The sequence below is a fragment of the Ovis canadensis genome, chromosome 17, assembly GCF_042477335.2.
Source record: "Ovis canadensis isolate MfBH-ARS-UI-01 breed Bighorn chromosome 17, ARS-UI_OviCan_v2, whole genome shotgun sequence".
Classification (NCBI taxonomy): domain Eukaryota; kingdom Metazoa; phylum Chordata; class Mammalia; order Artiodactyla; family Bovidae; genus Ovis; species Ovis canadensis.
The window spans coordinates 35,560,324-35,632,412 of record NC_091261.1 but is presented as its reverse complement, the minus strand read 5'-3'; the positions used below and the strand labels follow the sequence as shown (position 1 = coordinate 35,632,412).

Genomic DNA, 72,089 nt, shown 5'->3' with positions numbered 1-72,089 from the left:
TATGTAGTTTCTTAGGAATTTGAAACTTAAGACAACCGGAATCTATACAAGATCTTCTAGAAGAAAAAATAATGGGATAAGAACTATATTTTTGAAAAATGATAGTGAAAGTAGCATTTAAAATGAATTGGAGTAGATAAAAAATGGAAAGAAAAATGGCCACATAAAAACTTTAAAAAATTTGAATGTTAGGAACTGAGATCAGTTGAACAGAAGGAAAAGAGATGACTGGGAAATATCAAACAAGCAGAATCAATAGGACTTCAATGTTTTTAACTATGACCTCATGTTTGTTGCTATAGGTGATTAGATGGCTAACAATATAACCAACAAAAGAATCCAGATAGTGGAGAAAAACCATACTGGAGAAAAACCATACTTGTGCTAAGCGACATTTACTTTGGAAAAAAAAGTCAGGTCATTTTGAATATTTTTTAAATCCAGATACCTACATCTCAATTATGGCCCAGAAAATACTTGTAAATTTAAAAAAGAAAAATATTTGCTTGCTTTCCTAGTTTATCAAAAACAGAAAACAAGTCCAAGAAAGTTTGTATCCAATTTAACATTGACATTAAGTTAACACTGTTTCTACTGAAACTCCAATACTTTGGCCACCTCATGCGAAGAGGTGACTAACTGGAAAAGACCCTGATGCCGGGAGGGATTGGGGGCAGGAGGAGAAGGGGATGACAGAGGATGAGATGGCTGGATGGCATCACTGACTTGATGCACATGAGTCTGAGTGAACTCCGGGAGTTGGTGATGGACCTGGAGACCTGGTGTACTGCGATTCATGGGGTCGCAAAGAGTCGGACACGACTGAGTGACTGAACTGAACTGAACTGAACATTGAATGTATATGTATGTGTGTTTGCATGTATGTGCATATACATATATACATGCACACACACACATATTCAAGTTTTGTAAGTACATACATTTCGAAAAGTAATTTAAGATCTAAGATGTCATCAAATAATCCATTTTGTTCATCTTTCTTGTAAAAAGCCACCTGGGACAAGCAGCCATGTTTTTTGTTCTTTGTCTTTTTAATGGAGGAATATATTTTTATTTTAGGCTCACATCTCAACAGTGAAACCCTTTCTATCACAACACAAGAAAAATTTCTCCCATATTGGCAACTATTTTTATATGGTTGGCAGGTTTCAATGAGTCTGAGCATGAATAAAACCCAACGACTCCACCGGATGAAAAGCTCATGAACTTCCGCTTTTCAAGATGAAGTAGAAAACAACTGTCAGATGTAAGAAAACCAAAGAATGATTTAATATTTCAGCAACAAAGAATGCTTGACCCTTATGTGCACTATTAAAATCTTCATATAACAAACTCATATAATGGGCCAGTCAGAATTTAGAAGCAAATACAGTTTCTTGGCAGACTGAGGATTTTTGCCATCTGTATCTCAGAGCAGAAGGAAACATACCCTGTGTTCAGGCTCTGTAATAAGCATATGAAAGTCAAAGGTGCGTCTGTATATCCCAAGTGAAGTAAAAATGAAAAGAAATGCCTGCAGGGCTCATGTTCTGAATAAAACTATCTATATTTTGAGAAATTCCACTCTCTATGGACTTCTAATGATTACAACAGCAGGAGATGGAGCCAAAGAGACTCAAAGCAAATTGAAAAGCATGATTTTAAGAGAAACCCCCCAACACCCAGTAGAATGATAATATAGATTTACCCAGATTTCAATCTATATCCACTAGTAAGACATATATTGGGACAATAGCAGCATGATAGAATATAATTCACCAGAGAGACTGATACATAATGGCCACCTTTTCTATTTTTCTTCTTCTGAAAGAGATGTGATTATAATTACAAAGCACAAAAATTATTTTAAAGAAGCATATGTACACTAGGATTGTAAATCTGAAAGCTACTAAAAATCTTCAAACTGAGATATAATGCTAAGATATGACCATAGGTAGGAGAATGTGCAGAAGAGAGTTTACCACTTACTAGGTTAATACAGGTCTGACAGATTCAATCTTATTTTGAGTAACTAAATTTTCATTAAAATTCTGTTTTATATGGATATTAGAGTTCATAAGAATTAATTAAGCCATAAATTGTTCATAGCCTTAGCTAGAAGGGAAATGGAAATTAGAAAATCTCACAACTGTGAGCATATTTATCTGAAGGTACTCTATTAGTACAGATCTTGTATTTTCTTCAGAATTTATCAGTTCATTACTATATTTCATCTTTTTGTGATAAAAATATATCTTTGGTCAAAAGATCTATATTCTCACTTTCTTAACACTTCCCTTTCCCATCCCATAAGCTGAGAGATAAAGCTTTCCTCATTGGCTTGGGTTGGGTACGAAAGTTTGGAATCTGAGACTGTTTTTAAATAATTATAAATGCAATAAAACTATGAAACTATTTTCAATATTGTTGGTAATTCAGGATATTTAAGTGAATACTATCATGGAATATACACACATACCTGTGGAATTATCAGATAACTAAAATTTTATCTAGCACTATGAGCTATTAAATATGTGCAAGCAATGTGAACTCAACATGAACTGCTGATGAGAGCTATATTGCTACAATGGCTTTGAAAAACTGTCATTATCTAATAAGCATATATCTCACATAAACCTGCAGCTATACTAGAATATATAAAAATTACTAAGAGCATTTATGATAGTCAAAAATATATATATAACACACATATGCAACAAAAGTAAAATGAATAGCTTAAGTTGTAAAGAAAATTAACTATAACCAGTCAGTGATATATATGATTCTTGTTGCTGTTGTTTAGTCACTAAGTCATATTCAGCTCTTTTAAGACCCCAGGGACAGTAGCCCACTAGGCTCCTCTGTCCATGCCATTTCCCAGGCAAGACTGGGGTGGGCTGCCAGTTTCCTCTCCAAGGGATCTTCCAGACCCAGGGATTGAACCCATGTCTCCTGCATTGACAGGCAGATTCTTCACCACTGAACCACTCTGCCTACCAATGTGTATGATTCTTATAGGTATGATGTTAATTAAAGGAAGCATAACACAAAATAAGATACATAATTGTTTCATTTACATACAATTCACAAACATATACAACTGTATTATTTTACTACATGAGTAAAATTTTAAAGGAAAGTGAGTAAGTGATTCTCATAAAGTTCAGATAATCTTAGGGATGGGGAGATGATTACTAAAGAAAACAGTGCATTTTCAGAGTGCTGAAAATGTTCTATGTCTCCATACCAGGGGTGGCTACTCAGCTTATCACTTTATTATTATTAATTATAGCATATATCATGTATCACATATTTCTCAATACTTTTGTTATATTTTACAATTTTAAAATGTTTTTTAAAATTCAGCCTTGATCACTGTCATTGGTTAAACAGTGGTCCCCCAAAACATGTCCACCCAGAACCCCATAATGTGATCTTATTTGGAAGATGGGATTTTGTAAATGTAACTAAGATAAGGATCTTGACAGAATATCACCGTGGATTAGTGTGGTTCCTAAGACCAATGAGAAATGTCTTTATAAGAAACAAAAAAAGGAAAAGAGACACAAACACAGGGAAGAAGGCCATGCAAAGGTGGAGTTGGCAACTCAAGTTCTGTTGGCAAAAGCCAAGGAAAACTGTGAGCCACTAGAAGCTAGAAAAGGTCAGAAGGATTCTTCCCTGGAGCCTTCAGGAGGAGTCAACATCTTGACTTTGGACTTATGGCCTTCACAACTGTGAGAAAACAAATTTTTGTTATTTTAAGCTACTAAATTTGTTGTCATTTGTTACAGGAGCCCTAGGAAATGAATGCAGGCATTCTGCAGACAGCATTATAGAGTGAGTCCTTTAGATCTTAGGCTGCGGAATTGGCCTTGGTTACAATTCTGAATCAAGCATTTACAAACCTTGGACAATTCATAGTACCTTTTACTTCTAGTTTTCCCATGTATAGAACGAGAATAACATTATCGACTGGAAAATGTTGCAGGAAAGGGAAAATTAAGTAGTTTAAAAACCTTGATACACTGCTACATATGAAGGGCCCTGATAATTACACACACTTATACCCTCTCCTCACAATGAGCCACAAATAATGAACTGTTCTTGAGGTAAGACCGTCGTATGAGATGAATGTGTTAGATAACTGTTATGATACTATAAATTTAAATTAAATTAACTTGCCTTGGACTCATTTCAGGAACACCAAGCAATTAGTCCCAGCAGAGGCTTAATTCCATGAAGTAAAGGTGCTTCTCTAGTCTAGTTTACGCCTCTGGTCTCTGTTACTTATTTATATTTGGACTTATTCTGCTAGTATACATCAGGTTTCCCTGGTGGCTCAGTGGTAAAGAAACTGCCTGCCAATGCAGAAGACCCAGGTTTGATCCCTGGTCCAGGAAGATCCCCTGGAGAAGGAAATGGCAACCCACTCCAGTATTCTTGCCTGGAGAATCCCAAGGACAGAGGAGTCTGGCAGGCTATAGTCCATAATGTCACAAAAGTGTCGGACATGATTTAGTGACTAAAAAACAAGCACAAAATATACATCAGTCTTTCACTATTAGTCAGTGAGAAATGATACCAGAGAAACAGAAATAATCTCAATACATTCAAAGAATCAGACTTTTAAGGTAAACTTTAGACCATGAAAAATCCACTTAAATGAAGATTTTAGGGAGAAACAAACTGTTGGTCCTTGTTGGGACCTAACAAATGCCATGATAGGCTTCAGGGACTAAGGTAGGACTCACAGGAAAGGCTGAGTCATTGCCCAGTGAGGTCATCCCCGCGGATGCCAGGACTTGTCTAATCAGCATACTCCCTGTAACCTGGTTTGAGTTTATCAGGACGTAAAAGACATCCCCTGCAGCCAATAGCCAATTAGTAAATACCAGGAAAACCCTGCAGCCAATAAAGATTAGCCAATTAGTAAATACTAGGAAATTCCTGCAGTCAATCAGCCCTTGCCAACTCTCTATAAATACTGCTGTAAATCTGGGCTCGGGGCTCCTTGCTCCACTCCACTGCACTGGATGTGGCGGGAGCCCTAGCTCGAGCTAGAAATAAAACCCCTTCATGCTTTTGCATTGCTGCAGACGTCTTATTCTCTCAGTTTTGGGGACTCGGACTCTGGGCATAACAGTCCTTCCCTAAGAAAGAAGAAACCATCCTTTTTTTGTTTTTTTCTTCTAATATTCTGTATACTTATTTGAACATCTAGTGTAATAGCACGGTTCTAACGAATAAAACCATCTGACAATATAGTCACCAACTACACAGACATCTACGGCACCTTCTTCGTATAGACAAAATCAACTGTAATAAAACATTACCATAGGGTTTCCCTGGTGGTTCAGATGGTAAAGAATCTGCCTACAATGAGGGAGACCTGGGTTCGATCCCTGGGTTGGGAAGATCCCCTGGAGGAGAGCATAGCAACCCACTCCAGTATCCCTGCCTGGAGAATCCCCATAGACAGAGGAGCCTGGAGGGCTACAGTCCATGGGGTCACAGAGTTGGACACAACTGAGTGACTAAGCACACACAGACAAAACATTACCATAGTCATTATAAGTGAACTTTTATTTAACATTTTAAATGATTGTGCAACAAATAAAGCTAAATATATTGAAATGTAAAGCCCTCCCCTTTTAAGCAGCGTTTAAAAAGTTTTTCTCCACTGAAACCTTACAAATATACTGTCCTTTCTGACTAAAACCATCTATTAACCTTCATTGAGCTCCTTAACTTCATTTTTTAAAGAGAAAGTAGTAAATTGGGTGGCAGTTCAAAGTTGAGATGCTTCATAAATAAGAAGACAGTAAAGTGGGTTGGGCTTATAAGTTTATATAGAGGCTTAGAGTAAAATTCTCAGCCTTGGTGTTTAGCAACTCTGTATCTCAGTTTTTTAATCTTCCAGGCCTAAGTTTATTCACTTAAAAAATTAAGATGGTAATAATACCTACAGCAAATAGCTAGTGCATATAAAAGCATTCAGTTCAGTATCAATAGCATCACTTAATAAATATTAATTGGTCATCAGTCTTACCTTTTTTTTTAACTCACCTCTTTCTGAATTCACTTTAGTGTCCTCTCCCACAAAACCTAAATTTCTAGACTACTGTCCCTACCACTCTTACCTTTCAGGCAAGCTTCTTGAAGGATTTGTCTCTCTTTTTAGAGCCTCATCTGCCATTCATTGCTCAATTGCACAAAAATCTGACTTAAAAATAAGCTTTTTAATATACATACTGGGATTCACACATATCCATATTTGCAAATGTAATCTATACGCCAGTGACTTAATTTAGGACTGTTAGATGCATACTCCATCCTCAATTCCCTCACTTTTATTTAAATTTAGTAAGTTATTTTTAGCCTGCCATGATACCACACAGAATAAAGGACCACAAATATGATCAAATTGTGGTAAAAGAGATGAAAAGGAATGGGTTGGAGGTTGACAAGGTCTTTTTCTAAGGGAGGAGCTATACTATCCTCCTCTCTTCCTTTGTTTTACTACCAGAGACACCACAGTGATTAAGTGTCTACATCAGAAATTTTGGACCCTGTAGAGGAATGCCACACCCTGGGATGGCAGAATAGAGATGCAGATGAAGCCTCCATGACATTTTAGAACTCATTTCAGGCAATGTTGCTTTCCACCATGCTCTTCCACAAGATTGAAATAAATTTATATAAGCACATGTGATAAGGGAATATTATTGTTCTGTGTAGTTGGGTGAATCCAATCAATTCTATATATTTAAACCAGAAAGTGAAAGAGGAGAGTGAAAAAGTTGGCTTAAAGCTCAACATTCAGAAAACTAAGATCATGGCATCGGGTCCCATCACTTCATGGAAAATAGATGGGGAAACAGTGAAAACAGTGGCAGACTTTATTTTGGGGGGCTCCAAAATCACTGAAGATGGTGAGTGCAGCCATGAAATTAAAAGACACTTACTCCTTGGAAGAAAAGTTATAACCAACCTAGATAGCATATTCAAAAGCAGAGACATTACTTTGCCAACAAAGGTCCATCTAGTCAAGGCTATGGTTTTTCCAGGAGTCATGTATGGATGTGAGAGTTGGACTGTGAAGAAGGCTGAACGCCAAAGAATTGATGCTTTTGAACTGTGGTGTTGGAGAAGACTCTTGAGAGTCTTTTTCACTCTCCTCTTTCACTTTCATCAAGAGGCTTTTTAGTTCCTCTTCACTTTCTGCCATAAAGGTGGTTTCTAGACACTGATATTTAAGAATCCCCAATTAAATGATTCTCCCTAACATTAGGGATGTGCTGCATTCTCATGCTGACCTTGCACACACAACATCCAATCAACCCTTTTATTTTGAGCATTAAATCAACATTTTATTCTGCATTTAAAACTGACTGGATAAGTACCACACATAAATGATTCTCAAAATGAAAAAGAGCGAATAAAATCAATAAAGAGAAAAGCAAAGGGAACTGGGGGATGATGCGATGAAGATGAAAGGAAGCTCTCCATTGATAGCCACTGCAGAATGGCATAAGATGCTAAAGTTGGAAATAAAGAAGAAAGCAAGAAAGAAACTAGATTATCTGATTTACATGATGTATTTGTAATGAGAAAACTTTATGGCACTTCTGAGAATTTGGAGTGATAAGGATATACAAACTAAACACATAATAAAGCAAGTGATTAACTCCAGATAAAGCGTCACACAAGAAAGCAATTATATTCATAATATATAGTATTTAGCTCAGATAGAAACACTTACAAACACATATTAATGTAACGACTGAATAACGTTTTAACCAAAAGTTATGATAAACCTCTAGTGAAACAATGGAGGTAGAGAAAATGTGTTTTCATATGTATGAACAGACTGCTAAAAAAAGCTTCTACTCTGGGACATGAATGGATACATAGAATGTAAAACTGAGAAATCCATAAATAGAAATAGAAACAAGCCATTTAGATATATAGATGCAAACACCAAAAGAAAAATCCTCTAAAGTTCAAATACTTGGCCCTGATGATTGGGTATCTTGAATGAAGAGAATAGGAGCAGAACTCAAATTTTTGCACAGTGTACTATTTGGTTAAGATGTATAGGTGGCTCAGACAGTAAAGAATCAGCCTGCCATGCAGGTGACCCAGGTTTGATCCTTGGGTTGGGAAGGGAATGGCAATCCGCTCCAGCATTCCTGCCTGGAGAATTCCATAGAAAGAGGAGCCTGGGGGGCTACAGTCCATGAGGCCGCAAAGAGTTGGACACAGCTGAGTCACTAACACATACACACACACACACGCTAATTCATTATAACTGAAAAAATTTAAAAATAGTTGTTTTTAAGAAACTATAATAACTTGAAATATGTTATCTAAAACAGACAACTATTTATTAGGAAGATAAATGCTATAATTAATAAGTGAGTTGAAACTGTCATAATGCTTTGAACATTTTCAACTATTAAAACTTTGAAAACTGCTTGATCTTGAAGTATTTATACTTTTCCTCTCTAATTGTTTATACTATTTATTTGTTTAGCATGCTTTTTTTCCACTGTGCCAAAATAGTTCAATGTTAGATTCACATCTTCAGAAATTCTAAATTAATCAAATGTGAATTACTACATAATACATGCTAAAGATCAAAATTCCAAATGCTGGCATAAATTCTGCCTTTGAACCAATCTCAACTGTAAAGGAGCAAAACTGAAAATAATCTCCATGAAAGTCCAATATTTTATGACAAAAACAAAAAATAATTCACTATAAGACCAAAAATATCTTCACTATCCATCTCCGCTGAGGTAAGAAACGCAAAACACGTTAACAAAATGTTCCCTCACTCTATCACTTATGCATTATCAAGAGATTTCAATTTTGCAATTTATATCCCTCCTGTCATGTGTTAATTTTAAAAACAGTTACTCTGCTTTTTTACTAGAGTGAAAGGGAAATGAAAACCTTTTCGCAACTGGCCTAGTATTTGCAAAGGTGAAATCTTAAACAGAAATGGAATGGGGCACAGGAAATCAAGAGTTTAAGGATGTAACTATAACCAGGGAATAAAAGGTCATTCATTTTTACAAAAACTCAAAGCAGTCTCTGACGCACCTAATTAATGAATAAAATTCTTATTTCTTTTACAATAGACCTTTAAACTATTTCCACCCAGCAGTCTCAAAATGATTTCACTAGGAGGTTACTGGAGTTATTGAGCTGAAATGGCAGCTGCTGTTTTTCTCGGTTTCCTTTATTCGTAAAAGGACTGGTAACTTTACATTTGGTTCCCACACACTTCTCCACTGGCAACTCCCCTCTGTTTTGTCTCTCCCCAAAATGTTTAATCTAATTTAGAGTATTCAAAGGGGGAAAGAATTAACTTCTTTTCTAAAAGTAATTAAAAGCATGATGCCTTTTATTCACTTGCTTCTAAATTAGGACTGCCCTTTCAAAGAAATATTAAGCTGAAATAGATAAAGTTCACCTTAGTGAATACTACAATTATCTAGGGAAGCAAGGATCTATATGTGAGACAAGCTCTATACCTGTAGTTTAGCAATATCCACATGAAAAGAAGATTAAGCAGCTCTCAAATTGCATTTGAACTGTTCAGTAGATGTCAGCATATTAAATTCCTTACTCTTAAAGATCAACGAGACATATTTTCATATTTGAATACCTTCTTATCATAAAAATACATCCGGTGCCTTCCTGGTAACAAAATAGGATTGATATTGATCCTAGATTTGACCACAGATTTACAGGCTTCAACAAAATATTACTTAGGAGAAAATATATACTCTGGAATTTTTTTTTAGTGAGTCATTGTGGAGAATATAACAAAATCAAATAAAGTGGAGAGACATGAAAAAAGTGAAAAATGCTCTGATTCAATTAACTAAGGGCAAGCTCCCTTAGACTTTTCACAACCAAAGATTCTTCTGAGGATACAACTATGCTAATTAAATAGGTACCTTTGTGCTTCTTAATTACTTTCATCTCTCCCAGAAAGGTATTACATGAAATTTCACAACCATTCTACAGAAGCTAAAATATAATACTGAAAAAAACTAAAACACAGTTTCAACTCTATGGGATGAAATTAAGTTAGAAACTAGACATTCACAGGTAAGTATGTATAAGATAGTTCTACATATGATGTAATAAAATAGAACCCATTGTGTGTAGGTGGAAGAGTGATTTATACATCAATATTTGAATGTTTAGAAGGATTAGAAATGCATCCACTAATTGCACTGCAAATCTATAAAGTGTAAGAAATTCTTTACAGAAAGAAAACAGGTTGTTGCAGGAAACCAGTAAGACAGAAATAGTACAACTAAAAAAATAGAGTGAATAACATATATAATGGTATAACTGATCCATCCATGTTTAAAAATAAAATCATCCCTACAAAGTAATTTACAAACGAACTTTAAAAATTTCACAAACTACTTAAATATATCAATATGAACAATTGTTATGAATAATGCAATTTGTTATTAACTCCACATAAAGGACTACTGTGCTGAAATAATTCTGAAATGTATTAAAATATCTGTCTTATTAAGAGGAATATAGGCAACAACATGTAACATTTTCTCTGTCATCATTATGGCTATCACATATGTAGCACCTAACTGAATTAATCCAGTTTGTGTCTCTGCTTCCAAACCTAGTGAGACTTCTATGTATGTCTTCACAATCATCCATTTCCCCTTTCCTATATACAGCTGTTATCCAGAAAGAACTAGTCATTCTCAAATTAGGTATTGAGACTAATCATATCACAATTCCACTTTTCATATAAAAACATTTTTATCCAGGACTTTGTAAGTATTTAGCACAATGTCCCAAACATAAAGGAGTTCATTTCATATTAATATTTTTTAATATGTGAGTAAATGAATGTATGTAGTTATTAAGCAAATAAATAAGCAAGCGTGGGAGACAGGCATATTGATAAAATCAAACAATGAAATTTTAGCAAGAAAAAAACCATCCAGAGCACTACAAGCATTTTATACTTACAGATTTTGTATGGACAAAGGACATAACTTGTTCTAAGACCACTGCTTGTCTAGTTAGATACCTGAATGAATTGAGAGAAACCTTATGAAGCGTGTAGAGGCAACACACCCTATACTATTGGCAGACAGTACATTCTAGAAGAGTCTATCATATTGACATTTAGCGTGTTGATGCATTTTTCATTACAACTTGAAGGCAAATCATATTTTTGTAAAGGTCAATGGAGGTAGGCACTTAAAGCACTCAAATTTGACAAAGTTATTCATCATCAGTTTTTCTAGGAAACGTACTTGCTCAAATGACAGTCACTAGACATTGCTTTGCTTTTAATTTCCTTTGTTATCATTGTTTAACTATTCCCCATGGAAGATAAAGGTTTTGTTGAGGCAACCAAGAAATTCTAAAGTCTCCTGCTGGGGACTTAATATCCTAAACCCAATTTTCCCCTCCACCAACACATCTTTAAATACTCCCTTTTGTTTCTGATGGGGGGAAAAAAAAGCAACTATCAAAAAATTGAAACCTACTCTACATCCCATGTAGACATCCCTTTACTTTTAAAACCTCCTCGTCATTAAATGACAGAGTTGTTTCAGTGGTTCTCCCCCTAATTTAGTGTTAGGGGCAAATTGCCTAGTGGGAAAACATTCAATTTAGTGGATAATGAGAAATCTACTTTAAAGCAACTCCTAAAGGAAACCTTAAAAAAGAACATCTCAAGTTCTGTTTGTTTTCTCTTGCCATGGCAAAACAACCATAGCCAGTTACTAAGAACCCAATCTACTTCATGTCTGAGTTCTATTATCCTCACAAATCTGAGAAGGAAAAAATTGATCTCCTTAATTTTAAATTAAGAGATCCTCTTGACCTGTTCTTTTCCTATTCTCCATGGCACTTTTCACTTTCCAACACACAAGTTTATTTATTTATTACACACACACACCAAAAAAAAAAAAAAACAGCAGTTGAGAACATCTGTTTATTTTATTCATAATGTATTCCAAACACTCTAGTACATCACGGCGGTGGTGAGTTGCCAAGCAGTGTCTGACTCTTTGCGACCCCATGGACTGTAGCCACCAGGCTCCTCTGTCCGTGGGGATTTTCAGCCAAGAATACTGGAGTGGGTTTCTATTTCCTTCCCCAGGGGATCTTACTGGACCAGGGATCAAAACCGCATCTGCTGCACTGGCAGGCAGAGAAGCCCCGAGTACACGGTAGGTGCTCCATATGTATTTCCTGAATGAATAAATGAATTAATCAACCAACCAAAATGTCTTGCCATTTTTCATTTCAAATTACAGTCATATGGCACATTACATGTTATTAACTTTGGAAGGACACTATAGTTGATAAATTTGAGTTCACAAAAGAAAAAGATCTAAATCTAGATTATAATACAGCTCTATGTAAGCACTATGTAAACACAACCTAAAGAAATGATCTTTTTGTTTTCTCTTAGGCTCTAGCTAAACATGCAAAATAAGTCAGCTGTACTTATATTGCAATATCCACATCTTAAAGATGTTTATTTATTTTTTCTTAAATCTAGGCATCAATAGTGGGAAGGATTGAGATCTCAACCAAAACTTTCTTAGGGAGACATATCCAGTGGGACTAGGTTAGCACTAAGCATATCTGTTTCAAGTGAAAAGATACTCATACTTAACTTGCTATTTCACTCAGAAGCTATCCAGGAAAGTAAATTGTTCAAAAATAGGGAAGACAAAACCTGGGGCCCATTTCATTTCTCCAACCCAAAAAGGAGACTATGGGTTAGCCTCCTATTTTAGCAGATGTTCATGTCTTCATTTTATTTTAAAAATGAACTTAATACATTTAGCCAACATCTCCTTGGGTTGCTAGAGGTTTGTTTCTATTTCAAACTCCAAATGCCTAAGAGCACTCATACTTCAGAATGCTGGAGAACTTACACCTCATCAAAAAACAATAAATTTCATTGGGAAGTACTTTGAAAATACTCAAGTTTAGAGAATTTATCTTACTGACCTTGGAAAAGGGCAGTGAAAAAAAAATCTGAAGAAATGGTTTCTGAATTTCTTTGTCTGCTTATTTCATTTTGGAATTCATCATGCTTATATATCAGCTTGAGAGAACCAAATGATCCTCAAACAACTGGCCAGCAGTAAAGTGAGCATTTGCAAGGAAGCACATCTTCTTGAAAATTATAAGCTAGATATGGGCCAATAAGTGCAGAGTAATTGAGTGCATTAAGATAAATAAACAAATTATGGTGGCAAAGAGGACAAAGCCAACAAACAAATAGGAAATACTGCAGAAAACATAAATTCAAAGTTAGGATTGCTTATTTCTCCATGCAGTAGTGTGTAATGTCAGCCCTACACTGATAATTACTATCTTGATCCTGGGTAACTGTCCCATCTACTCAGCTCTCAATGTTCTTCTCCATACATGAACAATTTGAATTAGATAAAAAGATTTTAGTTTAAAAGGGAAAGGGGTGTGGTATTTCACAAACTTCAGTAAGTAAATTAAACAACAGGAAAACTGCAAGACACCAGGTCAGACCTGCTTACCTCTTAGGCTCTCACTTCCAGTATCCCTGCCCTTCCCCTGCCACTCCTACCCCATTTGTCTGTGGGTAACTTTCAGGAAACCCCAGACGTACTTTGTGAAAATCTCTGGAAGAAATGGACTGCTAACTTTCTTATTCTCCATGAGGTGCCACAGTATGGCTATAGATCATCAATTTAAGCTTATTCTGTTTTGCTACATCATTCATAATTGTATTATTGTTCTCATGAATATAATGCATTTAGAGTGGATAGCAGGCATAAAGAATAACAATTCTGTACTTAACATGCTCAAAGATAGCTATCCCACCTCAGGACAGTAAATCAAGAAAGTATTGCATTTTTACAACTTAGCATTCAAATCGTATTTGCCTATAACTTTTATAACAGAAAATGTAAAGAGACAATAAAAATTTCTCTGTCTTTGGTTTGATATATAATTCTAAAAAATCCTTTCAGCATTAAAATTCTGATTTTAATATTAAATCAACTGCTAGGTGAATATTATACTCTTTCTAGTGTATCTTTATTTGAGAACATTAAAAATAAACTTCTTAAAAATGTTTCAGAATAAACCTGATACTTAAAACACTTTTTTTTAATCTAATGGAGTTTATTTCATGCTCTTATAGTGACACAAAAAAAAAAGGAAGGAGGGGTTTAAAATGGGGCTAAAGAGACAAAAAGCTAAAAAATAAAATTGTTAACCAACTGAAATATCTTCTATATACCTGCAATAAAACATGGAATTTAGCTGTGTATACTGCCACCTATAATTCACCAAACTATAACACATTTCTCTCAAATAAAAGAAGGAAATGCACAATGCTCTTGAACACAATAAAAATTCTGCAGTGACTGTGTGACCATCAGCAATTTAAGACAGCACCATATTAAAATCATGTCCTTAAATGGCATAGCCTTTTTTTCTCTATCCATTTTATTCTTAATTATTACAGTTGAAATAAAACTCTAACTAATAACATTTCTGCCTTTACATCTAAAACTCATCTTCATATGTGGGTAAAATTTAAGAGCATAGAAATAAAAAGAGGAATTTCTATTACAATTTCCATCTATGAATCAGATCTCATGTTTCCATGCATGTATATCCTCATTTTAAACACCAAAACATTACATAGATATGAGACTGCCAGCTAAATCCAAACTAGTCACTTAAGGAGGAAGAAGAGCAGGTTTTTAGAGGGGCCTTTATTTTTAAATTGTAATTAAAATTTCCCATCGCAACAGAACTTATTTCATAAGTATTATTAAAAAGAATCATGATAAAGAACAATAGATCTTTAAAATAAATAAATCATATAAATCATATGTTCTAGGATGATATCTACTCATTCCTGCCTTTCTGAGATAAACACAGTCTTAAATTATTTCAGTTCTATCGACAGAAGAAATATAGTTAATCTGACAAGGAATAATACACTAAAATACAAATAAATGAAGAAACAGAAACTTTTAGAAAAATTCAAATGTGAATTCTGTAAGAAATAACCATACAACCTAGTTTTTTCTGAATTGTCAAAACTATCTATGTATGTTAGAAGCATTCTCAGCATTCCAAAAGGACTCTCCACTAGGAATCTGAAAAACAGGTCATTATTTAAGGATTCTCCAACTGAGAGAGGGCTTCCCAGGTGGCCTAGTGGTAAAGTATCTGCCTGCCAATGCAGAAGACACAAGAGACACCAGTTAGATCCCTGGATTTCTGGACTGGGAGATCCCTTGGAGAAGGAAATGGCAACCCACTCCAGTATTCCTGTCTGGAGAATCCCATGGACAGAGGAGCCTCGTGGGCTACAGTCCATGTTGTCACAGAGTAGAACACGATTGAGCACACAGCTGAAAGAAGCCTCTTCCTAGAGTTTCTAGAACCTCAGTATCAAAGACTGGGATTTTTTCTTTTTTTTTTTTTTTAAATCCAGCTAGTGGAGAAGGAAATGGCAACCCACTCCAGTGTTCTTGACTGGAGAATCCCAGGGACAGCGGAGCCTGGTGGGCTGCCGTCTATGGGGTCGCACAGAGTCGGACACGACTGAAGCGACTTAGCAGCAGCAGCGGTTAAGAATATATATAAAGGTTAACAATCCTAATTTCTTCTCTTTCCAATGTCAAAAGGGACTCACCATGCTGTTAACAGACATGTCTGACTTGTGAATCCTGGAGTTCCCTTCCAGAATCTGCCTCTGTTGTCACGACCAGCAGTTTCGGTGGAGACAGGCTACTGAGCAGCAGCTTCCAGAAGAGGATAACAGCTCTGCTCTAGAAGCGCTTCCTGTTGCTGTCCCTTAGATATTTGCGGCTTTTTTTTTTTTTCTCTCCTGCTTTCTGGAGTAAATCTGAACAGGACATTAAACACTTTTAAGAAACAACTGGAGGGATGTAAATCCTCCATATGTGAACGGTGGTTTTCAATTCTAAACGAAAAAGCGCTATGAAAAGGATAACCTCACCAACTTCCCTCAGGAAAACAAAACTTGGGTACTGCGAGTTTTGTAAATACCTGATTTACATAAGACGGAAACTGACCAATGAACAGCTGCCATCAATCCTGCTCAAGCCAATGAACTTACTCCTTGGACTCCGGCTACGCTCCCACGGCGGACCCTCTACAGACTTGAGCCTAGGTCGCTGCAGTTGGCATTTCCGAATTGTAATTCTTCTGCTGTTCTGGAATGAACTCAATTTCTGATAATTCAAGCTTGACTCAGTTTACTTCACTATTCAGGCTGATAGATACTGCTGTAGATCTAGTTATTCCATGGTTTTATATTTGAATTAATGCTCAAATCCACCCGGAGTTCATTTTTGTAAATTGTGTAAGATGAAAAAGTAAATCTTTCCTTTCATCACAGACATGGAACTTTTCCATTGTAAATCAAGCAAACATATAGTATACTCCAACTCTGATCCATCCTGTTTCACTGATACATTTTAATGTTTTCTTATATGGAAAAATACGGTTGTATCTACTGTGCCCTTTTTCTTTCTTATATGTGTGTACTGTATATTTACACTTAAACCCTTTCATTCTGGTCAGCTAATCCTGGTTCTATTAGCCTGTGAAAAACCTCTCAGATTATTCTTAATCCTTCATGTATAAAATAATTATGACCTAATTACAGAATTGTTTCTAAGGTCCATCATATCTAAACCACAAACAATACAGGTCGGTCAGTTATGAAAAAGGAAGCTGGGGAATAAGAAAAGAAAAAAAATACACATACTATGGTAATCAATAGTTCTTTTTGGAACTGGCATCCCTTCATTTCAGGAGACTGAAGAACAGAAGCTAAAAGCAAGACAGTGTCCCCTCTGACTTAAAATTCAGGACATTCATTGCTTTGAATCTATCAAGTCAATCAACCTTTCTTTTAAACTTAACCCCAAAACACTTATAAATTATAATATCTCCTGATTCTACCTATGGCAGCAAATGTCCTCCTATCTCAGCCATATTTACTTTTGACGTCTTAACATGCTAATTGTGGGGGACTGCTTCTTAGCTTGCCATTCTGACCTTTTATAAAAACAATAAAACAATTCAGAATACTAGCCATTGTACTTATTCTAGTCATAGTTATACAGTCAACATAGTATATACAAAATAAGATGAAAACTAGAAAACAGAACATTATAAGTTGATAACATCACTTTTGAGTAGTAGCAGTTCTGAGACAGAAGGAATGCATTTCATGAGTTTTAAATGAGAGATCAAGTGTTTTGAACACACTTGTCCAGTGGATTTTCCATTTTAATTTGGGTTTCTTCTGAAATAACCCACTTCAAAGACCTTTCTCAAATACAGATTATTAAAAATATAGCCTGTGGAATTGAGTATAACATCTTAGATATATTTTAAAGATGAATAAAGTGGAAAGTTAAAAGGTCAAGCATTCATTCATTTAGTCAGCACATCTTTATTAAGCATTGGTAATGCAGCCAACAACTCTATCAAAATTGGGACCATTCAGCTGAATGTTTGTTAGGTTCCTTGGGCTTATGCAATACATGTCTCCCTTATTCGCCTAGCAGAATGAAACTACATTTTTGTTAAATTAGATACTTGTTTAGGTAGTCTAACCAGACAAGATTTTTAAAGTATTTTGAGAAAACCAGCCATCATCACGTCACTATTAAATTAGAAGCAGCAGCCAGGATTCTCAAATATATATGCTAATGAATAAGCAATAATATTAGGTTTTATTATAATTCTAAGGCTGGGCACTGGTCATTTGCCCAATCCATACCAAAAGCATTACTCAGGTGTGAAAGCTAAATGAGGCTCTCACCCAACTCTGCTGACCTTAAATTTGGCCAAATTCTTGTGGGTGGGGATAAAGAGGAATAAATCCAATGAATCAAAATTAAAGCTGCCTTGGCATCATAGATATAAGTAACTGGGTCCAAAGTCAGGATGTTGGCCTGTAATTAAAAAGCTCAATTTGCTGTTTTTATGATCTCCGTACAAAAGCTTTTTGCTATCACTATTTTCACTTCTTTACTGCACAAGTCCTTCTCACCTTCTTTAGATATGTTTTTTTCTGCTAATCTGTATAGTACTGTTGCCTTTAAAATCATAATACAAACTGCCCTTTTCTAGAAATCTTTGCTTAATTGTTTTTATTCTAGTCTTTTCTATATTTCCCATGCACTCAGCATTCATAGTCATTAGATGTTTAAATGTATTTTTATGCCATTTAATGAATTTGTCTAAATATTTTATATGCATTCTTTATTTATCAAATTGTGATGAATCCTGGAGAAATATATCTATGATTTACATTTTTTTTCTATTCTTTAGGTATTCGTATGGCTCTGCTCCTATCACACCAGCACCAATGCGTTTTTGTTTTCTGAAAGTATAATGAGTTACTAAGAATACTAACAATAGCAATGCTAGACACAGAAATAGCAAAAGAGGAGAATGATAAAGAGAAAGGCTTGAGGCTCAAAATTGGTCATTCTAATAAATTCATTCTATCTTAAGTGATTTTTACCAATTTGTTTTTAATCTGGAGAATTTTTGTACCCATTGACATGAATATCAGTTCAGTTCAGTCTAGTTGCTCACAAGAATATAATAGTATGTATTAAGGAATTAGAGGTAAAATAGTGACTATATCATATAAGTGTTTTTTAATCCTAAAATGTGGACTTTCTGGTGGCTCAGACAGTAAAGAACCTGCCTGCAATGCAGGAGACATGGGTTGGATCCCTCAGTCTGGAGGATTCCCTGCAGAAGGGTATAGCAACCCACTCCAGTATTCTTGCCTGGAAAATCCCACGGACAAAGGAGCCTGGCAGGCTGCAGTCCATGGGGTCACAAAGAGTCAGACATGACTGAGTAACAAACACTTTCACACAATCCTAAAATGTTGATAATTATAGAAATAAAACAACACTATTTTATAATGAAACACCATGTTTTCATTTAAATGATTTTCTGAATCTACACATATGTTTTATCATATAAACTAAAACATATAGAAAATTTAAACTTATCTAGAAGAAAATTAAAGTGTTAAAACAACATGATTATGAAGAGAAGTTCACTGATTTTTATGTTTTGATGTTTAATTAACATTTAGCTAGTTTGATCGTCTTCATTTATGATTTGCATTCTCTTTAAAATTATAATATCCTGCAAAACAAGGACAATGCAAAATTGTCCTCAAAGTAAATACTTTAGTATGGATTTCATGAAGGAGAAAAACATCAAGAAAATCAATACTAATTATTCTCAATAAATATTTAAGGACTATCTCATTCAAAACATCTTGCTATAATATTAGTTAAAATTTATTAAAAGTCTACTATGGGCTAAGAGTTTTACATATATCATTTCAATTTAAGTCTCACAATGACTCAACAAGGTCAATTTTTGTCATATTTTAACAGATGTGTAGGATGTTTAACACACTTTGATAATATTTCAAAGGAGTTAAGTAATTTGACCCAGCTCAGATATTTGCAGAAGCAGGGATTTGAGCCCAATTTGGTGTAATTCTTCATCATTTACTGTATCATCACCCACCACAGTTAGATGCCTTCAGAAATAAGTAACATATAGAACCTTCCTTAGAGGGCCTACATTACACATACTCTGAGTTATTGGGCATACTTCTAAAAGAAATACAGTATTTTTCTTCTATCAGTACTTATTACCAAAATAATACATATTTTATACTTACAGTAAGTAAATAAAATTCCATCATCTTCTTCCTTTGGTGATTTCTTCCTATATTTAAAATTGTTTTTAAGTCATTTCCTTTCATTTCCTGTAGGAACAAGATTATCAAATAAATTTCATTGTTTGATTTTCAGAAATTTCGAATTTAAACAATCTTTTTGGAGTAACATTGAAGAAATTAGTATAAAAATGATGGTTGAAATTTTGCTTAACAAAACACTCTTTCCCTTTTAAAGATCAGTTCAGAAATACATACAAAAAAAAAAAAAGAATATTTGCGCTGTGTAAAATGGGTACATGTCTTAGTTCTTCCTAGCTTTTAACAATCTCTAATAAACTAAGTGAACAAGCCAGTACTTCTTGGACCATTGATCAACTTAGTATATGTTTCAGGAATGGATGAAGTAGAAGTGCCTTCCTTTTGGACATGGTTGTATTATCCGTTTCTATTTTCAGTCACTAAAATCCATGATTCCCATGCGACACACTTCAAATGTGATAAAGAGATGGATGCTTCATAACCTCACTTGTAAGAAAGTTTTAGTCTCCTAATAAACCTCAAAAAATTTTTTAAAAAAAGCCTCCTCAAATATGTTTATGAACTCCTTGGCTCAACTCAATGAGTTACTAGCCATTTTGACTGGTCTAAAATCAGTACTTTTGTTTTACAAAATCTGGATTAAAGATGAACTTTAAAGATTGAACTCCATTTTTAATCTGTAAGTTAATTCATTTTTTGTTTTACCTCCAAAGTAAATCCAATCCGATAGACCAGAGGAACATCACAGTGGAGCCTCAACCTAAGAGCATCAGAAGGCCTGGATTTGAATTTTGTACTAGTTTGCTGAGTTACTTAAATGCTGAACATCCTGAGTATCATTTATCTATAATGTTGGGATGATATTACCTGTAGACATGGGCGAAAATACTACAACTTATCTAAGAATGCTTGACATATACTGGCTATTTAAAAACCACTTTGACCTAAAAAAAAAAACAAACAAGAAATTGCAATCAAATAAAGCATTTTACAGTATCGCATAGATAAGCCTATTTAAATAAGACATCATGGAAATCAGGTTTCTAATAGAAAGAATTATAGTAACCAGCCAAACTGAGAAAGATATTTTTCTTAAATGGACATATCTGTTCTACTATTTGGTCTGTTTACTATTATAATTCTAATTACCAATGTAATTCTCACTCTACATGTGATAGTGTCTCTGTGGTGCCTGTCTCCAATAACATTTTCAAATCCTTTAGAAAAGAATGCTATGACTTGTAACCCTAATCCCAATTTGAGTAATCTCATTCTGTATTCATAAAAATCAAGGGGCTTCCCCTTGATGAAAACAATGTATACTTGCCAGGCAAACACTAGCATTTTGCTGACTGTATCAGTGTCAAAAAAGAAGCAAACTCACTGGGGAAGAAAACAAAATTCTAGACATCTTTTCTGCTACTCATATAAACTTAATCAGGGCTTGCAATTAAATTTTTGAAATTGTTCTATATCATCCTTAATGTTTAAAGTTGCATTTCTACCTCTGGGCCCCATCAGTAAGTAAAACCCACATATCATCCCTGTTAGCTGGCTTTTTAAAATGTGATGTCTTATAGTTTTATTTACAATCCTAATCACATCATTGATTTCAGTAATCTTCAGTAAGAGTAATTATTAATGCTGTCAAAAGCAGAGGTTGGAATTCAATTTTTTTATTTTCCTTTAAAAAAAAACCTGGATAATTAATATTAAGCTTAATAATGTGACTCTAGAGGAAACTCAAGTTTCCTATTATTGACTATGTAATACAGCAAAGATAATGTCTTCACTTAAACTTCTACACATACCCCAAAATACTTATATGAGCCACAAATGGTTAAAAAAATGCTAGGAGTAGTCACTCATAACACAGAAGTAACTAATTTTCTTTTTCATATAGGCACCCCACCAAATTCTATCTGATTGAGTATTTTTCTGTAATTTAAGACAACAATGAAACTATCTTGTCTACTAATGCCCCCCAAACTAAGGCACATGAAACTTTTACTAACTGAGGTGTGTCTTAAGGACACTAAGAAAAATTTTAAAATAAAAAACAGGATAAACCAATATAAAGAGATGAGACATTTTGAAGAAATCAGATTTTTAAATATCCAAAGCAATTTTTATGGAAGGATAAGATTTAGGTAATGCATTTTGATTTTCAGAAAAAGAGGTCATGATGTAATAAAGACTGTCATTCCATATCAGATCTCTTTATTTACATTCTGAAAGAAGGTGCAGAACAAAGCATAAGTTTCCAAAGGATTATCTATTTTTCACTATAAGACACAATATGTGAAGAAGCTGACAAGAATGTGAGTGTACTCAATGTTGATCACCCACCCCATACTCAGGAAATACATTTGGAAACAGTATCAAACACTATTGCCTGATTTTAAAATACTCCTGGACTTCTTACTGATCAATACCTCTTAGAGAAAGGATGAGTATAGCATCTGAACTGAAATAGTATTATTAGAAAATGATATTTTGAGCATTAGGATATATAATTCATGTTGCTTTCATTTGCTCAGACTATTGTAAAAAATCCATAAATCATTTTCTTGTTCATGTATTGCTTAAGTGCAATTTGTCATTCTGCATTAAAGGGCTGCTTCAGCTCATCAGTGCTTTTAATTCACTGTTTAGAGTTTAACAAAATGCTGGGCCTGTCTGATAACTGAAAGACCCTGAAATGTGAAGCCACATCAATATTAACAAGGTTAAACAAAATGGAGAAAACGTTTCTACATTGACTATCAAGTAACACTTAATAGCTAGTATTCTCAGTCCCCCAAACAGGTTGGTTTGGTCCCCATTGGCTTCAAAGCATTAGAACACAGCAACTAAAGAGTTACCTGAATGCTTATAACATATAGCATGTATATGCTATAAATTTTTTCCAGCAACTCTCATCAACACTCACTCTCCTGGAGATGAACCAAAACAAACAGTATGGCATTGGTTCGAAAGCCTTGCCTTCCCACCTCTGAAGTTAGGTTACACTGCAACAAATAAACCGATTTCACGGTTACCCATAAGAGCTGCCATATAGTCCAGGTCCTTTGCCTTTGCTCTCTGCACTGTGCTTGCTGGGAATAATAAGTGCAGTGAACCACCCAGCTCAACCCTGGCAGGGGTTTGGCATTTGAAAGACTCCTTATTGACAATTTAATTTTTTTTTTCTTCTATTTCTTTAAAAAAAATTCTCTCAAAGCTCTGGGCACACTGCAATAATAAGAGGATTTAGAAACAAATTGCTTTCAAGTCAAGTTAAATCACTGCAAACACTCATTCATCCAAATGCTAGTTAACAAACTTGTTTCCCTTCCGCCTTTCCCTGAAAAGGGCAGGGAGGAAAGCAGCCGCGTTAGTTAGTTTCAAAGTTTGTAACTGCTGTGTACAGAAAACGTGACTGTGAGATTCTTAGCGCCCACCCTCGCCTGCTGCCCTTAGAGGACAATGAAATTAACGAGGTTTATCACTCACACACCAACAAGGACTTCTAAGAAGACTGATTTTGACAACCAACCCTCCAAATAATAGTAATAGCTGCTTTCCCCCATGTTTTAGGATACAGTTTGCGTTGGCCCAGAGAGTTGGCGCTCCTGGAGGGGGCGTGGGGGAGGGAGGAGGGTTATGTTAAGGATTGCTTCTCCCCGCTGGTTTCAGTTATGAGCGGGGAGGGGGTGAAGGACGCTGCATATAAGATATTCTGTACTTCAAAGAGGTCGTCAGCCCCACCACCCGGGCTGTTATTTATGTAATCACGGCCACACTAAATTCTGGGGTCCGCCGAGTGAAAAAGCAAAGGGGGGAATGTGCTCCATTGACACAGCAAGGAAGAAAGTACACGGGTTTTATTTAAGACGCATTTTTTAAAGATAGAGTTAAAGTGTTGTTTTGTTCCTTGGGTGACGGGGTGGGGCTGTTTAATGATTCCAGGGTAAGGAGGCAGAGAAGGTTGCTAACGCCAATGTCTGAATCGTGGCCCGGGACAACATGCTGTTGCAATTACCCTTGGCTGGAGCGACGTAGAGGGAGGCCGACCGAGGGCTCGTGCTTGGTTCTTACAAGAGGAAGACCCCGTCGTCACCCCGCCGATTCCAGGGCGCCTTGGAGTCTAGAAGTCAGAGAGGCGAGACCTCTAGAGGACCCCGGCCGGCTTCGCCGGCGCGGATCCTAGCCTCTGCGACCCAAGAAATCCTGCAGAGCCCCCAACAGGCCGGCCCAGCCGAACCAGAGCCCCAAAGCAAAATTCTCTGGCTTGTTCTGTGCCACTTTCGCCGCTAGGAGACGCCTGTAACCCACGTTTGTGGAGAGAGTTTCCCTTTCAAACACAACTGCTATCAAAAAAAAAAAAAATGCAGCTCAAGTATTAACAGTGGATGCAGTGATTATTTACAGGCAAATCTGGCCATCTCTCCACGTTCTCATCTCCACCTCTGGAAGCTCTCTGGCTCTAAGCGAACGTCCAAAGTCTGCTCAAACTTCATCTATGTTTTGAGAACACAGCCCCCCTCCCGCAAACAGTTTCTGGATCTGCATTGTCATTCAGCCGCATGCTTCTCACACGCAAACACGCGCGCGCACACAAGTGTTTCCATACGTACAAATGAAATATTAGAAAATTACCGTCATTTTAAAAATGCTCCAGGATTATTCCGATGAGTCAGCTTGAAGACCTCAAAACATTTCATTTCAATCCTGCAGATCTAACGAAAAATCAGGAAAGAGGAGGGGGAGAAAATACAGATGCAATGCCATTATTAATATTCAGATACACTATAATCTCCTTTTCATTGATCCACAGGTCCTTTTAGAAACTGACGCTCCATTCTCAGCTGCAGACGTGACGCTAAAATCATTTTAACTGCGGCGGTTTTCGCTTGGCTTTGGCCAATCGTCAGTTTACTGCAGCTGGAAAAGGATTAGCCATTTTTGCTGGCATCCTTTCCTTCCAACCGTTCAAAGGCTGGACCTATCTCCATGAAAGAGCCAATGGGGGCGGGGGGTGGGGGGAGCGGCTAGAGCAGCAGACAGGCACTCTCGGGACTCGAGGAGGCAAGCCTCAGTCTATATTCCCGGCCATGGCCACTCGCCCTTCTTAATTCCCTGCCAGGAGGGAATGACAACATACCTCAGGATCGGATAAACGACTCTCCTTTTCCCGCAGGTTGTGGCGGTGTTACTCCCGGATCATTCATTACCAGGAAGCCCCAAGGGATCTTTCTATCTTGTAGCATAAGAAGGCAACTGAACAAGGGCTGCATTGGTTGAATAAACAATCCCCTACAGCCCATTAATTAATACACATTACGCTTTAAAAAATCTTTTTGGAGAATTAACATTCAATCCACTCTAGCATTGAAGAGTTTGCGCTATATTTTAACTTCACAAGAACTGGGTGCGTTCACGCGCCGCTTTGCCCCGGCGCTTCGCCGAGAGTGAGCACTCGGAGCTCCTCAAGCGCATCCTTCGGGGCCCCGGAGGTGTTGTGGGGACGCTCCGTTGGGGCTTATACAGAGCGGTGAGCGGAACCAGGCGGGATGAATGCGAGTGCCGTGGATGGGTGTGCAAGCGCGTTCGCAGATACTCGCAGCCTCACACACACTGGGGCCCCGCGCGTGCACGGCCCCCAGCCCATGCACCTACCCTCACCCCCGCCCGCACACGCGTTCACAGCCGCCCCGCTGCCCTCATCCTGCGGTCTCGCTCCAGGCTGGGCAAGAATCGGTGCTCGGGTCTAGTGTAGGGAGGAGGGGGAGATCGCCAATTGTCAGAAAAAGCAGAAAAAAGCCTGTGCGCGCCGCCGCCGCGTCGCACTTGGCAGGGGGAGGCGCAGGGATATTCGAGGCGCCTTGCAGCGAACGCGAGAGCTCCGTGCCCGAGGCCAGAGAGTCAGCGCTAGGCTGGCGGGCTGGAAAGCAGAGCTCGAATGAAACTCCTCAGTCGTCGATCAAAAGGCTCTCACCTCAAACCAGGTCCCTAAGCGAATTAATCTTTTGGTAAGATACTGTGGATGTACGTTTAGGAAGGGAAGAGGCGAGTATAAAGCGTCTGCACGTCTATAGGAGCCGTCAGGGTTCATCCCTGGGCTTGCATCCCCTGGCTGTTTGAGACCCACCTCCGCTCCACACTCCAGCTGTCTAACCCCCTTTCCCCGCAGCCCCTTCAGACCTTCACACTTAGTTTGACACAGCCTACGCCATATCTGTTTTTAAATGTCCTGCTAATCTCCGCCAGAGTCCTTTAAATTGGTAACCCCAGCCAATTAGTGGCCCCTCTGCTACTTTTTCCTGTTTTTCTCGGTGACTTATTTTCACGATCAGCAGCAAGGAAAACACCTTAAAGGAAAAAGAATATTAGCGTCATTGGAAACCCCGCTCCTGGGAGAGGATACCGCTGCTGCTATTATGTTTTCGCATTTGCTGATGCAAACAGGGAAACCTCTCTATTCCCTCTCGGTTACCTGCGGCTGGGGACTGGGAACTTTCCGTGGCAGAGTCCCCAGCTAGCACCTCGGGACCTGCCGGGCTGTTCTCGCTCTCACACTCACACTCACCCAGGCAGCCCAGGCGCGGGTTCCATCCCGCCCGGCCCGGTTACTGCGTGACGCGCCTTCCTGACGGCCGGTTTGTCCAATTAGCTCTGACTCGGTGGGTGGTGCTCCTCGGCGATTGGTTGGCAGAATGAGGGCGCTGCGCAAAAACAGAGAAGCGGAGCGCTCGGAGCTCAGAAACTGCCAGCCGAGATCGCAGGCTTAGGGCTGAGGCAGGAGGAGGAGGGAAGAACTGAAAAGCAGAGAGACAGGTTAGAGGAAAGAAGAGGCTTGGGAAGGAAACAGCAAAAAAGAAACTGCTCCTCACAGTTACTGAGAGGCAAAAGACGGTGGAGATGAGGACAGAGAGAGGCAAGACTCTGACAGCCAAAACAGACAAGTAGAGCGAAAGAGGAAAAAATGGCAAGAACATCCATCCGGAGAAATGAAGAGAATGAAAGTTTTATGCTGCAGAGCCATTCTATGCTTTTCCGGCACAAAATTCCCTCGCTGTTTTTAAGCCCTTTTGCATTTGCCAGTCGTTGACAGTAAGAGGCATGTTCAGCGGTGCCAACAGCATCTCCTCTTCCTTCTCCTCTTCCTCTTCATCTTCCTCCTCCTCCTTCTCCTTTTCCTCCTCCTTCTTCTCCTCCCATCAGCGAGAAGACAAACCGAGGACAGTCTTGAAATACCGAAATTTCCTCCTTGGGATTTGCCAGCGCCGCGTTGCGCCAAGACTGTCGGAATAAAGGACGCTGACTATTGTATTGTTATTTTATTAATTGGTCAGTAGGAAGATTACAGATGAGGAAAGGGGACGCCTGTCACCCTTCCTGCTCTAAGATTAAATAATGAGGTTGAATTGGGGGAAACCCTAAAATGAAGCAAAAGAAATAAGATTTGTAAGGACAGAAAGCCACAGGAGCCCCCCCACATAGCGCACTTTTATTTGTATTTTTTGAGATTTTTTTTTTTTTTTTCGTGGTGGTGGGGGAGGTGATTGGGTGGCTGACTGGCTGCGGGAAGCTGCTTCCTTTCCCTTTGGAGATGATTGTGCTATTATTCTTTGCCTTGCTCTGGATGGTGGAAGGAGTCTTTTCCCAGCTTCACTACACGGTGCAAGAAGAGCAGGAACATGGCACTTTCGTGGGGAATATCGCTGAAGATCTGGGCTTGGACATTACAAAACTTTCGGCTCGCGGCTTTCAAACGGCGCCCAACTCTCGGACCCCTTACTTGGACCTCAACCTGGAGACCGGGGTGTTGTACGTGAATGAGAAGATTGACCGCGAGCAAATCTGCAAGCAGAGCCCATCCTGCGTCCTGCACCTGGAGGTCTTCTTGGAGAACCCCTTGGAGCTGTTCCGGGTGGAGATCGAGGTGCTGGACATCAACGACAATCCCCCCTCCTTCCCGGAGCCGGACTTGACCGTAGAGATCTCTGAGAGCGCCACGCCGGGCACCCGCTTCCCCTTGGAGAGCGCATTCGACCCAGACGTGGGTACCAACTCCTTGCGCGACTACGAGATCACCCCCAACAGCTACTTCTCCCTGGACGTGCAGACCCAGGGGGATGGCAACCGATTCGCCGAGCTGGTGCTGGAGAAGCCTCTGGACCGAGAGCAGCAAGCGGTGCACCGCTACGTGCTGACCGCGGTGGACGGGGGAGGAGGGGGAGGCGGAGAAGGAGGAGGAGGCGGCGGCGGGGGAGGGGGCCTGCTCCCCCAGCAGCAGCGCACCGGCACGGCCCTACTCACCATCCGAGTGCTGGACTCCAACGACAATGTGCCCGCCTTCGACCAACCCGTCTACACTGTGTCCCTGCCAGAGAACTCGCCGCCTGGTACGCTCGTGATCCAGCTTAACGCCACAGACCCAGATGAGGGCCAGAATGGAGAGGTCGTGTACTCCTTCAGCAGCCACATTTCGCCCCGGGCACGCGAGCTGTTCGGACTCTCCCCTCGCACCGGCCGGCTGGAGGTGAGCGGCGAGCTGGACTACGAAGAGAGCCCGGTGTACCAAGTGTACGTTCAAGCCAAGGACCTGGGCCCCAACGCCGTGCCTGCGCACTGCAAGGTGATAGTGAGGGTGCTTGATGCCAATGACAACGCGCCGGAGATCAGCTTCAGCACCGTGAAGGAGGCGGTGAGCGAGGGCGCGGCGCCCGGCACGGTGGTGGCCTTGTTCAGCGTAACCGACCGCGACTCAGAGGAGAATGGGCAGGTGCAGTGCGAGCTGCTGGGGGATGTGCCGTTCCGCCTCAAGTCTTCCTTCAAGAACTACTATACCATCGTGACCGAGGCCCCTCTGGACCGAGAGGCGGGGGACTCCTACACCCTGACCGTGGTGGCTCGCGACCGGGGCGAGCCTGCACTCTCCACCAGTAAGTCCATCCAGGTGCAAGTGTCAGATGTGAACGACAACGCACCGCGCTTCAGCCAGCCGGTCTACGACGTGTATGTGACCGAAAACAACGTGCCAGGCGCCTACATCTACGCGGTGAGCGCCACAGACCGTGATGAGGGCGCCAACGCCCAGCTAGCCTACTCTATCCTGGAGTGCCAGATCCAGGGCATGAGCGTCTTCACTTACGTGTCCATCAACTCCGAGAACGGCTACCTGTACGCCCTGCGCTCCTTTGACTATGAACAGCTCAAGGACTTCAGCTTCCAAGTGGAAGCGCGGGACGCCGGTAGCCCCCAGGCGCTGGCTGGCAACGCCACGGTCAACATCCTCATCGTGGATCAGAACGACAACGCTCCTGCCATCGTAGCCCCCCTTCCGGGGCGCAACGGGACTCCGGCGCGCGAGGTGCTGCCCCGCTCGGCTGAGCCCGGTTACCTGCTGACCCGCGTGGCCGCGGTGGACGCAGATGACGGCGAGAACGCCCGGCTCACCTACAGCATTGTGAGGGGTAACGAAATGAACTTCTTCCGCATGGACTGGCGCACCGGGGAGCTCCGTACAGCGCGCCGGGTGCCAGCCAAGCGCGACCCCCAGCGGCCTTACGAACTGGTGATCGAGGTGCGCGACCACGGGCAACCTCCCCTGTCCTCCACCGCCACCTTGGTGGTGCAGCTGGTGGATGGCGCTGTCGAGCCCCAGGGCGGGGGCGGGGGCGGGGGCGGGGGGTCAGGAGAGCACCAGCGCCCCAGCCGCTCCGGCGGCGGGGAGACGTCGCTGGACCTCACCCTTATCCTCATCATCGCGCTGGGCTCGGTATCCTTCATCTTCCTTCTGGCCATGATCGTGCTTGCCGTGCGTTGCCAGAAAGAGAAAAAGCTGAATATCTACACGTGTCTGGCCAGCGACTGCTGCCTATGCTGCTGCTGTGGCAGCGGGGGGTCGACCTGCTGTGGCCGCCAAGCCCGGGCGCGCAAGAAGAAACTCAGCAAGTCAGACATCATGCTGGTTCAAAGCTCCAACGTACCCAGTAATCCGGCCCAGGTGCCGGTGGAGGAGTCCGGGGGCTTTGGCTCCCATCACCACAACCAGAATTACTGCTACCAGGTCTGCCTGACTCCCGAGTCCGCCAAAACCGACCTGATGTTCCTTAAGCCCTGCAGCCCATCGCGGAGTACGGACACTGAGCACAACCCCTGCGGGGCCATCGTCACCGGTTACACAGACCAGCAGCCCGACATCATCTCCAACGGAAGCATTTTGTCCAACGAGGTAAGGCTGAAGCGAAAGGACCACCATCTCTCATCTCCTCCATCCGAAAGCCTCCTCTAGCCCGGCCCTTGTATCTCTGGTGCACTGTGTATTTATTTTTAGGATATTAGTTTATTTGTATCTTTGTGGGGGCAGGAATGGAAAGCCGCCTCTCCCACCCTTTCCTGTGTAACTTAAACTTCGTGTTGTCCCTAATTTTCTGCGCTCCACCCTTCCACATTTATTTTCATCCCCCTTCTCTGGTGCTTTGCCACCTTGGACCCTTCTTCTTCCCTCTGGCATCTTTCCTTTAAAATCCTAGTCCCCTCACCCCACCCTACCCCACCCCAGTCCTTTCCCTTCTTAGAAAGCTGGAGGTAAAGGAGAAAGTGCCCGAGGGGAGAGGGAAATGCAGGGAGGGACCTTCTGGCACTGGCAAAGGTCTTTTTTTCTCTTTGCATTTGTCCCAAGCATAATAAAGTTAATTGTTTAGCTTTATTTATCGATGCCTTCAGTCGCGTGTAAAAAGTAAGCTATAGATTGTTTAACTTTGCACAGTTGTCTAAACTCGAATGCATGTTTTAGTGAATGAGTTATCAGATCCTTGTTCTCTGAACTCGGGTTGCAAAAAAAAGCCTTCAGTTCTACTCTGGACAACATTTACAGACGTTTTCTTGAAGCCCAACGCCCACACAGTGTGAATTTGAATGAAGTTGCTTTGGCACAAACCCCTGTAAGCGTAAACTGACGGAAAGGCTTCAACAGTTCTTGTCTTACATATTCCTTTTAGCTAATAATCACCTTCTTGCCATCGTTTTTGATGAATCACTGCTGTTGGCTTTCTTTATCAAAGAATTTGGCTTGTCAATTCCGATTTCCTTTTTTAAGATGGAGAAGTGGCAAAGTTGAAAGGAGGGAGGGAGAGGGAGAACAGAGTTGATTTCTGTAAAAGAAAGTTTGGACCGGAAAAGGTGTGTGTGGGGTGGTGGAGGCGGGGAGGAGAATGCAGAGTGTGTTCTAAGGGGGAAAGAATTGGGGCCAGAAGGGAAGCGGGTATTATGAACTCCTTTTTTGGCAGGTTATTTTATTTATTTTGAGTCTTAGATATTATTCATTGACTTTCATGAATACTTGTACAGCTCATTTGTATCTTAAGCACATTTTGAAAATAAACAACAAAATAATTCCATAAAATATCCAACCTTTTGCTTATTGAGCGTGCTGTTTTTCTTGTGTCAACCAGTATGCACCTAAACACTTTTTTAGGCCACTGGAAGAAAGACTGCAGCGTATATCTAGGTTGACTCTATTGGAGACAATAGTTTATGAGGGCCAGCTATGAGGTTATTAGCATTCTCTCCTTAAAACACACAGACACACACATACACACACACTTAAAATTGGCCTTTATTTGTGTATTTTTTTAACCTTTACTGAAAATCTACATATGCAAAATCTGCATATCTTCTTGCCTTCACTAGCACTAGTCTTTATAAAAACTAGTCTGAAGTCTTAGAACAGCTTAGAAATTCCTTAAAAATGTACACAATTACTTAACCTACAAATAGTTCCTAGCCTCAAAATCAGACTGTTAGTTAAACCCATAGCCTTCAAATGCTCTTGATTTATTTATTTTTTTTCTAGACTAAACACCAGCGAGCAGAGCTCAGCTATCTAGTTGACAGACCTCGCCGAGTTAACAGGTATGGACTCCTTTTTTTTTTCCTAGCTTGGTATATAGACAAATTACGACCTACTAAAAGTAGGAATTAGGTATCTTATTCAATATAAAAATAGAAAATGATAAAATATTTCCAATTAGGACAGGACATAAATATTGATTATATTAGGTTTTCTAGACAATAAATTAAAAAATATTGGTGTGTCTCTTTTATATACAACCACTGAGTATATTTGAATATTTTGTCAGTTTACACTCCTACACTGCTTCTGATAATCTTTCTAACTATTCCAGACATATACATATATATCTGTCCTATGAAAATGATATAAGCATATGCTTAGCTCCAATCATAGAATAATGATTGAACTTTACATGCCGTAAGGGCTCAAACTGACTGCTGATGCTCAGTGTTGGAGAGTTAGGCTTCAGGTTTTAAAAACTAGCTTTAAGCAGAAATCAAGAGCTATAAGCATCTGCAGCACCATAGGTGACCATGTGGTGGCAGAAGAATGTTTTCTGTGTTTCTTCAATCTTTTTTATTCTAATATTCACATTTTTGTACTTCTAGTTCTGCATTCCAGGAAGCCGACATAGTAAGCTCTAAGGACAGTGGTCATGGAGACAGTGAACAGGGAGATAGTGATCATGACGCCACCAACCGCGGCCAGTCAGCTGGTAAGTGTGATTAAAGGGCGATGCTGACTTTTATAGTGGATTTTTTAAAAATAAATCCTGAGAGCACGAAGTTTTAGGTAGTTTTTAGTGTTAGTAAACCTACAGAAAACTGGTGTCATCCTATGTTGACAGTTGTATACTCAAAGGGACTTGTAATACAGTCTAGTGTTCCTTTAGAGAATGAAAGTTAGAAATTCATTGTGGAATACATGAGATCACGAAACTTTTCTTTTTTATGTCATGTTCTTTCCGGGAATTATATTGCATACAAAGGACATAGATTTCTTACCTGGTCCAGTCCCCAGTCTTCAGTCAATTAAGCTATTATTACACTTGCTTATGGATGAAATAACAGAAGATGGATGAAATTGGTTGACCTGCACAAGGTCACAAGAGGATAAGTGGATGACTGGGAACCAAAATCCAAATTTTCTCATTTCCAGAGCAATGCATTTTACATATCACTGAATATTGAATGAGAGAAGGAATGGTGATTAAAAGTCATGAATAGATTGAAAGCAGGATTTCCAAAGCTGGATTCTTAGGCTTTGAGACATTAGTAAACATTTGATAATGTACATTTTCTGAAGCATTCCTCATATTTTCAACAGGATCCATGTTCAAAAGTTGATCTCTGGGTGTATTTGCATGTAAAGCTTGAAGGTATTCCCTGATGGGATTTACAATGTGATACATATTTTTTTACTTTGTTTTACTTTATTTTACTTTACTTTTTTCCTGTATACATGTCCCCTTTAAGTTTTATAGATCCTGATAACTCTAGTTACTAATAATTAAAGAAGTCACTGAAAAGAAATAAAATATGTACCTTAAAATAATGAGAACAATTTCACAAGGTTTGGATTTTCTTTCTACTTTGCATTTCAACGATGAAGGATGCTTTTTGAATTTTTTTTTAAACTTTTTCTCTTTCAACTGAGTTTTGTGTTTATCTGACACATATAGCAATGCAAAGGCAAGCTGACTTGTGTCACTTCTAAAAAACGCCCATCTGTTTGGAGGTTCAACTTCATTCACTTGAGCTTTTAAGGTTTGTTTTGGTTAGTGATTAAGCCAAAGGGAGATGAGGTTCTCATTTTCAAGGTAACATTGATCCTCGAGAGCACCCGTCCTTTAACACACTCCATGGACCTCTGCAAGGTGTTGAGGCAGTGTGTCAAAGGGCAGTACCCGCCCCACCGTCGCCTGGCAGCCATGGTGGCTGCAGGCCTCTCTCTTGGCTCATGTGTGGTGTGTCTGAGGCTGCCTTGGCCTTGGGAAACGCAGGCAGGAGGAGGGGGAGAAAAGACTGCTCAAGGGTCTCTTTATATTGCTGCAAGTCATTAATATGCAGGCCTAATGAGACTTGAGAACTGCCAAGAATCCCCGGAGGTCCCTGCCCCTTGCGGGCCTTCACGCTAAGTGAACAGAGCATCTATTTAGTGTCTGGGAACCTGACAACAAACCAGATCTTGCCAGAAGTTTATATTTGAGTACAAAGTCCCTTTCATTTTTGGCCTATATATGACATATGATTTATTGTTATCTTTTAAAAGGTGTACGTTTGGAATTGCTCATTCCTATTCTTTTTTCAGTTTCTTATTTCATAGTCAGCCTTTTAAAGCTTTTGAAACAAAATGTTTAACATTAAAAAAAAAAAAAAAAAAGAAAATTCCCCGCTGCATGTTTCCTTGTGGGTGTATTTTATTCCTTTCCCACTCCCCCTTCCTTCTTTTTTTTTTTTTTTTCTGTAGCACTCCAGTCTCAATGAACATTTCAATTAGTTTAGTTCCTCAGACATAATGAGCCATAATAACTTAACTGAAGAAAGAGAAAGAAATAAACATCTGCAAAAAGTGCTAAATTTGGAAGATGGATGGGAATATGTTCTTATCAATGTGCCTTCCCAGCGGCTCTTTTATTTCCCAAGCACTCAATGTTGCCATTTTGGTAGCATTACTTACAAATTATTTGAGATGTCAAAACATTTGAAAATGTTAAGTGCTAAATTGTGTTTGGAAAACATGTTTAAAAGCAGGGTAGTTTTCATTTTTCTTATTAAAATGGCAAATTCTTTTTTTCTGTCTTTAGGTTTTTAACATGTGAGAATAGTACAGAGTTAACAATCTGTGGATCTATTTCATTAGCATTTATAGGGTTGCCACAACATACTGGGCATAGTGATAGCTGTTTTTGAATTGTATTAACACACTTGTATTAAGAAATAATTACACATTTGTGTGCTGAATTGCAGTCAGATTTAATACATCTAGTTTCATTGTTAAAATGATTCTGCATTGTTTACCTTTTAAAATATAAAACCCTAAATGCAGAGAATTAAGATGCCTTTACTTAATGACTTTTTTCCAGTCCATTCTTTGTTGTGTACTATAAACTTCACACCAAGTAGCTAGAGTTAATTTCCTAAAAGTTAAGCCTATCTCAGGCAAACAGTTACATCTGCTTTATTTCCTTGTACAACCAGCTATTGATGATCTTCCAATTTCGCAATATTTAGAGAATATTCTTCATTACACATCTGTTTCCAGGGTTAGGATATGAAAAACTTTTGAGCTAATAAGCAAATCCCACTCAACTTTAGGTTTTAAAGGAGAAAGTTAGACTATCATGGAAAAACAACACTGAAAAGACACGAATTCTGAATTCTCTAGCTTAAACCTCATTTCATGTTACATAGTATACACTGTTTAGCTTAGTTCTTCACCTGTTTAAGCTTCCCAAGTCTTTATTTATTCCCACTTTCATTTTCCGTGTTAACATTAATTTGTATTTATTTATTTGGATATGGCTTCCGTTTATTCTTCTATGAACAGTTTTCTTTTTTGTTCTTTCTCCCTCTGCCCCACTTGCTTTTCTCCTCTCTAAGCCATTTGCAGTCACCAATTTTGTTCATAGAAGGGCTTTAAACACGGAGGCAGCTGCACAGAGAATCACATAAGCTTTTTCAGTTTTCCACTGCACCTGGCTCCATGTGTGGAATTCTTCGACTTGACCACTGGTCTGTGGCACTTTCTTTCTATAGCCTTGTCAAGGTGCTTTCCGTTTTTTTCAGTGCACTATTGATGTATCGGTTAGGTATGGCAGAAGTCCAAGGAGATGTGGTAAATGCTTGCATAAACCATCACAAGGGGAGAAACTGATTAATCACAGCTTAAATAGCCAAAAAAAAAAAAAAAGAAAAGAAAAAAAGCCAAAGTGAACTTAAAACTAGTATATGTTCAATTTTATAATACCATTAGATTAAAAGATAGATTTTTTTTGTCTGATTTAAATACTGATACAACATTTTTAGCTGTATAGTCTTAAACATTTTAGTATTATTGGAGGTAGATTTAAGGAGATCTGTTTAGCTGTAAGTAGTTGTTTCCCCTCGCCCACTTATTAAGTACTTACAATGTGCACACTAAGATTAAATTTGAATTTCTTTTTAATAATTGACCTTGTTAAAATGTATATTGAAAAAAACCCTCATAAGTTAATGTTACTTGTTATAGTTTACCTGAAAATTTTCAAATTTCTCTTCTAAATTTTTATTTTATTTAAAAGGCATGTTAGCTTCTAAAAGTGTTTATTTCTTAACTAATTATTATGAGACTTGTACATGACACATGGTCAAAACTTGACTATAAATTTAAAAAGTGATTTATATTGTCAGTGTCTTCATACTAGTAGAAAAACATATATCATGAAATAAATTAAGCCATTGTACTACTACTGCAATATCAATAAGAATTTTCGGCCTATCATAAAGTTAAAAGTTTCCCTTTCTCAACTCCAATAAGAATTTAGATATTGGCAGTTAGCTTCTGGCTTTATAAATAAGGTGAATTTATACCATAGTCTGAATAAGCAAAAGCTTTTTGCTCAGGTTTCTGGTGAAAATATGAGCTACAACTAGGTAATGCAGAGACATTTACAATTGAAAAAGATATAAGACAAATATTAACGTAAAATGAAGAAAAATATAAACATATTGAAATATGTTAGATAGAAAATTTTGATGTGCATGTTTTGATTTTTACATAGATGAATTATGTTGTAAAATCTCTGTTCCCGAACCAAACCAAAAACTACAGAAATTTTGGTGATTATTTTTAATATCTCTAATTTCTCCAGTGTTAAATAATTAAAAGAAGATTTACAATTTCATCAAAAATATGTGTGTTGATTTTTTAAACTAATTTATCATATTTGGGGAAAAATACATTTTTTGAAGGCTTGTTACATGAGAAAGGTCCATGTAATTTTATTGTATTGAATTCATCAGGAAACAGAACAAATTGACTATAATTACATTTTTTAAATCACAGTTTGTTCTCAGTGGTAATATCAAGGGATCAAGTTACTTGCTAGTATAAAAATATGTAATTTAAAATTTGTCTAAATATATCTCTATATAACAGGCAGTCTATCACTTCAGCTGTCGTGCCATGTAGAACAGACCATTTCCAAGAAGTGGAAAAAAATAAATTGCAAATAAAATCTGTATGTTGAAATGTTTCTTTAGGAATGACCAAAACTTCATAACTCAGGTGTGGCCTGTAGTTTTCTGCTATACAAGTCTCACAGGTTCTAAAATAAGGACATTTGAATGAGAAAAATAAATGGTGTTGAAGTTATTTTCTCTTGGGCCTTCAACCTGAGATGTTAAAAATTTCCAAAAGCAGTGTGAAAGATAACGCATTTTTAAATGTCCCATGTACTGAAATACTTGGCATTCCGGTCCTTTGTGCAGGCATTGACCACCACAAAACTTAAACATGCCTCTGCTTGTCTGGTCATTAAAATAGTATACTTAATGGGGTCTGCTGCTGCTGCTGCTTCTGCTAAGTCGCTTCAGTGGTGTCCGACTCTGTGCGACCCCATAGACGGGGGCCCACTGTCTCTGGGATTCTCCAGGCAAGACACTGGAGTGGGTTGCCATTTCCTTCTCCAATGCATGAACTAGTGATATATGAAAAAAGATAAAGTCATTTTCATCTTTCAGTGGCTCCCTAAGGTGAGGCCAGGTAATGGGCACAATTTATTTGGTTCTCAAACTATACATTTGAGACGAAAAAAAAAAATTTTTTTTCAATGAATATTTCTAAAACTTATTTGAAATTTACTGATATACATTTTATGTGATTAAAAAAATTGTTTCTACATCTGATATTTTCCTCATGAGAAATTAGTACACTTGTTTTATTGGTAAAACGTGTGAAACATATTCATGCACAAAGTGTGCCATCTTCCATCTCCTTGTAGTTACATAAAGCTGTGTTATCACTATGGGGATCCCACTTTAAAAGGAGTAGCTCATAAATTTATGAGGAACATTATGTACAAGTGTTGTTCCCCTTTCAGGCAGGTAACACTATTTATCCAAGAGAAAACTTTATCATATTTCTCACTTTTCTTGTTATGCACATGATAATTTTTTTGTACAGGTTTCAAGTCAGAGAACTTTATTTCATCATCTAAGGGAATTTTAACTAGCGTCTAATAAGGCAAAGAGGCAGAAAACCATACACTTCAAGAGAAGAAATTTAGCACAATTGAATATCAACTAGCCATGAAAACAAGTTCTAATAAAAGTACCTTCTAACATCTCATAAAAGTACCTTCAAATATCTTAAAGATAATGCAGAGACTAGATCATTAAAACTTTTCTGTGTGATTATCATATTCAGAATTATAAGAATCCTTGGGTACAGTGCTCAAAAAGATGTGAAATACTATTAATGGTCTCATGAGGTGTATTTGAAAGGGTTTTATTAGTTATGTGATGAAAAATTGTATTAATTCCAAATTTTGCATTAGTACGCATCTTTATCAGGATCTGGTAATATAATTCTATCTTAATATTTGAATTTTTCCATCAACTTCAAATTTAATATGATATAAATTTATTTTTAAAATGATTGCCCATAATTGACTTTTAATGGTACCTCTATCTATCAAAAAGACCTTTTCTTCCTTATCAGACTATAAATAGGGAGTGTTTAGAGTACAGTGAATCAAAATACAGATCTCTCTGATTCTATAGCTTCTAGTTACCTGCTGTGTCAGTGTGCATCAGGGATATTCTTCTTCCCTTCCTCTTTTTTTTTTTTTTTCTTCTAATACTTATCTCCTTATAGGAATAAGATAGCTTAACTTCCCTGGTGTCTAGAAAATAGTTGACCTGTTTTACTTGCTGATCTTAGTCTGATTCCTTATCCCAGCTTCAACTCACGTTTATGTTCCTCAATAATGCACTGATCAGTAATTTAGTTCTGGGTTTATGCATGACAATTATCAATATATTATTATAATCGAAGTCAGATTTAGCATTATACATGCTGCCGCTGCTGCTGTTTAGTCGCTAAATCATGTCAGATTCAGTGTGACCTCGTGCACTGTAGCCTGCCAGGCTCCTCTGCCCATAGGATTTCCCAGGCAAGAAAGCTGGAATGAGTTGCCACTTGCTTCTCCAGTAGATCTCAGTGCAAGGATCAAACTCCCCTCTCTTGCATCTCCTGCTTGGCAGGCAGATTCTTTACCAATAAGCCACCTGGAAAGCCCCAGCATTATACACAGTTTAATTTAAAATTTAAAAAGTCATTATAATGTGAGATTAATATATGATAAGAAGTTTGGTGTTATATCTTTAAACAATTTACATAATTAATTGTTTTAAACTCCAGAATACTCGAGGATAATCTGGGGGCTTAGTAATTATGCAAAAATTATTTCTTTGTATTACATAAAGAGCTGTTAACATATGCATATAAAAAAGTAAATTATTGTGTGTCAGGATTTTACAAACTAAAACTTGCTCAAGAGCTCAAATCACTCATAATATTTATAGAAGAAACAATCAAGTGTTTTCATTACACTCTCTTGATTAAAAAAATAATCCATGGTTTTTTCACACCAGGCATTTCATGCATTTGAGAGTTTCTGACGTACAGAATAATCACTCTTTGGTTATTTCTAATTGATCCTATGTTTAAACATATTTAATAAATGCATTGCTCTGTCTAGAAACACACTAAAATGTGATTTTTGTTTGTGTGCTTATTTTTTTACATAATGCTAGTTATCAAATTGAATAACAGATAGTATTCTGTAGTGCCCCAAAATGATATTTTGCTTAAGAGACTGAGTGAGCTTTCTTGGGTCATAAATATCATGTTTAGTATTCTTGTCAGTCTACAGGAAACAATGAAACTTGAAGATGTCATTTGAAATCTTGGTATTCTAGGATCAGTAAGCAAACATTTCTGTGTTGTCTGGGACAAGTGTTTTCCAATATAGAACAAGTAATAAGGTATTCGTCAATAGCGTCTGCAGCTGACTCACCTTGCACTTGGTTACCTTGGTTTCACTAATTACAGTCATTTGTTCTGGGCTTGTCTAAGTGGTAAATGATAAGCAGTTTGTAGTAATATGGACTACAAGAGTGTCACTGAAAAATAACTTGTAGGAAGTCATTTTCTAAGAATCTAAAAAAGCATGCTCTTGGCCACTCTTATTTTATTCTTATCATTTATTGGTGTATTGATATGTATGCCCTGTTTCTGTTGAATTTCACTTTTTATTTCATGTCTAGATCTTATTATCTAAATATCATCACTCACGCTTCCCATATTTCTTCCATTTTTGTCTCTAAGGAAAAAAATATGACTTATCATCATTAGAAATTACAGGTAATGAAGGCTTTCCACTTGGGTTTTATTTTTTCTGTTACGAATTTCAGAGATTTTCTTTTTTTTAATATTCATTCTCACTATTTTCTAATTATTTAAATAATTTCGAGTCAATATTTTCCCTCAACATCCTGACCAGTTCAGAAACATCTATCTCAAAACCCTGTTTGCCAAGAGTCCTACCCTCTACAAAATAATATAAAGCGATTTGGGGCTCCTGTCAGGTTAACACAAGAAAAATCTGTTAAGATACCTTTACCCGTTACTCTTTACATTGCCTGTAATTTTTCACTTCTAAGCAGGAAGATTCCCTGGAGGAGGGTATGGCAGCCCACTCCAGTATTCTTGCCTGGAGAATCTCACGGACAGAGGAGCCTGGTGGGCTACAATTCATAGGGTCACAAGGAGTCGGACATGACTGAGCGGCTGAGCACAGACACAAGCAGCTGGTCGTGTTGATAAAGTCTCCATTCGTAGCTTCTCTGTTTTCTGCTCACAGGTATGGATCTCTTCTCCAACTGCACCGAGGAATGTAAAGCACTTGGCCACTCAGATCGGTGCTGGATGCCCTCCTTTGTCCCTTCTGATGGACGCCAGGCTGCTGATTATCGTAGCAATCTGCATGTTCCTGGCATGGACTCTGTTCCAGACACTGAAGTGTTTGAAACTCCAGAAGCCCAGCCCGGGGCGGAGAGGTCCTTCTCCACCTTCGGCAAAGAGAAGGCCCTTCACAGCACCCTGGAGAGGAAAGAGCTGGATGGACTGCTGTCTAATACACGAGCGCCTTACAAACCACCATATTTGAGTAAGTATTACATAAAAGGCTGTATCAAAGTCTTCCCTTTCAGGAAATAAAGTTCAACATGCCCTTCTTCTTAGTAAAAATAGAATTCAGGTTGCTTTCAAAAACAAAGATAAAAGTGACTCCAGGATGCAGGCAGCACTTTACAATACAAAAACGAATATACTTAACTGGAAGACAGGTTCCTGGGTTAGTATATTAAATCAAACATAACTTCTGATGTTGTTGAAAACATTTTTCAAATGATCTTCATATTTCCTTTGAGTATTGCTCACCTGTTTACTTGATTTCCATGTGTTTTGAAGGGCTTATGTAAGGTGCAAAAACGTCTCAACACAATTCACAGAGAAATTTTGTTTTCTTGTTGATACCAGCATTATTGCTTAGTCATCCTTTTCCCATAAAGACATTAAACATGTTAGGCTAAGTTCAGAATACACTGCAGCCATCAGTTTGATAATTTTGCGTAGTTTAGTAATATGTTGGCATGGATTCAAGTCACTTATCACAATCAGAGGAACTACATGATGAAAGCATATCAATACAGCAATATTATTCATTTATTTACAACAATAGGTTCTTCTTCTAATATTGAGACTTTGATAATTGTACTCAGCTCTTTCGATTTGGGGACCCTAGTCTCTAAGTGGATTATTTTATACAATCAGCTGAAAAACAAATGCTTTAGGATTACTTATTATATTTTATTTGAGGGTCTTGGTAAGGAAATTATTCCATTTATTCTCTGCTGTAAAGGAATCTTTACTTTTTAGTTAATGGTTAAATACCACTGATGATTCAATATTTTGATCCAACCAATCAACTAATATTTGATAAGAATGGAAATTATAAAAACTTAATCAAAAAATGATTTTTATCTTGTACAGCAAATCCAATGTACATGTCATTTTCGTACTTTCATCTTCCAGTGCAAAAAATAAAAATAATGTTACTATAAATTAGAAACAAAAATGAGCCACTGCAGATATATCATTTCTTTTATGACTTATGAAGTGGGATGAAAAAATACTTATATGAAAGAAAATACCAGAAGAATTTAGCCCTTTTATGTAAATATGAAAGTCATGGATTAAATACAAGGAGGATAAGGATATGACTACAACTCTAGATATTGATAATGAGTTATTATCTTATTATTAAAAATGTGAATCTGCCATTGAATACATGCATTCTGATAGCAACAATGATCAAATTGTGTATTTAGAAGGATTGCATTCAGTTTTTCAAATTACTTAGGAATGACATCGTATATTAGCATTTCAGAATCAAATAATTATACCTCTCTATGAATTATTGATATTTGTTTTGCTTCATTTTATAAAGTTATGAAATATGAGAGCACAAATATTTAAAGAAGGTATTTTGTTGAACTATCTAACAAAATATCTTATAAATGTAATTTGGATGCTAAAGTCCTAATGTTTAACTTACACATCCGCATACACTATGATTTAAAGGAGCTTAAAATCAAATTTTAATAAATAAGGACTATGATTCACTCTTTGCCGCTCAAACTAAATTTTGGATTTAAAATTTTACTTACCAAAGTTTTCCAAATTTAAAACCACATATTCTCACTAGTGTTTATCTTAAAGTAAGAATATACACTATAGAAATATATTACCAGTAATGTCAAGGCAAAAATTCAAAGTGTATATGATTCAGAGTAATTCAAATGTGTGTTTCTAAATAAATATACAATATTTTCTGTTAGCATATATTACCTGGTAATTCTACATTAAATATAGTGAGAAATCACTTCACCCTCTTTAACTCTTAGTGAATACCAACCTTGATGAAGCTTCATTTACATTATAGAACTGAAATTTTGAACATCTATAAAAGTCTTTCTCTACTGACTAGTTCTTCTTTTTATTTTTAAAAATCATGGTAACATTTTTTGTTGATAAAAATTTTAATGCTGCATATATTATAATGCCAATGTCTCTACTTTAGGAGTCTAGTATTTTCACTTAGATCCTTGATTTCAGGGATTATGAAATGTGTTATCAGTTATATGTACTGCTAGAAATCAAAGAATGCATGTATTATTTTACAAAGAAAATTACGATTTTTTTTGCATATTTTCCAGACGTGTTTTATAATCAATTAATTTTGAGTAGCAATTTATGTCTTCTGGTTTAGTCAGCTCAGCTCACATTGCTCAAAATTTAGGATTTGAGGTAAAGTGTGACCAGGATGAAAACGCAGCAGAAAATTAGCTATTTTGCTGTTTTTATTTATACTCTCCTCAGTTCTTCATATAATTTTAGTCATATCTGAACTTTTTTTAACTTCCAGTGTTTAATGTCATCTTAGACACACAGTTATCTTTAAAATTACCTTGTGCCTCTGACTTAATAAGCGTAGTCAATTTTATGCTTAATCTAACTATACAAACTATATCAGAACCATCCATTCTTGAGTATTTTGTCCCCAAATTCACATAGTGGTAGCTGTTAATATGTCTATCATTTATCACCAGAAATGAAAATATTCTCATCTTCTAAATTGAAAAACACGTCCCTTATGTTACTAAAGAAACTAAAAATTAGCACTAAATACCTTTATTAAAATCAGAGTGTTTAAATAATTCTTGAGAAAGCAGTTTTACTTTTGCTAAACATACATTTAGTTTTTAAATGAACATAATGTACATTTTTATGTTAAAAAATGTAGCTGTATATTTAGTTACTTACGTGAAGCCCGAAAAAACACCCTTATGAGGCTAGTACCATCACTTAGAAATGATCCCAGGGAAATGGTGATATGCTTAATAATACAAATGAAGTCATTGTCTGCACCCAAGAACTTTCCATTTCTACACCTCTGATTGCTAGAGTTAAAATTAAAAATTGGAGGAAAACAACTTTTACACAAAAGTGTGTATATACATGTTTTAAAAATATACTTTGTGTTTCTAAATAACTACCTTTATTCAATTTTATTTCTTCCTTTTTCAATGTATAAGAAAAGATCCAAGAAGAGTATATACAATGCACTTAATGAAATATAACTTACTTTTTTTAACCAGGAGTAATTTTGAACTTATCTGTTAATACTTAACATCATTAGTCATGAGCACTTTACGACCATGCCGTCTCTTACTTGTATTATGTTGTAGATTTCTAATACTCTAGTAAGGATCAAAGGAATACACTGAAAGATTGAGAAAATAAATTTAAACATGGTCATACAGTGTTTAGATTTTATTTTAAAATGTTAGTAAATTTTAGCTTAGCTTTACCTTTAATTTTTACTAGAATAATAAAATATAACCAACTTTTAATAAAAGTTAATAATTGTCTCAACACTTGCTAAAATGAAATAAAAATATTCTCTGGAGTTTAAAATTCCTTATATTCTTTCATATGGAATTCAATAATTTCTTTAAAACTATAAATGTTATTTAAAAGTAACATGTGTTCCAAGTGACATGATAAGTTAAACATAAAGCAATCTAGCTAGTCCAAGCAAATAAGGAACATAAAAATAATTTAAGTTCAAGAATATAACTAGTAAAAGTTATATCATTAATGTAGTTTAGAAAATCCCAATATTTAAAATAGTATATTTAATACTGGGGACTTCCCTGGTGGCTCAGGCCGTTGAGTCTGCCTGCAGTGCATGAGACCCAGGTTCGATCCCTGGGTTGGGAAAATCCCCTGGAGAAAGAAATGGCAACCCACTTCAGTATTCTTGACTGGAGAATACCCATGGACAGAGGAGCCTCAGTTCAGTTCAGTTCAGTCGCTTAGTCCTGTCGGACTCTGCAACCCCATGGACTGCAACACTCCAGGCTTCCCTGTCCATCACTAACTCCTGGAGTTTACTCAAACTCATGTTCATTGAGTCGGTGATGCCATCAACCATCTGATCCTCTGTTGTCCACTTCTCCCACTTTCAATCTTTCCCAGCATCAGGGTCTTTTCAAATGAGTCATAGGAGCCTGGCAGGCTACAAAGAGAAGTCGCAAAGAGTCGGACACGACTGAATGACTTCACTTTCATTTAACATTATTTTTGTAATCTTTCTTGCTCATGATTTTGGCTTCACATTTTGAACATTATCTCTTCAGATTTTTTTTTGTCTGGAAGCAAGTATATCTTTCAGTTTAAATCAGCCTAAACAATACAGTACTAAAGATATAAAGATTTGTGTTTTGGAAACCTGTTGATTTCTTGTCAAAAACATAATCGTTCCCTAAGAACTGAAGACAATTATAAGATAAATGACTAATGAAGTTTCATCTAAAATGTATTTGTGAAATATTTCTTTTATTTGTTTAAGGAATCATACAAAATAAATTATATTGAATAGAGTGAAAAAGCCTACATTGATATGATTTTTTAAAAATCCTAAATCCATGAAATTTTCTACAGTTCTAGGACTGTAGGAAACCATCTATTGAAAAGTGTTGCAATTGATTCTGTTTTCATATCAAATAACATTTATAGTGGTCCAGGCGTGTCAATAAATTACTCTAGCTGTCTCCTGACCTAACTTTGTTTTTGCCTACTTTGGAGCCCTTTTGAAATTTCAACCCAAATGATATATAACATTAGTGTTAAGAAAAGATGTCAGAATTTGGAAACATTGCATTTAAAATATTGCTGCCACTTTAACTTAGACTTTTCATTGGTGACCATCATTTTAGGAAAAATTCTTTTTTATATCTATATTATTTCTACCTAGAACTTGTTAAAATTGTAGAGTATATTTTGTTGAGTCCCACCTTTTCCAATCCTTTCATTATTTCAGTCTGCCCTCTAAGTGTTGAAGTCAAGATTGTGTAGGAGCATATATAGAATTCAAAATAAAATGACTTTTCTTAGCACTACAGATTACCCTTATATCCATGTATGGTGTTTTCTTTGGGATTTGTATATTCCTCTAATGTCATAAACATAGCATCACTTTACCAAATATTAAATTCCACAAAAGGTATTTTTATATGTGGCCTTTTTAACATTTTTGTTTTTTAGGTCCATACATTACTAAATGAATGGACATCTTTTTCAATATTTTTTTCCTTTTTTTAAAATGGATGTGTTTTTCTGTTCACTTTTTCTACAAGTTGTACTGCTTTTTTAAAAAAAAATATCCTATTTCTGAGATTTTTGTTCTCTCACTAATCTTCATAAAAATACATCTAGATTTGTGAGCCTAACTAATTTATTACTTTTTTTAGTTTATCTCTTTGTGACAAACCTCTGGTCTTTGAATCACACCGGTCTTTCTATTTTTCCATTAAATTCTTTTATTTTGTAATTATAAATTAATCTCTCAAAGTCAAAACCGTTTACTGACTCAACTCTGTGAGCAGGAAACGTATGACAACTCAAGATCAGAAGAAATCTGACCCTAGTTCATATTCTCTATATATCTACTGTTAGAATTCAATGTTCACTGAATTTTACAGTATTACACTGTTTTGAAAAATGGTAATCTATTCACAATTCATATCATTATTCCAGTTAACTGATGCAGCAGCTGACTGGAACCTTCCTATACTCTAGATAAGTGAGATGTTATAAGATTATGTTGTTTCTTCTCCTTTAGTTGTTGAGTAATGATCTTCTGTAACTAATATGATTTAAAGTGATAGATGCAAAAATCTTCTGAGGTGCAGATATGAAACAGAGCAGTTCATTTTAAATCTATACATCTGGCAATTTCTGTGGACAATTTTCATTTTACTTATTTAGACAGCAGTGCTTCTCTTACAATATGTCATTTAAAAATTTGTGCCTTTGGGTGAAACTAGTTAGTAGCCGATACTTTCTTGGCATATTTAGACTCATTATGCAACTATACATATTATAAGTGCAAAGTAATTATGTGATGGGAAATGAATTAATGGATGAATAAGTGTTATTAAAGTAACCAAATTTTCTTTAATGCTGTCATCGTATTTTAATTTACACACACGTCTACACACAGTTTTGATATCTCTTGGAGAAGGAAATGGCAACCCATTCCAGTAATCTTGCCTGGAAAATCCCATAGACAGAGGAGCCTGGCAGGCTACAGTCCATGAGGACACAACAGAGTCAGACACGACTGAGCAACTAAACAACAGCTACACACAGTTTTGATATCCCTAGGCAAATTATCTGGTAGCTCGGCGGTAAAGAATCTGCCTGCCAATGCACAAGATGGGGGTTAGATCCCTGGGTTGGGAAGATCCCCTGGAGAAGGAAATGGTAACCCACTCCAGTATTCTTGCCTGGGAAATCCCATGGACAGAGAAGCTTGGTGGGTAACAGTTCATGGGGTCACAAAAGATTTGGATACAATTTAGCGACTGAACAACAACAGGCAACTCTCTTTATTCAATTAATAAAACATGTTTTAAATTGCTTATATTTCTCTCTAAATAGTGTCTGTAAGCTTTTATGAGGGAAGACAGAGTTTGAACTCATTCAAAATACTGAAATACACCTAACAAAAGTGTTTTGTGAAATATGATGTTTTTTTAATACCTTAAGATTTTAAATTTCTTTTGATTTATTTGAAGAATTGAATTCATATCCTAAGGAAGAAATATGTTTGTTTTTATTTCTTAACTCTCTTAGAATTTTAATTGCTCCCCATTCTGTCTGTAAAACAATACTTTACGTTTTACTTACTAGCAACTTTCGAACATAAGCTCTCATCTTTCACATTTTTTAAAGCTAGTATATGTTCCTTTCTTTGCTCTGTTACAGTCACTTATTTTTCTTACTTAGTTCCCAGGTAGGAGGTGTTTATTTGTGTGTTATTAATTATATTTTTCAATTCATTGATACATGGTTAAATAAAATATTGATGGTCATACAGAAGAGACAATTAATAAAACTAATTTATATATTTATTCAAAGTTTTACACTGATTAGTGATTCTTTATCTAGATAAAACCGTTCTTTTTGTGCACACTTTGCATTTTATTGAATTAACATTTAGCATATTAATATTATTTATATACCTCATTTTATATTACAGATCATTTTCATTCTTTTTCTTATTTTGTACATTGGAAGTAAATCCATATAAGCATTTGTCCATCACATGAGCCTAACAAAGGAAGATTATCAGTTAAAATATAAATAGAATTATCAATCAAAAGGAATATCTACTTGGGAATTTTTCCTGCCTCATCATTCTGAAGATCATGGGTCAAAATTTAAATGCATTAATTTATAAAGATATTGTATATAAGTCTGGAATTTACAACTTCAATTGCTTATAAATATCATTAAACATTGTTCAATACTCAATGTGCCAGACTTTTTTTGAGTGAGTCTGCGTCTTCTGAAATCCTTTTAATAGGAATTAGATAGCATCGTTTAGACAATGTAGTTTAGAAACTATTTTGGACCATAAGGTTCATTGTTCAAGATTAGATAATACTACTGAGTCAAGACTAAACGCAGCATAATGTGGATCCACTTAATGCTTCCCAAATAACATTAATAATAATAATCTTGGAAGTTTTATATTAAAGTCCAATAAGATTCCCTAATTACTGCACTAATGATTTCTAATAACCTACATCAGTTTAGGTGGGGACAGTATAGAAGATTTGAAAGATTCAACCCCAAAATGTAATCACATACAAAATGACATGAATAAAAACAAGTCGTAAGGTATAAAATTTACAGGAAAAAAATCAGGTCTTTATTTCTTATTCTTTGATACAATACATAACTTTATACATTATATCTAGGCACTTAACTTCTAGGCACTTCTTTCTCCTAGAGATAGATTATTTTTAACTGTAGGGATTAAAAGATTATATGTGAACTTTATTTTAATACAAGTTTTATAACCTTTACTTTAAAGTGCTATCTAAATCATCAAGCATAGCTTTTAAGTCATTGAGTTCAACAAGTGATTATAAATACATCTTCTGTGTCCTATCTTCATGATTCTGTTGTATGGATACAGTTATGCATATACGTATCCCATAAAGAAGCATTATATTTTTAATTTAAGTTTAATTTTTAATTGTATCTATCAGTTTCCAGAGAAAGAATAAACAAGGATTATGCTTAAGATAAGAGTAAATTTATTTAACTAACTGCTACTTCATTACCAGACGCCGTTTAACATGATAGCGTAGTGCTTTTTGAGGAACAGATGAGTGATACAATCAAGTTTGGTTGTTCCTTTATTTTTTTTAAACTACTAGTTGTACTTTGAAGACCAGTTCATATTATATCATGTAGCGAAATTAACCATGACTCTGTAGAGAAAATTGATGTCTATATTATAAGGAAGACATTATTTTTACTGCTTATAAAAATGTTGTAATCAGTAGGGCTTTTTTTCTTTTTTAATGTTGATGTCGACTAGAATCCCACACAAGATTCTAATATCACTTGTGTTGGATGTTTAACTGCATGTTTTACACAAAGTAGAAAATTGACATTAGTTTGTCATCAAATATTCCAAGATTCATATATATGCCAGGAACTATGTTTCAGCTGAAATTTGGATAATTACTGTATTATTCCATAAAAAGAGTATTTGTAAATGTTTTTGTCAGAAATTTCCAAAATAAGTGTTTTGAAAGATAAGAAAAACTTAAGCCTAGAAGTAATACATAAAATAAACTCAATATCAAATGTATATTTCCTGGGTTATATTGTTAATCATCCTGGGTAAAGAAACTTCTCTCATACCTAACAAAACACTGTTGGGCTTTGTCTCAAAGGGCAGCGTATGGTAGGAAGTTTTTGAGTCAAAAATGGCAACAGTAGATAAAGTATACATAACAAGATGTCTTGATGATGTACACTTGATGGTGTATTTAAGATAAAATACTTCTCATGTAGGTTTAATTGAAATGGTGGTAGGTCCTCAGATAAGAATGTTATAGTTTGACAGTTGCTATCCGTTTATTTTTAGAAATATGTAGAAAACCTGAAGATTGACCTATAGAATTATTGTACTTTACATCTTTAATAAAGCTGATGCCAGAACTAGTCCCCTTGCTAGTGACTAGTAACGTGGCTTTAAGTTTTAGTTACCATAGAACTGTTCATCAGACAATTGCACCGGAGATCATGAACCTAGATCTGTCCTGGGGGAATATATATTGGTTCTTGACTTAATTCAGTCATTTTGATAAGAACAATGGTAACAGAGAACAATATTATGTAGAACCCATACACTCTACCAAGTTATGTTTTTAAACGTTTGAATTGATGGATAATTTCAAGCTTATTCAAAAAAGAGACTAGTTTACTAAACTCTCCACATTCTCCAGCTTAAACAATTACCAATTCTCGGCCAAATTTGTTTCATCCAAAAGCTAATATACTTCTCTTCATTCAGATTTTGTAAAACAAATCCAGAAACCCTACTGTTTAATCCATAACTATTTCAGCAGGTTTATTAAAGTTTAGCATAACCACAAGAATACTCTCTCTCCTTAAAAATTTTCTTGCTATTGTTCATTGTCTGGTCATTGTTCAAACTTCTATAATTTTCTCATAACTCTTATTTGCATTTATAATTAATTTTATTCATGATTAAAGTCAAGTTTGTTGATGGAAACCCATCTTTATTTTAAAACTTTAATTAATATTTGATATTTATATTGGACAGACACGGCATGCACATCACACCCATATAGAAAAGTACAAAAATCACAAATGGATAACTCAAGAAGTTTTCAGAAAGGGAGCATACCTGTGTCACCTGGAAGCACATTAACTGAGTACTGACTCTAGTAGCCAGAACATCACTAGCATCTTAAAAAGTCCACCATTCTGTCCCCTTTCAGTCACTACCACTCATGGGGTTACCTAGCCAAAGATTAGTTTTTGTCCCGGGCTCTAGCCAAAGATTAATTTTTCTAGTTATAAAATTTTATATAGTTTAAATAAATAGTGCAGTATACTTAAGTTAACTAGAATATAATAGCTGGTTATTCTCTCTGATAACAGGGAAAGCAAATATAGCTAAAATATATCAGTGTGTAAGCTAAATAGACAATTTACTTAGGGTATATTCTCCTTGGATATTTCTCTTACTATCTTCGGAGTTCTTACCACATCTAATATTTTTAAAGTCCTTGATATATCTCGTTATATCTTCTTATTGAAACATAATCTTTTGTTAACTTCGCAGTGTTTTACAGAAATAAATATTTAAATATGTTGACTTGAATACCAGATTATAATAACAAAGTAGAAAAATTGAAATGTCTCTGTTTCACATTTCTTTGAGTCTCGATTAGAAGATCGTGGCAAATTGGAGACCAAGATGCTTAAAGGAGATTCTGAATAAAGTAAAAAGATTAACATTTTGGAAAATAGCATATCTGAAGAGAGTCTAAAAGGTTTGAAGAACTACAAATTGAGAAGAAAAGGGGATCGGTAACAAAGCAAATGTTAAGTGTTTAAACAAATATGACACAGATAAGATAGCGATCAGTTAACCTGTGTTTATTGAAAGCAGAAGAGAAAAAAAATGGATCTATATTGAAACCTGAGAGATTTAAATGACATGTTATGGTAAATATCCTGACGCTGACATTGGTATTTGCTCCTGAGAGATATGGAAACACATTACCTAGAAAGCTTTACAAACTACAAACGTACGCATATGCCAACTGTGATTTGGTGGAATAGCACTTTCTAGTCCTGTGATGTATTCCCGCAGAATGCTTTTCTAACACTGGGCCTAGTAGAAAGGAGTGAGGGCATGAGGCTCAATTTTACTAGGGGAGAAAAGAAAGGCAGTTGAGAAAGCCTTGTGCTTTTATGTTTCCTTCCTTTCCTGTTTCTACGTAGATGACTTCTTTTCTACTTTGGAATTTTGGAAGCGAAATATTTGGTTTCTTAAATCCTTTTTTTCCCCTCTCACACCTGGAATTGCAATGAATGATTAAATGTCTAGGAACAGAAATTAAGAAATCATAGTTTTAGAAGGAAACTTTGGAAAATAATGCAGAATCTGAGTATGAAGATGTCTAGTATATTTTATGTATGTGCAATAAATACCATTGGGTTTGTCTATTAAATGTATGTATTATGACTTAAAGATTTAAGACTTCATATTATATAATAATATTTTTTAAAAAGAACCCATGGCTATAGATTTCAAATATATGAAGATATTTTAAATCTCTTACTTCATCAAATATTGATCTTTTCTTCACTGAGTTGGCTTGTTTCTCTTATAATAAGAATTTTCTACGTTAGGTTATTATATTTTCCTCTGTTGAGCAATTTTAAGGAAAACCCTTGGTGTTAGTTACTATGAAGTGGCTCACAAATAAAATGAAACAGCCAGCATTAGTGATTCAAGATCAAGTTGCCTACTCTCCTTAAACCTAGTAGTGATATATGCTTTCTTAATTATTTTGGAAGATATAGCACACAGGCTATATATGATCATTATATCTTGGGTTGATTATTTTGGAGAGTAAATTAAAATATAGAATTAGCATGGTAATGTGGGGACATGAATTCATTACACACTTAAGAAAGGAAAAATAAAGGAGAATTGTGTTACCTAAACATTAATGCTAGATTTAATAATAGTAGCAGCTACTACTGAATGCCTGTTTAATATAGGCATGAGAAGATGAAATAAGGTGATAGTTATTCTCATCAGTCAAGGGTGATAAAATAAGCTCTATAAATTTCAGGTTATAGTACATAATTTTAAAATTATTTTAAAATATTTCATGATTATATAAATCCACTCAGTTTTATATAGGTAAAGGGAGTTTAGCATTAGACAATGTAGCAATGACTTTTTTTGGTAAAATGGAGTGAATTTTAACTCCTTTGAACTTGAATTAAGCTGAAGATTTGAGAAATATACATTTTAAAATTATATTATGAAATGATGCAAAGAGAATTATTTCTCCATTATAACAAAATATTGACTATTTAAATGTTACTGGGAAAAGTATACATTTTTAAATGCAGGTTTACTTTAGAATTGGTTTTAGGAAAATACTTGACGTTGAATAATTTCATTTTCATCTCGTACTTAAAACTGAGCCCGAAATCTAGAAACTCCATCCTGGAGAACTTAAATTATTTTGAGTTTGGAGGAATTTTGTAGGAATGTTTGTAGGAATTTTTCATAGAAATTGTGATTTCTAAATGCTCATAAAAAGTGTGCTAAGGTATCTAGTTTTAGGGAATATTGCCTTCACTTTAAACAAAAACATTTAATGTAGTTTACAAAGGGCATATTCTATTGCTTTGAAATTCATTTTAAATCTATGTCTTTTAAAAAATCTTTTAAAGTTTTTCATATTTCAACTACTTTCCAATTCTGAGGGGTAGACATCCATAGGTCCTTTTGTTTGTAATACTGTTCTTTAATGCCACGGCCATTTAAAACTGTAAAAAGGTTTTTAACCAGCTGTTTTACACAGGTCTTCCCAAACAGTGTGACCCACATTCAGGAAAACTTACTGTTGAAGACCTACTGTATTGTGGGCATGGTGGTCTTCAGTTTTGTTTGCCCTAGATCTAGATGATATGAATGTTCTGAAGACTGGCCAAATATGAAGATGATTTTGGCTCGTGAACTCATCAGAGTGATGTGAAAATAGGATCGATATCATAATTTAAAATATGTAGTAACTGAATCAACTGAAGTACTCCTGGAAGATATCCAGGGGAAAATATTATGAGAACTCTGGTTGAAAAATGTGTAAAGGGCATCCGATCAGCTTTATTACTGGTGATCACAGTCTTGGGCATCCTCACTCTGTCAGGACACTATGTCTCATGCACAGATCAAAAAACTGAGTTTGGATCATCTCAGTGACATTTACTCTGGCCGGTGTTAGAAACATGCAACAGCATTTTTAATTATTGATACCCTTCCACTCCGTACCTCATAATACCTCATACAAACCTTCTTTGAATTGAAAAAATGAATGAACCAATCTCAGGCATACTACAATGCCAATGAAAAGTTTTCTTCTTTCTTTATGAAGCTGTTCACTTAGTTGAACTGTGGTGTCCTTGTTGTTGTTGTTTAGTTGCTAAATTGTGGCTGACTCTTTTGTGACTCCATGGACTCTAACCCACCAAACTCCTCTGTCCGTGGGATTTCCCAGGCAAGGATGCTGGAGTGGGTTACTGTTTCTTTCTCCAGGGGATCTTCCCGACCCAGGTATAGAACCTGTGTCTTCTGCATTGGAAGGTGGATTATTTACCCCTGAGCCTCCAGGAAAGCCTGTGGTGTCCTTAGTAAGTACTTTAAAAATACTATAGTCATTATTTTCAGGACAGGGTTTTCTAAGCATCACTAATTTTATTCATTTGACTATGTGATAGTTTGGAATGGTTAATTTCACAAGACATCATTCTCTGATTTTGTTCTCAAAGTATGCATATATTTCCTTTGGACCCTTAGCTTTCTACAAAATTACAAGAGTGGATCTTTATTCTGATCCTCATGTCAAAGAAGTGAGGTGTGCTTAATAGCTCCAGTTAGAGAGCCAGTCTGCCAAGGTTCACATACTGACCCAGTCTGTTACTAGCTGTGTGACCTCTGTAATTTCTTTAACCTTCCTGGAACTCATTTTCCTCATCTGTGACATAGATCCTTAAAAGCTCATTGTGGAGATTAAATTATTTAACATATTAAAGCAGTGAGTGCCCGGCCCAAAGGAAGCACTCATTAAGTGTTCAAGGCAACCATATATTCAGTTAAAATTGGAACAATGACATCAGCCTGAGTATGGAGAAAATTTAAATTCTGGGTTTAAATAGAACTAATTATGCTTTCTTTTACTCCCAGAGAAAAATCAGACTCCAAATGTTCTTTTCATGATATATCACTATTTTACATCTGCAGTATATATTCTTTCACATAATACATATGCTTTAGAAGTACAGTATGACTATTTTTCTTTTTCATCTGTGAAACCAATGAAATGCGTAGAAGGGAACCAAAGGCATAATGCACAGCAAATACTAAAGTTTATTTGTTTCATAATGATGTTAGTCACAAAGCATGGTTATAACTTTTAACAGTTCATATTCTCATTATTTTACTTAACTTCTGCATTTCCAGTGAGTGAAGATATTGATTATGTACAATAAACAGTAAAAATAATCTGACAAAGAATACTCTTTTTTGGAACAACGGATTTGTATTTCATACAGAAAGCAGCAGAATATATTTGATATTGTAGGAAAATAAAGAACATATTTTTCAAGTCAAAAAAATTTAAAAATGATACAAACGGATGGCCATATCCAATTTGACTTTATCTGAATTTTGACAATTGTACTAACCCTTTAGAGTAAATTCTGGCCTTGGGCAGGATATTGTTATTCCAAAGAGTTCTGATAGCTCTGGGTGAGAGACACAAATGCCCTAAAACTATCACACAAAGTAAATATAAAGAGTCTATTAGCATGGAAAATTGTGTCTTTCTGTAAGATATACTAGGTGTCTATGTCTGCCATAAATCAGTCTTTACACACAGAAGCTCAAAGTTTTTCCTACCTCATTTTTCTTCTTTAAAATCCTGTTATCTGGTAAACCTGATTCTCTCAGTCAGCCTTATATTTATGTTTTTATACTTTTGTCTTTCAAAGTTAGAAAGAACTAGAAAATGATGTCATAAGCCCTTTTGACTAATGCCTGAAAAAGCTGCCCAAATTTTACTTTTTGTTTATGGCTTATTCGCTGGACTCTCTCCAGTATAATTCTCATGATTTTATGATTCTCTATGTTTTTTCTCTTCTGCCTTCCACTTCAGTTTTGCATGAAAGTGAAAGTGTTAGTTGCTTGTTGGTGTCTGACTCTTTAAGACCCCATGTTCTGTAGCCCTCCAGGCTCCTCTCTCCAGGCAAGGATACTGGAGTAGGTAGCTATTCCCTTTTCTAGGGGATCTGCCTGACTCAGGATTTGAACCTGGGTCTCCTGCATTGCAGGAAGATTCTTTATCATCTGAACCACCAGGGAGGCCCATTATTTTCCTAGAAAGCAAAAGGCCTAACAACTAAGTTGTTGTTAGGTGCCCAGTTGCATGCACCATATGTGCTTATTTCTTTTTATGTTTGGCTTCTATCAAAATAAAATTTTTTTATTTTTTTATAAAATAGTGAAATTTTCCTGCATTTATAGTGCTGTTTCCCAGCTATGAAAGAAATGACATCTTAAAATAGAGTTAGCTTTTTTTCACCTAATATATTCGTGAATGATATTAAACTATCAACTGTATTAAGCATCGTCTCTCAAAATGCAATGGTTCTCAATGATTCTATGTTCTAAGTTTACTTTGCTAGAATAAAATGGCTTTGGTTATCTTTGGGAAAGATCCCTAAGAGCAGGGGTCCCCAACCTCCAGGATTTAATGGCTGGTGATTTGAGGTGGAGATGTAATAATAATAGAAATAAAGTGCACAATAAATGTAAAACATCCTCCTCCACCCTAGTCCATGGAAAATTTGTCTTCCACAAAACCAATTCTTGATGCCAAAAATGTTGGGGACTGCTATCTTAGAGTGTAATCAAAGAAGAATTTATAGAATTCTCTTTGGGGGCCAATATTGGAGCACTATGTGATTTTTAACTGATAGACAGAAAGTACAGACTTTCATGAAGAAAAGTATGGGATTAGAGAGCAAAAAATTATGAACTGAATATTCTAGGTTTCTAAATCTTTAAATATAATCCAGAATGAATATTGGAAGTTAAATTTGAAAGTCATGTTTTGGATAAATTTAGACATGATTTGAATGATAATACTGATTGTAATAGTAGCTAACAATTGTTAAGAACTTAATATGTCCCTGGCATTATTCTAAGAACTTTTCAGACATTAATGCATTTAAATCCTACAACAGCCAACTAAAATAGGTATGCTTACTGTCCCCATTTTATAGATTATAAAATTAAGAAAAAAGAGATGGTGGGGAGCCAGCCCATGGTGTATGTTGGCATCTGATTCTAGTGTAAACATCTCTAACCAATTCACTGTTAAATCCCTGGCTTAAGAAATTGGACACTAGAACAAAGTCAGCATGGATTTGCTGCATGAGGTTTAATTTTTCGTCTTATACTAACAGAGAGTTATTGCAGTTTCTAACTTTGTGGTAATATGAGCCCAATGGAGAATGAAAATGAAAGGATTAGAGAAATTTGGGGGAAAAAAAAGTATAGCATTAGAATTCTAAATGTAACAATAAAAGGTAAAGGAAGTATTAATAGTTATCAGGGATAGTTCTCAGGGCTTCCCTAGTGGCTCAGACAGTAAAGAAGGTAAAGAATCTGCCTGCAATGTGGGAGACCTGGGTTTCTATCCCTGAATTGGGAAGATCCCCTGGAGGAGGGCATAGCAAGCCACTCCAGTATTCTTGCCTGGAGAATCCCTATGGACAAAGGAGCCTGGTGGGCTACACAGTCCATGGGGTCACAAAGAGTCTGACATGACTGAGTGACTAAGCTAAAGGGTAGGTCTCAAGTCTTGAGACTGGATGATTGGAAGAAGATTGCATCTGCAATCTCACAGTTGTGAGATGGTGTGAAAAACAAATGTGCTTTCTTTTTTAAATTAAGATACTTAGACATGAAAAGTAGACACTATGAAAGATGATAACTGAAAATACTAGTAGGTTGAGATATAACAGAACTTATTTTTGCATAGGAAATATTTGATCTAATGTATGTATCCTTTAAGATGGCTCAGTGGTAAAGAATCTGCCTACCAATGCAGGAGACATGGGTTTGATTCCTGTGTCCAGAACATTCCCTGGAGAAGGAAATGGCAACCCACTCCAGCATTTTTACCTGGGAAATCCCATGGACAGAGGAGTTTGGTGGACTACAGTCCATAGGGTCCCAAAGAGTTGGACACAACTTCCCCAGTAAACAACAGCAGCAACAATGAGAACGTTAACCACTTTAAATGTGTTATTTTAAACGCCATGATTAAAATGGTCCCTGTGTCATCACGATTTCTGTGAGTTGCAGACCAGATGCTTCTAGGGAGTGATTTACTTTACTTGTGAATGTCTCTCTGTGAAAAAAGAAACCCTGAAGCAGTATTTTATTTTAAAAGATATTCACCAAAATCTTTATGTAAATCATATATAAATCTTATATATGATTAATATCAGTCTGTGATCCTTATAAGCCTAGTTTGTCTTTATCAAAATTTGTGAGAAAAAAAAATATCCGATGCTTTTCTAGAGGTTCCTGGTTTTTATTGCTGCTGATAGAACCCGAAGCTTGAGGTTGTTGGGATAGAATGACTTCTTTTAGCAGCTCATAAAACTGCTTTTTTCTGTCACAATTATGCTTAGAATTGAGTTATCAGCCACGAAACATCCAGGCAGTCATTTTGGCTGCAAAACATTTTGTCACTTTTGGAAGATTTAGGGTGATGGAATGCAAACTATTTCCAGATGTGTGAAGTATAAACTCTGGATCCTTGCTTTTTCTCTGTGAGAAGACACAAATATGCTTTCCTTTGCATTCCCTGAACCCAGGCATTTCTTCCTAATTCATCAAAATTAATGAAAACCCCTCTACTTTTCTGTTTTGACTTCTATTGTCAAATAATTAGAGAATATATTTACATCCATAAACATTTGACTGTAATAGTCTCCACTTTAAGAATGTTGAGAGGCTTTTTGTTTTGGCTGCAGCAATTCACATTTTTATTAGCTTTAAGGGCTTTTCTGTTTAAACCCTGCCTGCATTTTTTCTTTCGTGCCATTCAATGATTGCTGGCTCCTTTATACACCACTTTTCCCAGGCCCTTATACTTTGGCATTCCTTTCTCCTTCTGGAATGCTCTCTCATCTACAAATCCACTCCCCACCATGTCTGCTTGGACATCTACTCATCAATCAAGATTCAACTGCTTTACTTAAATGGGAAGTCTTCTCAGACAGCGATATATATATATATGTTCTCCTTGTAACTTCTTATAGGTTTTATATGTAATTGCTGTTTTTAAAATATCCTGTAAAACTAGTTAAGCTATTGGAAGGGTAGATCTCTTAGATAAGAATCCTTGTGTACCTATTTTAAGGTCTCAAAACCCAGAACTTTGTCTGGAGTGAAGTAAATACCCATAAAGGCTTATTAGACTACAACAATGAATCAATAGATGAAACATCCTGAAACCAAAAAAGCAAGTGCATTTTTTTCTCCTTAGTTATTTAGATATCTCTCCAGTTAACATAAATTAATATAATTACAGTAATCTCTGGATGGGAAAACAACTCCTCCCAACATAACCATTTCCGTTCCTAACATAACACTGTCCTGGATTTCATCATCTTTCAACCTTCTATGATTTTCATGTTCTTTTATTCTGTCCTTATGTATTTATTCTTTTCTGATTGGATTAATAACCTCTTAATCCTCATAGTTCAGTATCACCAACTGCTAATGTCACTAGTCTGTATCTTTTTAATTGTCTGTCACATATAATTCACAAACATATATATAAACATTAAGTAAAAATAAGGTAGTCTTATACATGAACATAAAACACAATCCACTACAGAGAAACAAGTATGAGCAAGAAATTGTTAATTCAGGACAACTATGGCTAGAGACAATTTTTCTGGCTTTCCTGTAGGTTTTTGGGGTTTTTGTGTGAATTTTTTAACCTTTGGTATTTTTGCTTTTCATCATTTTCACATAAGTTATTTTCAAATTTTTTCTTTGTAGCATTGGGGCAACTAAAGAATATCTCAGATGCTTTTTTTTAAAACAAAGATGCAAAATTTTTATGAGAACTTTAGTATCAGATATGTAGGTACATTCATACTCTAGTCATATTTTATTAATGATATAGGTATGTTACATATAAATATACATTATTAATACCATTTAACCAGAATCTCTTACTGGCCTTAACAAAGGTTAATTATTTAAAATTTGAACTTGTTCCTAGATTTATTGTGATACTTTCCATAGATGGCAAATATACTACATGACTTTTCCTTTTATTTTTTACTTTTATTGGGTGGTTAAATATTTGCAATAATTAGGATAAACCTTAATCAAACACAAAGTTTATAGTTACGGAATGTAACATAACTGTTTAAGGATTTAAACCTTGTCATTTAATTAGAACATAACTAAAATGATTTTTAATGTTTAACAAGCATGATAATAATCTTATTTTAGCAATTTAGCATTTTTGTGATGTTTTAAAGCTGGGTTTGATTCACTGCTTATCAGTTTTCAAATCTCTAATTATCCTATTCTAGATTAATTTGAAAGGCCAAGAGGGAGGTAGTTTAATGAGTTTCCAGAATAGAACTGAAATGAGAATGTATATTTAGGTTTAAATTTTAGAATAAATAATTAAAAATTATACTTCTTAGGGAAAGAAGAAAGAACATTTAATCAAGTATGCTATAGCTACCTCACAGTACAAGTATTTGACTCAAAATCAGAGTTAAAATTTAATTATAATACAAAAAATTTTAAATGACAAGATTGTATTCATGTATGATCATAGATAACTTATTTTTATATTTTCTTTTTATCTCCTTTTGAATTCTGCCATGTTAACTTTAAAATCATTTTCGATGGAAATATGTACAAAATTTATTATATGACACAGTGCTATGGAATAATTAGAGACTATAGTATAGTATTTTTGTAGGAGACACAGTATATTTTCCTAAGTGATAACTAGTATCATATGTGGGATCTTGTAACTGATACTTTGAGACTAGGGTTGCCAGATTTAGCAAATAAAAATACATGATACCCAAATATTGCATGGGGTGTATTAACAATCATTCATTGTTTTTTCTGAAATTCAAATATAACTAGACCGTCTGTATTTATTTGGCAGCCCCACTCAATAAGTTATTGATACTGATGTCTATATTCTTAGATTCCTAACCTGTTTAGTGTTTTCTTTTTGTTTTTTTTTTCCCTAGATACAGAAAACTAGTGGTTAGCTTTCACTTTTCAGAGTGTTAGCATTTCAATCCTCTTCTGACCACGTAATTCCTGTTATTAATTTGTTGTTTGTTTTGACATAGAAGCAACTGAATGATGTTAGGGGAATTCAAGTATATTAAATCAATAGCCATACTTTTACACACAGTTTCTAAGTCATGTGTGCTGTCTCTATTTTTTTTGATAATAACCCTGTAAAAGTCATGCTATTAGTATAATATTTTATTTACCAGCCCAAAGATTTTCCACTTATTTTCATAGCTTAGCTATCTAAAATGTTAAATTATTTAGAAGTCTTATCCCTGTTTAAGTAGGCTATTAGTGGTTAATAAATTAGATACATGGCTATATATTTCTAAAATTAAGATCTTATGCATTTATTCTTAAAGTTTTCCCATCTTTCATTGCTGGAATTTCTTCTTGGTTTCCACATAAAAGATGAAGTTGTGCATGTCACTAATGGTTGGTTTAATATTGTGATACAGTGATGTTGGTTGTTATCTTAGTACATTGTGATAAAGTTTTCCAGAAATTGTTTCAATGACATTATGAACATGGAAACATTAGAGTTTCATTTCCTAAATATGTGCCTATGTAGCTTCAGAGATTTAAAAAATAATTCTGTCTTCAGACTTAATCGTGAGATACCACTGAAGCAAGAGGGTTTTGTTTGTCAAAGAGATGATGACCAAAGATTTCTGGGTGGGGACATGTCCTATTACTTTTTCCTCCTCAGGGAATATTCATTAAGCTTACAAGGCAAAATTTCTGACATTTCTAGATAAGTTTGTAATACATCCATTGAATCTATAGAATTTTATGCAAGTACATAATTATGATAAAATTTTTAAGCATATATTTTAATATCAAAGTTTAATTCTTTAGTGTTTAAAAAAGATATTTAAAATATTGACAATTTTTGTGTCTAGATGATTACCATGTGTTTTTAAATATCTTGCTTAAATCAGTTCAAATAATGATCAAATATATTGTCTAATTAAAGGAGTTAATTACTATCAAGATTTTTTCTTGTAGATTTAAAAGCACTCTTATTTAATACAATTAATTAGAGACAAAGATTTTTAAACAAAACAAAATTGAGTTACTATAATTACCCCTACCCTGTTAAAAGTATTAATGATAGTTGACCAAGTTGTAGTAACCCATAGAATAGATATTTCTTGATGAATTATCTTACTGCCATAGTAGGCTTCCCAGGTGGTTCAGTGGTAAAAAATCCATCTGTCAAACAGAAGACTCAGGTTTGTTCCCTGGGTCGGGAAGATCCCCTGGAGAAGGAAATGGCAACCCACTCCTATATTCTTGCCTGGGAAATACCGTGGACACAGCTGTCTGGCAGGCTACAGTCCATGGAGTCTCTAAGAGTAGGATGCGACTTAGCGACAGCATCTGCATCACCTTTAATAAGAATATAGTTTTAAAGTATACATACACATACACATCACATATACATCACATACACACAAATACAGACAAGTATGTAGAAACTTCTAGAAGCCTGTGGATCCTCTATCAAGAAGAAATTCATGGTGTTTCTGGAGATTCTCTTCCTCAAAGCTATGTGAAGGTAATGGTATTCTCTCATACTTTTGGACTGTGCTTGTAGACAAATAGAAGCCCGTATTTTCAAGGCTATTAAGTCTTTTAATTAACAACAAAACAGGCTTTAAAAATAAGTTCCAAGCAGTACTAAATTCTGAAATTTTCACAGGTAGTAAATTCAGGACTTTGCATAGTGCATGAACTCTGCTTCATCTCAAGGATAACTTCCAGCTTATGAATTTAATTCCATCTTTGCACAAACCATTCTTAATAAGCAAATGAAGTCCAATTTATTTTTATTTTCTTATCTTAAATTGATATATGGTCTACATCATAACTAAAAAATAAATGTATTGGTAGTTAGATTCTTAGGTAAGATGGTGACTATTTAGGGGTGTCAGAGTTGCTAGACTTAAGTGTCAATGTTTATCTCTTTTTTTAGAAATGATTCATTTTACTCACTTATTGATGTACATTTGTAATCCACAAAACAATACTCACTGATTTCCTATCTCTTAAAATACCCTTGGGTTTATCTTTTAATTTAATAGATATTTAATAACTACAAAGTATATTGTAAGCCTTGCATGCCTATATAGATTAAACTAAAAATAAAACATTTGGTTTTTGAATTGTTTCATAAGAAATATGAATGTTCTGAAGGCTCTTCTGAGTCATTTATTTGTTTCCTTTATAAAAGATTAATCAGGTTTACACGTGGAAATCACCTTCTCCAAATGAACTCTTTCTAGATATATTTTATAATCTCTTAACTCTGTCAAAGTAGAATAAAGAGGTATATTGTTTGATGAAAGGAAAAAAAATAAACTTAACATGAGGGTGGTGTGAACAATATGAAATAAATATAAGAACTCAAGATTATATTGCTCTGAGCTACTGTAGTTAGAAAGACAATCTATATTATACTAACAGAAGGCTTTTGGTCTTTATAATTCATAATAAAGCATAGTATGTAATGGTTTTAATTATATACATATCTAATTTAAAATATTTTTGTAATTTTTGAGAGGGGGAAACATAATATGAACAATATGCAACTATATTGAAAAAGAAAAGCAAATATGGGAAAGTGGGAAGATAAAAAACAAAACAGCAACTTAATTATGCTCATTTCAGAACTTCAGGGTTAAAGAGAAAAAAAAAATTCTTTAGAGACATTTTTGAAGAGAATCTTCAAAAATGGTTTGAGAATGAGACAGAGGAAAGTTAAAAGAACTGATTATTCAGCTGGAAAGATCTCTAATGGGGGCTTGCTTTTAAATGCTCTTTCAGTTTATCATAGGCTTTCACACAGGGAACAGAGAGCAGGTGTTTCAGACTCCTACAAGGGATAGCAGGCTTAAACTCTTGTGTGCTAGTTTGACTTTATACATAAAGAAGTGTCCTGACCGTGAGACTCATGAAACATTTGAATGACCTCCCAAGTCGCTTACTGATCTCAGCTTCTAGAAGTTTTTCACTGTAGTGGAGAGTCTCAATCATGTGGGGTATTTGAAGGCTGTTCTTTCTTTCAGTGGCAGAAATAGATTAGATCACTTCGTAAGCTTTATTTATTGCTTTAGCTTCTGTGATCTACACTGTCATAAAGTATAAAAGGGTATTATGCTTCTTGCTATGCAAGCAGAGGAATGTGACTATCCAGATGATTAAATTGTCATTTTAATATATCATACAAAATTATTTTTCACCAGACTATTATTAAACAATAGTATGCTGAATGAATAGAATACCACTAGTGATTTTTTCAATTATTTTTGCAACATACATATTTACAGTCATTGTTCTTAAGTCATTAGAATTTTTAAGTGTCCAACAGTTTAATTATTTTATAAATTACTAAAGGCAACAACACGATTCTCCAATATAAGAAAAAATTTGCATCATGGAACTTTCATTAAAATTGTACATATATGCTAAAAATATACATATATACATGGTAAATATACACATACATATATGCTAAATTATGAGAAGGTGGGTATTTGAATCTCTTCTACCTTAATAATAATTTTCATGTGTAGTTAAGACTGTAAAATAGCTGTCTTAAATGTAACATTTTTATGACTCATTATGAAGAATAAATGCAGTGAATGAATCGAGGTAAAAAGGAATGGCAATCATCCTTTTCCTATTACTTTTGATTTGACTGAAAGTAAAATATTTCATTCATATCAAGTGATTAAATCCCCACATATGCTAATGAACAGCTAAGGAAAAATGCATTTGTGAAATGAAAAGAAAAAGCAGAAATTCTTCAACTATGCTTTGATAATTCCAAAATATATATAGAATACATCAGAAAGCATAGAGATTCAATGTATTTGACCCATAGTCTCTAGCCTGAAATGTAACAAATGCATTGACATAATAGTTAATACTGTGGAACAACTGTCCTTGGTACAGAGCCTAAAATGTAAAAAGATTGATTTTTCTTTTTCATTGTGTGCTGCTTGTTCAACCTTAATCCATACACCACCTAAAGAATAATCATTATTCAGTATTCAAACTTCTTAAAAGTTTTGAAACAAGATGTATATATAACTGTAACTTTTTCTCTAGCTTGTCTGAAGTGAAGTGAAGTGAAGTCGCTCAGCCGTGTCTGACTCTTTGTGACCCCGTGGGCTGTAGCCTACCAGGCTCTTCCCTCCGTGGGATTCTCCAGGAAAGAGTACTGGAGTGGGTTTGCCATTTCCTTCTCCAGGGGATCTTCCTGACTCAGGAATCAAACCCGGGTCTCCCGCATTTCAGGCAGATGCTTTAACCTCTGAGCCACCAGAGAAGCCCAATGTTTAGGGAATTAACTTTTGAAGTAAAAGAAATCTTCCCTCTCCATTCTAATTTCTTCCGACCATCAACCTCAGTCTTTACACTTGTCTTATTCACATTTGCATTCCTGAATTAACACATATGTGGGAAAAGGTAAATTTAATGAAAGGTGGTTTATATTATTCAGAGCACTGCTGGAATAGGTGCACTTTAAATAAAAGCATCACACATGTAACCCTAAGCAACAATAAAATAAGCCTTTTAAGTTTTTGTTTATATTTCAGATATTAATTATAACTGTGAACTATTTTCATAACACTATTCCTTTTGGTACTCTAAATCAAATAAACATATAATATCTATGCTAATAGCTTTTTTCATAAGTGATCTTTTAACCTACTTAGAAATATTTTACTGAGTTAAATCTATGTTAGGTTCACTAATTTCTGTATTTATACTAAGATGCGTATTTTCAGTATAATTCATTTTTTTCACATAAAGTGTTGGCTTATAGGTTGAAATAGGTTATTCATGACTTTCTTTTGTTTTTGAACTTTGTAGAATGATGGTTCTTATAAATCAATAGTTTCTGATTTATACTGTTTAAGAAAAAACTTCAACCTGTAAGTAATATCTCCAACTTATTTTGAAAACAAAAAATATATTATTTGTAAGATGATGGTATATTCTGGGTTGTTGGAAAAGTGCAAGAGTATGTCTTGTGTAGTTATTAATAGTGCTCTCTTTCACCCACACAGTTGTTCAGTTTAGACAGTAAGTTATTTGATCACAGCAACTATATGTTCTAATTCATTTTATAAGCCCAAGTTTCTATGATGGCTAGATATTTTAATTTCCTGGAGAATTTGAAATCTTTCTTAATATATACAAAATAAAGCATTCATTCGTATTTATCAAGTTTATCATGAAGCTGAGAATTTGAACACAAGGGCATATGGGAAAGTAGGATTTGATTTTTCGAAAAAAGCAAAGTTTCTATTTGCTCTAGAGTACTATGTGTAGCCTTATGACCAGGTGAGTTATAATAGCTACCATGTGGTCACCTGTTACAGCTAACTCATTTTATAATTCATATATTATAAAATACATTTTGACTATTTTCAATGCCAGTTACTACACAGAATAAGTATATGCTTGTTTTCACTTTCATTTCTGTCAGTGGTGGTACCTGATTTTTACAATTTTATTTGATGTCTTTTCTAATAGGGGAACAAATGAAGAAATGCTTGATGATCTGGTCAGGAACTGAATCTTTGAGGAGAAATAAAGAAGATAGTCAACAAAAATAAATTAAGAATAACATATAACTTGAAAATCTACTAGAAATGAGTAGAAATACTGTAAGAAACAGTAAAAACATAACTATTCACTGAATTGAAGCAGTTCAGTTATGTTATTTAGCATAGCTCTTAATTTCTAATGAGATAAACATACATATGTTTTTTAGTCACGATTGAACTATCTTGATTTTCAGCACATTTTTATTATATATCTTATGTGCCAGATACTGAGCTAAAAGACACAGTTTCTCTTCTCATTGTGCTCGAGGTCAAATATTACAAAACTAACGAATAACTGGAAAGAAATAGCCTTTATTTTTTATAAATAAATAAAAACTTAAGTTCATAAATCTACATGATTGAATCTGGATATTCTACTTCAAAACTCAATAGCACATTCAATAATATCTTTTTCTCCCCTCTGCCTCTTCCCACTTTAGGAGAAAACTGATTCCTTTGATGGGTTACATTTACCTTAAAAAATTATAGGCCATAAAAAGATTTGATCTTTATATAATTCTAAAAAATTAAATAAAACAAACCTTAAAAATGTGAATCATGCTTTAATTTTTCACTACATAAACACTTCTTGGTATAGTTTCTCTCATTATATGTAGATTAAGTGTATGAAATATAGAGCTTATTAAATTAAATATATATCTAGTTATTCATAGATATCCTGAAGACTTATTCTGGAAATGTAAGGACTACAAATTTTTCCTCTATTCTGACTGTGCATAGATAGTGAAGTGGGAATTGTTTTGTATATAACCTTAAAAAGTTAATAACATAATGGGGGTTGGTATTTAAAGCTCACATTTCACTTGCAAAACCGATTTGTATAAATGTCAAAATTGTCATTTTCAGAAAGTCAAACAGCAGAATGACTATGACTATTAGAAGCCAAAGGGACACAGAAATATTTTGCCATCACAGGGGACTTTTACAAGGATACAGCTTGTTTCTTTCTGTATTTGTTTCTTTTACAATAATGTACAATTCTAACCACCAAAAGTCAGGCTGTTTTTCTTAGAGTATTTTTCTTTTCTTTTTCACAGCACGGAAAAGGATATGCTAGTCAATTCTACAGGACTTACCTGAAGCAGCATGATTTGCACAAAGTCGACCAACAAAAGCATCAACTTTTCAACTTCATTTATCTTGGCCATCCAGTTAGTTGTGTGTAACTGAGTATTAGATTGCCGGCAGAGTATCATGGCCAATTATAGGACCTAATTGCTCTCAGCAGGCCTGAGAAATGAGTTGAAATGTGCAGAACTGTAGAAACTTTAGGCAACTGATTTTGCCTCTCCGATCAGTGTGTGCCTGTTTACAGCACTATATATCTTTCTCTCTCCAAATGTCACTGAGCCCTTTAGATGTTTATATTCACCACGAGAAGCCAGTCATAAAGATAAAGGAAATTCGTGCATTATAAATGCAATATCACTGTTTTAAACTTGACTGTTTTATATTATTTTTGTGTGATCAAGTGTTCCCCAAACTATTCCAACTTTACAAGAGAGATTGTGATTATGTTCTTTTCACCTGTGGGTTATAAAAAATGTTGTATTCTGAAGACCCACAAAATATCAAAGACATTCTGTAGTTTATACACCGTGTTGCAAAGTGTTTACTGTACTATTTCAAAGCTTCTAAATAAATATAAAATATATATATTATATTATATAATTTTCCTAAAATGTGGTACAACTCAGTTGGTTTTTAAATGGATTCGTACAATCCGCATCATATAATAAAATAAAAGGTAATTCAGGGTCCCAAAGATAAACATACGAAGGAAAAGAAAATCATTAATAGTTTCCTCCCAGTTTTCATATCTTTTTCAACCCTGTTTTTCCTTGTTTAAAAAAAAAAAATGAAGCTCCAAGCTACAAAATTTTGTCAAGAACTTGTACTGAATTTTCAATGCCAAAGATATAGCTGTCGATGTTATCAAAAGAGCGCTGAACATGTACTCTCAAAATATCTAACAATCTAATTTCAATTCTACTTCTATGGCTTTGAATTTAGAATCATTTAAAGCTTTTATAAAGAATCTATACATTTACCTGTATTTGTTGTTAGCAAAAAAAAAAAACAAAACACTGGTGTCTGTACATTTTGTGGTGTAAAATATGTAACTGAAAATTACTATTTTAAATGAAGTCCTCAATCATACAACTCACACAGAATTTTATTTTACATAGTTTTGCATAGCTTCATGACTTCTAATAACACATGCTACACATATAAAATCTATAACTCTATATGAGTATATAGAGATACATAAATATCTAAACTGGTAAAGAATAACTATAAAATATAAAGGATCTCTAAATTTAAAACAAATAAATTTGGGATAGAAACATGGTACATTACTGTTTCAGCATTATCTTATGTGTGAGAATTATAGTTTAAATGTAGTCATTATTTTATTCAAGATAAAATTCTTCATGAGTCAGCCTTGAAAAGTGAAGTTTTCTTTTTATGTTTATGTCAAGTTGATTATTAAATTTAGTAATCTGCATTTTCCTCTTTTACATATATTCCTTTTATTATACTGCTGTTTATTGCTTGTTAAAGTACAAATAAGAAAGGGAAAATCAGATGTGAGATAATCTTCTAAGCAAAAACCAGCTTTGTCACAGTTCCTCTCTAAAAAACTCCTTCAACATTACATCTAAATACTTTCCCAATCCAAATTGCAGACTGATTTTGAAATATTTTCCTTAATTTTAACTGATTGCATGTTTAATGATAGTTTGGGTCTGTTATTAAAGAACAGACTAAACTTGACACATAACAAATGTCTTCCACCTAATTTTATGTCATTTGAATGGGACTATTTTCCTAGATTTAACAATAAAATGCATATAAATATGCATATATATTCCTAGTCATTGCTGTGTATATTTGAGTGATATCTTGGTATCACTTATTTGTCTTATCAAAATAGATATTAGGTATGTCACAATCCCAATCAGTTTATGTAACAAAATAATCTGTGTAATGTTCCAGGCTTTTGGGGACCTTTTAAAAATATCTGAAGCTAATCCATCACATATGACACAAAAAGCACACACACTCACTAGAGGCAGCAGTAAAATTTTCTCAAAACTTTTGCATTACTATATTAATATTTTGGATGATAGACTCTTTTAGTAAGAAACTATATGTTTTAAAATAATTTAACTGGAAAAAAAGTCTGTTCATTGTAATTGCTTTATAAACAACAAAATTATTTTCTTGTTGAATCACTCTGCTTTAATTAAAACATTTCACTCACAATTTTACAAATATGGGGGGAAGCCCACATCCATCAGACTTATTACACGCATTGAAAATATGTTATACTCTAAGAATTATATTAATTCATCTGGCCAAAAATTTATTTAATTATTTAGTCTTTCATATCATTGAATATAATCCCCCTTGGATCAACTTCTCATAGCATATGTTTGTCTATTTTTTTTAATATATTGTAGTAAACACATACTAAATTTTTTGCCTAATCTGTGAAAAACTAGAATGATTTAAACATGAAATATTAAATGATTAGTTATTAATCTATTCATTGCAACCAGCATAAATCAGAAGTTACAACACAGTAAGCATATGACTTTATTAAATTGGCCAAATGTTAGCTACCAGTGAGGGGGATTTAAAGATGGAAAGATTCAACCAACCAATAATGAAGTTTTCCAAATGAACATTTACTAGGTTTGTATGAAAAGAAAAATTAGAATAAGTTTTCTATTTAATCTAGCCATCCTTATATCCAATCTTCCATAATTTTTTACATATCCATGCAAAACAATATCCAAATTATTAGACAACATTCCATCAATGAATTATTTCAGAAAAGAATAATCATGACATTTACTCCTTGTTAACATGGTTAGTTTTAGAGTAGTAAAAAGTTAATATTTTCCTGTGGAAACAGTGTCTTGATGTTTCAAAGGTATGTCAAATGACAATTTTTAGAAATATTTCATCCATATATAAAACTCTAATTTATAACTTGTGAACATAATTTTGTGAAATCATTTTAAATCAGATATTTAAATATTGCATCAGAATTACTTTACAGATATAAGACATATATATCATTACAAGCATATCATCTATCTCAGTAAATACTAAGGAAATATGTATATTTATTTTATGAAGATATTAAATACAATGCCTTTATCAAACATTGCAAATTAAGTGCTACAGTAGATTTAAATATTTTAATTATTTTTTCTCCTGTTTCATTTCTTAATAGTGTTATAATTTTCTGTCATATCTTTTGTAATGTAGAAACTCCCCTGCATCTCCAGTAAGAGGAAGAAAGAAAATCCTTACAGTTTTTGACATAAACTTCAATAGCTGTGCATTAATTGTACCATTTAACTTCCAGAAGTTATTTACTGGAGTAAAGTTCATCTTTAGTATAATTATTCAGTCAGAATGTTGCAAGTGTTCGGCAAGATAAAATAGTTCACGATAATAGCACTGTTATTTGTCATTGCATGTGTTTTTTTTTTTCTCCCCTTTATATTTCTGTGTGTATTTAATATCCAAGGAATTCAAAAATACTGAAAACATTGATATACTTGATAATTTTTCTGAAAATCTTATATTTTTCATATTACAATTTCTTAGGTTATCTTTTTCAACTCAAATTTTGTAGTGGTAAAGGCTTTGCACTTAACATCCTTTTTATGTTCCTTTTTAACAAGGAAAAACAGAAAATTACAAAATTCCATATTTTTTATGCCATGAAGTAGTAAAATTACTTTATATATTGTTAGCATTTCAAGGAATATCCCTCATACAAAACCACAAAACCCTAAGACAGTAATTTGTGAAACTACTGTTACGTATTTTTATTTTCTTCTAAAACTTGGCATAGGTTTTAGATTATAACGTTCTATGAGAATGGGTGGTGGTTGTTGTTTGTTGTTTAGTCACTAAGTTGTGTCCAACTCTTTGCGACCCTAGGGACTGTAGCCTGCTAGGCTCCTCTGTCCCTGGGATTTCCCAGCCAAGACTACTGGGGTGGGTTGCCGTTTCCTTCTCCAGGGGATCTTCCTGACCCAGGGATTGAACCTCAGTCTCCTGCATTTTCAGGCGGGTTCTTTTCCACTGAGCCACCAGGGAAGTCTGTGGGTTGCTGGGTGCCGCCAGAGTATTGCAGGCAATAATATGACTAAAATTCTAATACCTTTAGTGTGCATGCATGTATTTCTAACCACTGCTATTTTTAAGTATTTGTAAAATTAGAAAAATGGCTTTTATTTCTTGAAAACTTGTCACATGCTTAGTTTGAAGTTTTACACTCGAGATGTTTTTGAGTTGCATGAATATAATGCATTAATAATGCAAAAAAATTAAATTTTCACATGAGACTCAAAAATTTCTGAGTGACAGAACTCAGACTTCCAATACATTCATACATGCTTGAGCTGAAAGTAAGCAGGGAATTTCAGCTCAAAACACATTTTTGAGACAGTTATCTGTGAGTGAAAACAGGGTATTATAACAAAAGATGAGTTTAAATCTTAACTATAGTGTTTGTTACTGTGAATGCTATAATAATACATAAGTAAAATGAGTGTA

At 35.4% G+C, this 72,089-nt stretch overlaps 1 protein-coding gene and 1 long non-coding RNA gene across 3 annotated transcripts; one reads left to right on the top strand and one right to left on the bottom strand.

Moving 5' to 3' along the window:
- Positions 1-11,996: 11,996 nt before the first annotated feature.
- Positions 11,997-25,079, bottom strand: LOC138422964 (uncharacterized). 2 transcript variants are annotated; one of them, XR_011250085.1, is made up of 6 exons: positions 24,984-25,079; positions 24,479-24,558; positions 23,862-23,966; positions 19,799-19,885; positions 15,731-15,943; positions 11,997-12,270 (listed from the first exon to the last, which is right to left on the bottom strand). It is a non-coding gene; the product is annotated as an uncharacterized lncRNA (long non-coding RNA). The 2 variants fall into 2 exon arrangements; XR_011250084.1 differs by lacking the exon at positions 23,862-23,966 and having other exon boundaries at positions 24,984-25,053.
- Positions 25,080-27,299: 2,220 nt separating this feature from the next.
- Positions 27,300-68,185, top strand: PCDH10 (protocadherin 10). Its single transcript, XM_069558654.1, has 5 exons — positions 27,300-30,059; positions 31,683-31,741; positions 32,291-32,397; positions 40,591-40,896; positions 67,541-68,185. The coding sequence occupies exons 1-5, from the start codon at positions 27,432-27,434 to the stop codon at positions 67,558-67,560; spliced, it is 3,120 nt and encodes a 1,039-aa protein (XP_069414755.1). The 5' UTR covers positions 27,300-27,431; the 3' UTR covers positions 67,561-68,185.
- Positions 68,186-72,089: the final 3,904 nt, after the last annotated feature.

Bases quoted from the DNA above. Each gene is read 5' to 3' on its own strand.
- PCDH10 (XM_069558654.1), top strand. From the start codon at position 27,432: ATGATTGTGCTATTATTCTTTGCCTTGCTCTGGATGGTGGAAGGAGTC. The intron at 31,742-32,290 runs GTATGGACTCCT...TTGTACTTCTAG, and splicing joins AGACCTCGCCGAGTTAACAG to TTCTGCATTCCAGGAAGCCG. The intron at 32,398-40,590 runs GTAAGTGTGATT...TTCTGCTCACAG, and splicing joins CAACCGCGGCCAGTCAGCTG to GTATGGATCTCTTCTCCAAC.